The following is a 70,275-nucleotide window of genomic DNA, read 5'->3' as shown; positions in this document are numbered from 1 at the left end:
CTTTACAGCTTCTCCCCTGCTCTTCATCCTCACTCTGACTCTCTAAGCATTCTGGGTAATCTGGACTCAGAACCCTCTGGACTCTCTTCAGCTCGTTCTTCACAAAAGTGACGATGTTCTCCTCCAGCAGCTGGAACAGAAGGAGACACTGGATATTTACTATAAACTGGTAGAACTCAACATGTGGTTCATCTGTCAGTCTGAAGGTCAACAGAACAATAACTCTATTAAATAACTAAATCTTGTAATGGTAGTATATTAAATAACAGTGTGTTGAACAGACCATAAAAATTAAGTCCAGGTCTGTTGGATTCTGCTGGTCTGGTTGATCTCTGAGAACCTTGGAGCGCTCCTGTTGGACTCTGGTACAGGACATATTACACAAGAGAACAATGGGTCATATATTATGAATCTCTGACCCAAGATATGAGTCTTTGAACAACAGAGTCAGAACGTTAACTTGATTTTTAATTCTTACCGTCCATCAGCAGGACGTCCAGCTTTAATGTTAATAAAACGAACTATAGACCGGTCACTCTTCACGGACAGACAGCTGGGTCCAGGAGAGTCTGGTCTCTGTTCCTGCATCCTGATACAAACAAACAGCTGGTTAATGAAAGCATTTAGAACAAAGATAATTTTTAATCAGATTGTTCCAGTTCAAACTAGCAGATGGATAATCAGTGATCAGGAGGCAGAGCTGAAGTTCTCCACAGTTCTCTCTGTTTCTATCAGAACAGTATCTCACTCAGAATACAGCCAACACTGTGTCTGTCCTCAAATCCTTTAGACCGATGAAATCAAAGTTAACAGAAGACTCAAACATAAAGACAGCTCAGAAAGATGCCACCAAGAACAATAAAAGTTAGGAGTCCAACCTGCATTTTCAGTGAGAAAGAACTCAGGCTAGCTACAGACAGATGTTCATGACGATACTACCAGAGGCCACCAGGGGGGGTAGAAGGACAACCTCAACACATCACAGAAAACTCACCAACAGAACAGAAACCACTTGAAATGTACTTTTAATTGATCCAGTTAATAAAGTCTGAGCTATGCTGATACCTTTAGGATGGGATCAAATCGTTCTTCATGTTCACAGTTCATCATTTGTTCACTCAGTTTTGAATCCTAAACTCTCCAACATGATGACCTCTGATCAGCAGGTTCTGTCTTTGAAGTCAGCTGCTGCTCTTATTACTGGATGTGATGTTGTCAAAGACTCACAAACACACTGACATGGTTTATCATGTTGACTTCAATCTCTGAATTCTTTGACAGTGACTGTTGTACACGTGAACAATGGGCTGCCACCTCCACCATTATATACTGATGACACTACAAAGTAATGGACCACGACATGAGTCTTAAAACAAAGAAAATAAACTTCAGTTTTCAGATCTCATCGTCCATCAGCAGGAAGTCCATCTTTAAACTCAATAGGAAGACCTTTAGACCGGTCACTCTTCATGGACACACAGCTGGGTCCAGGAGAGTCTGGTCTCTGTTCCTGCATCCTGATACAAACAAACAACATTATTAGTTACTGTGAGCAGCAGATGAGACAGTGATGAAGATGATGATGATGATGATGATGATGATGAAGGTGGAGTGATGTGAGTGCTGAGCTGTGACATGGAGAAGAGTCGTGGACAGTTAGAGATCCTCACCTCAGAGCTTCATGTTCCTCACACAGAGAGGTTTTAGAGGGAGGGACTCCCTCCTCTGTGTCCTCACACTGATTCATAGCAGAGCACCCCCTGCTGGAAGAGCTGCACTCTGTCACTACAACAACACTGATGGAGTTCAGCTGATGAAGTCACACCCAGTCAAAGATCTTCAGCTGTGGAGGAAACAAAGAGATGAAGCTGCTGATTCACCTTCATCATCATCATCCTCATCATCATCACCTCACTGTCAGTCTACAAACATCACATCTACCTGGTTCACCTTCATCATCATCATCATCATCATCATCACTGTCAGTCTACAAACATCACATCTACCTGGTTCACCTTCATCATCATCATCATCATCACCTCACTGTCAGTCTACAAACATCACATCTACCTGGTTCACCTTCATCATCATCATCATCATCACTGTCAGTCTACAAACATCACATCTACCTGGTTCACCTTCATCATCATCATCATCATCATCATCACTGTCAGTCTACAAACATCACATCTACCTGGTTCACCTTCATCATCACCTCACTGTCAGTCTACAAACATCACATCTACCTGGTTCACCTTCATCATCATCATCATCATCACTGTCAGTCTACAAACATCACATCTACCTGGTTCACCTTCATCATCATCATCATCATCATCATCATCATCACTGTCAGTCTACAAACATCACATCTACCTGGTTCACCTTCATCATCACCTCACTGTCAGTCTACAAACATCACATCTACCTGGTTCACCTGCAGGAGGACTCCACCACCATCATGGTCCCTGTTACAACCAGTCAGGTGAGCCTGTCTGCATCAGAACACCTGAGCAGGTGGACAGCTGCTCTTTCATGATGCTTTGTGTAAATTACATTCTTTTATATTAATAATATGTAACATATATAATATATCATATCTGAGGACACTTTTAGTTAACATGTCAGACCAATGAATCACAGCATTTATAATGTGGACATTAATTACTGTTGTATCATTTCTGTCATCATTATTTCATAATTTGATTTGATTGAATTCCAACATTTATATTTTAACTTTTCTGTTTTTGTTCTGCTGAAACATCTGAAGTTATTATCTGGGATCAATATACAACAGGCAAGGCAGGATACTGCAAGGGGCCCGAGGCCAGCAGGGGCCCCCCGAGCACTGACAAACTTTGCAATGACAGTAGGAAACCTCCCATAATACCCGATCACACAGAGACATGTTGCTAGAAAAGCAGCACCAGCAAAACCATGGATTCCTATGGCAGGGATTCCCAAACTTTTCAGCTTGTGACCCCAAAGGTAACTTTGCTAACAACTGGGGACCCCCATTGTCCTTGGAAGTGGTTAAAACATTTTATTATGAGCACAACCAGGCACACTATTACGCCTATCCAAATAGTGGCATTAGAACAGCACAAAACAACACAAGAGCCCAAATACGTAATATTATTTTCGAAAACACCTTTAATCTCTTGAACTACTTTTTTATACATATCGTCACAATAAAGGCTAAGATATGCTATTTTTGATTTTTACATCTTTTTGGAAAGAATCTTGCGACCTCCCTCTTACTGTCTCAAGACCCCCCAGTGGGTCTTGACCCCCACTTTGGGAACCACTGTCCTGTGGTACAGCACGATTGCTAGGCGCTCTTCTTTGCTGCTACAAGACGCATTTTTCAAGCAGTTTTTGAGTGCACATAAAGGTTAAAACATTTTCAACTTTACTGATCAAGAAGCAGAGTCGCAGTGCTCATCAATGTCACTCAAAGCAGCCAATCAAATCAAGGAGGAGGTTTGAACTTCGCTTTTTATGACATTTTCCCCAGAAAGTCACTGAAGGAAAAGGAAAATGAATTATCCGTCTGAGAGTGAAAACAGAGGAGCAGTGGTGGAGCAGATAGTGAAGATGAAATCTAACAGTAAATGACCGAATGCTGTGAGTCTAGTCTTAACTATCGGGGAGAGAAGTTCTTTATGTTGAAAATAATACTTCTGTGAACTTTGAAAATAAATGTTTATACATAACACTTTTTTTGTAGGTGTCAGATTATTGATCACATATTGGTGATGAATGGTTGGAGGACCCCCCTGTGAATCTTTGCTAAGGGGCCCAAGAGACTGAAGAATCCCCATTGGTTAGATCAATGTGACACAGCTGTCTCATTCAATAAGAGCTGATCATAGAGAATAACTTCAGCAGACAGAGTTTGTCTTTATAAATCTATCTACTAGAATCACACACTCTGATTTCACTGCTGTAATTCAGACAAACTTGCATAATAAAGTCTCTGGTCTGTGCTGATCTCTGCTGTGGGTGCAGAGGAGTGTTTGTGTTGCTTGGCAACCGTCCAGTTTAAGAGAAGTCTGCTGTGTAAAACTGTACTGTTAGCATGGTTAGCATGCCCTCCCTGTGCTGTGTAAAACTGTACTGTTAGCATGTTAGCATTGTTAGCATAGCCTGCATGCTAACTGAGAGTCATTGTGTTCCTTGCACTTCTACTGTAATAAGAGAAGCTAATGAACCTGGTGGCTAACTGTTAGCTTACAGCTCTTTTGACACTTAAATAAAACAGAGAGTCTTAAAAACAGTGAAAAGTGTCTCTTACCTTCAACACAGAGAACAGATCTGCGTCAGAACGAGACAGAGTCAGAGTCCAAACTACTGAGACCAGGAAACACCACAGCTGGTTCATCAACATACCAACAGGTGATCAAAGGGCACACCCTCCATTTCTCCCTGAGGGAAGTTTTAGTTTTTTATTTGAAGATTCATGAGAAGAAATAAAAGTGTTTGTGTGATCAGAAGCAGAAGAGATCGTCTTCATGTTGAAACCTCAGCTGTCAATCAAGAGAAGAACTTTCAGACTGTCATTAAAAAAAGAGAAAAACTTGAGTTATTATTGACCATCATGCTTTTGAAATGATCTTCAGTGATCAATCATCTTCTTTGTTTAACATGTTTTATTTTAAATGTCTAAAAACTGTTGACAGTTTCACAGTGAATGATCATTTCCATCGTTAGTCAATCAATGGGACGCTCTTCGAAATGAATGAAAATCAAAATGTACCTGGTTCATCCTTATAAAAAGAGATCTATATTATAAGACTCTGGTTTAGATGTAATAAATGTGTCATGTCATGTGTGTCTTTGTAAGCTGCTACTGGATGCTTTGAATTTCCCTCGGGATCAAAGTATCTATCTACATTTGATCTTATATTTAAAGGTCTTAAATGATTGTTGTTGTTTTTTTACACAAACAAAGCCATGTAGATCCCTTTTGAAACACAATGTAAAATGTTTGTGAATGATACTAGTAAGCAGTGGAAGGAGTTGGTGTCTTTCATCCACATGAGCCAAAAAGACACTTTCTGCCTTTTCTCGGCCAAGAGGGCACCAACTTCAAAATGTATTTCACATTTCTACTACATATATGACCCAATGGCTCTATGGCTGCACCTTTAATGCAGGCTTTGGGTCAGAAAATTATGATCATCACAATATGCTTGGAATTATTAGAAAGCAAAATGAAATAACCACACTCTTAATACAACAACAATGCCTCTTATCATTGCCAAAGAGAGAGATCCCAATCTTTGATGGAGATCCATTAAAATATCATGTATTTATGAAGGCTTTTGAGAATGGTGTGGAGAGAAACACTGAGAGCTACAGTGACAGGCTTTATTTCTTGGAACAGTACACTAGGGCCCATCTGAAGGACTTCAATCCAGAGAGAGGCTACCTTAAAGCTAAAGCTCTATTAAAGGAGCACTTGGGAAATGAGCTGGAAGTTGCTGCTGCATACATGGACAAGGCTCTTTCATGGCCTCTAATCAAGACAGAGGATGTAAAAGCTCTCCAAGATTTCAGCCTTTTCCTCAGAGGCTGTTCTAATGCCATGGAAGCTGTGGAGTATTTGCATGAGCTAGATCTCCCAACTAATATGCTCACCATTATAAGGAAGCTGCCTTTTAATGGAGAGAGAGGAGAGACACAATCAAAGGGCAACATTCAGTGAAATCACAAATTTTATAGAAAGACAAGTAAAAATCTTAAGTGATCCAATGTTTGGAGGTCTGCAGGATGCTCCCCAAGTGACAATGTACAAAGACATGAGCAAATTCAAACCACAGCCTCGTCCTGGAATGAAAGAAACACGTTTTGCCACCATTGTAACTCCTGTGGAGAACAAAACTCAATGGAATGGAAGCAAAGCTAAGGAACAAACCTTATCTGCAAGGAGGATGTGTCATTGCTGTGGAGGAGGACATACATTGGATTCATGTCCCCAGTTGGAGAAAAGGACCCACAAAGAGAAGATAGGCTTCTTAAGGGAAAATGGTGTCTCTTTTGACTGTTTGTGTATTGGACACATCAGCAGGGATTGTAGAAAACGGATTTCCTGTTCAAAATGTGGTCTCCAACATCCAAATGTACTTCACATTCACAAAGAAAAGGACTATGGACAAGCAGAAAATAAATCATATGTAGTAGTGGACAGCACCTTGGTGTCAAGTGGGCTTACTGGGGCTGGTGATAATGATTGCAAGCTTCTGATAGTTCCTGTTCAAGTAAAATCACAGAAGGGAAGCAAGATTATCAACACTTGTGCTTTCTTGGATCAAGGAAATACAGCTGTTTTCTGTACCGAGTCACTGAAGCACAAGCTAGGCCTCACAGGAAAGAAGGCACACATTCTCTTACGGACAATGGGTCAAGAGAGAGTTGTGACCAGCCATATTGTTTCATCACTAGAGGTCGCCAGCTTGGAATGTAATGACTTCTGTGAATTGCCAAAGACTTTTACTCAGGAACGTATGCCTGTTCATAGAGGAAACATTCCAAGGCAAAGTGATCTTGAGGAATGGCTTCATTTGAAACATGTTGTTCTGCCTGAAATAGATTCAGAAATTGAGATGTTGATTTGGAACCACTGGAAGTGATTCACAGTGTGCATGGTGGACCGTATGCAATCCGTACAATGCTGGGCTGGACAGTAAATGGACTTCTAAAAGGAGAAACTGAGGATGCAATGGATTGTGAGCGGCCAGAGTTATCAGTGAACAGAGTGTCAGTGGTGAATTTGGAGGAGCTTTGTTAGCAGCAGTTCAAGATGGATTTCCCTGAATGCAGTGTGGACGAGCAACCTGGAATATCAAAGGATGAACAAGTTTATGGAGTTAGTCACAAACTCTGCAAAAAAGGTTAATGGTCATTACCAGATTGGTTTACCATTAAGAAATTAGGAAGTCACATTGCACAAGATTTTATTTCAGCAACACGTATCTCATACCAAAAAGCAAACTGCAACAAACTGAAAACTTGCAAAAGATTGTATGTTTTGCATGACATGCAGCCATACATGAGATTTTCATTCATACAGTCTGCAAATGTTTTTATTTCAGCTTTTCCTTTCTAATAGCATTAGCTGCAACAAAATTAACAATGTGTGAAGACACTTTTAATAAAGTCTCATTACAAAGCAAACCAAACTGTTTTTTTTCAACCATCACATAATATATTTACATAAATAAAAGAGATTGACATGTTACACAAATTATTGTTTTTCTGTTTTGTTTTTAACTTTCCCATTGCTTCTGTCCAACTTTTCATTTAAAGATCAGGTTAAAAGATGAATGCCTTTATTTGCTTTATTTTTAAGAGTAAGATGAAAAGGTTTACGGTATATCATTCTCATGTCTTTACCCCAAATATTACAACAGACAGCAGACAGTTTTCTCATGTTAGCAAGAAGACTACACACAGAGAGGTCTTTGAAGTACAGATATTTCCACATCTGCATATGTTTTGGTTCCACTTCTGCATAGAATTATGAAGCCAAACCATATTTTAGGGGGGCATCATTTTATCTACATATCATGTTACATAACCCATTTCCCCATTTTGGTTTTTGTTTTTGATTTCCTTTAACATAATATTAAGACAAAGGAAATACATCATTCATTTCTATAACTCTTATATTTATTTATTTATATCATTATATATTAAGTCAGAACAGCAGACTTTTTGAGAGGTGGACTTCATTGTCTTTTACTAATAATTTGGTCAACCTTCACTTTTTTTTAGATCACAAGTCTGTAGTGCTGAATGCAGGGTTATTATAACCATGATGAGGATTCTCAGAGCCTTTCTTGGGGCCTCGCTGGGCAAGCACTGCACCCAGAGGCTCAATGTACTCTGGAGGTCCACTGCCCTCCTCTTCCTCCTCCTCTTCCTCCTGGATCATGTTCTAATGAACAGCACACATGTTTGTAAATCAGTACTTGTTCTCATAGGGTCAAATGGGGATAGACTTTGAAATGTGAACTGACCATGATAGGCTTTGTGTCTTTTTCAGGGAAGTCCATGTCATCACTGCGGTCCAGGGAGTTAAGGCTTTATTGGGAAAAGGAAAAATAAGGGCTAAACTCCACATGCACAGTCAACCGTTTCAGAAACAGATGGGTTTTTAATAAGCTAACATTGGTAGCATTATCTGCTTTAGTGAGCAAAATGTTCAACTGGAAATATTTCCAGCCTTATATCCATCATTTCTACAGTATGAAGAGAAAGAGCCATCACCCTCTCAACAGATGATGGAGTCGCAGAGAGCTTTACTTTACCTGACTTTGTCCACATCAGAGCTCTCCTCGTCCAAGTCCAGGACCAGAGTGGTGTCAATATTCAGGTTGAGAACAGGATTTGCTCTGATAGCAGATAATGGTTAAAAAAGGGAAAACAGTCAGAGTTATATTGCATTTCATGATTTTCATTCCTTTGCTGATATTGTAGTTGTCCTCACCCCTCCATGGTGTATTTGTTGGTTCCAGGTACCACAGGACCACTTTTCTGGTTGTCAGAGTTCACCATAGAGGCAGAGTTCATGGCTTTAGCTGCTTTCAGCTTCCTCCTGTAGCTGTAGGGTGAAGTAAGATGAACAGAAATTAAACATAGTACCTCTCTTAGATGTGACGGGATCATTGGTTATTTGTAGCTATAGGCCTACATAAATACTTGCTCATCGTGCAAACAATAAAAAAATCTAAATTTATGAAGTGAGTTGATTTTTCCAGTAAATATTGTAAATGCTGTCCCACACTGATAATTACAAATCTTGCATTATGTCATTTGGGCCAAACCATTGTGGTAAAAATAACATTTAAATTATATTAATTCCTTTAATTGTTTATTGAATGAAGTATTCATCGTAACCCCCCGTCTTACTTCCTGCGAGTGCACAGTAATGAAGTGATAAGGACAGCCAGCATGACGATGAGGCCTCCCAGCATGCCCATCAGGCCATACTTCAGTGGGTCTGATGCTTCAAGTACAGGAGCTGTCCCCTGAAACACAAGGAAGAAATCTGTCTTTAGTAAAACATGTGCCTTTTAATCGATTAGGTCTCATTCAAACTTGCTGATAAAAAGGATTTACAGGGGTAATGAAATGCTGCTTCTATGCAGCTGATTGTGTGAACGAGGTGTATGATGACAAAAGACAAACATGCTTTACTTACAATATTTTTGAGTCCAAGCTCTTTCAGTACAAAGTAATGTGCAGGATCAGAGATCATCTTTTCCACATTGTCAGAGTTGAGAGCTGTCCCATTGGAGTACACAAAATATGCCACGATGATAGTTCCACCTGAAGCCCTGAGAGGAGAATACAACTTACATACACACTTAATAACAAATAAAAAACATTTCAGTCCTGTTTTGTTTCTGAAATTGTCTCATTCAGAAATCCACTTTCAATGCTCAACACTATGGCTATGTTTTCATAAACACTGGCACCATCTAGTGGACAGTAGCCTGCATGCAAGTCAGAAGCTGGGCCAGGTTCTTCAAATAATGATAAAAATGAAATCATATTTCTTTTCTCTCTCCCAAGGATCACATACTCCAGATCACTTGAATTCAATCTTGGTTTTTCAAAGAAAAACTGGACAGAATAAATGTCATCCAGGTAAAGACTGATAAGAATTCACAAATCCAGATTGCCATTACTTAAAGGGGCAGCTCCACACTGCATACTGTGTCCTCAGGGGGCGCTAAAAGCCACACAAAATACGATCCTCATAGAAACTTTAAAGTAGATATTTCATGTTTGATATTGATGCTGTTTGTTGAAATACTTTATGAGGATTAAATACCTCATCTACTTTGTCAATGAATCACAGAATTCTAGTGAAAAATTTGATTTTCAAAGTCCTTCCTTTTGAAAATGTTTTCATGACCAATGTAATAGGATTTCTACATTTTCCCCTTAATCCTGTTTTTTTTAAATATTAGAATAACAGCCAGGATGAGATCACCTGATCATATTCCCTTATGCAATCTTTTTTCTTTTAACAGCAATATTTGACCCTAAAGGCTTTAATCCTTTTGTATTACTTTATATTATTATTATTTGGATTAATCTCAACTTCAGCAAACCATTTATGATCCGGAGCTGTAATGACAGACTCTAGGACTTTTGTTATTTAATATTTGGTGACTTACCTTGAACTTTCATCTGCGTTTATTGAAACTATTTGAACAGCAGCCTTGGTGGCAGCAGTCAGCGCCCTGGAAACATAGAGAAAAAAACAAGTCCAAGAGAAACAGTTTGAGTGTTAACTAAATTAAATAATGGAGAAAAAATATTTAACATATGAACTTTACTGAAGCATTGTAGATTCACCTGACGATGTCATTGAGTTTTCTTTCAACCTCTTCTTCAGAAGATGTAAATTCAAGTTCGACTTTATACGTTTCATCAATTGTGAAAATCTACAACAAAAAGAGGGTAGACAGAACAGAAGACAGACATAGGTCTTCCTGTTCTTCTGCTGAAATGAACTCCAGTGTTTGTCATCTATTAAAATTCAGCTTTATGGTTTTGATCACTCACCTCCAGTACAGTGCTGGTGAAGAGGCCACCAGTGTCAGTTGCAGTTACAGTTACCAAATACTTCCCCTTCAGTGTCACACCAAGTCCCTCAGTAGTCCTGTGGAAAGTGGTTGAAGCTATGAGTGCAAACAAATTTAAACTCAACACCCCCCTGGGTGTCGACATATTAAAGAATACTGTATCCCCTCCCCTCCAACAGAGGTAGGGCCGTATCCAAGGGGGTATCCATGGGCGCCACTATGAATCTTATTGGCCACTTTAGGTGCCACCCAAAAATCCTACACAACAATTGGTTACTTGCCCTGTCAGATGTAAGGCTCAACTATTCCCGCTGTGTAAACAGGCTGCTATAGTTTTCATTACATGTCAATGCAGCAAATTTTATTTTATTAGTACTATAGATTGAAGATAAATACTTTGCACATCTGTCATAAGAGAGGTACGTAAGAAAGGCATAAGTTCCATTAAAAAAGTTGCAAGAAAACTACTGCACGATGTCATAATTGAAATGAACTAACTAGCTCATTGATGTAATTTTGCAAGTCAGACAGTGTACAGGATTTTGCTTGCACATTTTTAAGCACTCTAAATTTTGACTTACTGTACATTTTCATTTTTTTTTAAGCCAAGAAGATTGATATGTTGCCTATCTCGACTTTAACTTGAAAGCAGATATGATTAGTGGAGATAGAAAGGCTAAGAGAGGGGTAATAATAAACCCTGCACAATTCATAAAAGTCTGGCCACTCCCCTGCATAAAGGATTAAGATATAACACTGAAAGAGACATTTTAAAGTAGTTTTACATAAGGAGGTGTTCTGTCTCAAATCTTTCTAGTAAGTGTTTTTCATTGTGCTGATTCTGCACCTTTTAAAATGTTTTTTCTCTTTTCCGGTCACTCTGTAACTCTCAGGTTTTGTTGTCTCTGTTGTTGCAATCTTTTTCGTGGGGCTATGTGTCGTATTTTTGTAATTTGTGTCTCTTTGTGGTTAATTTGCATGTTTTTAGATTATGTTTTGTGTTGTGGTCACTCTGTAACCTTTCTTTCAATTTCACTTTGTGTCTCTTTTGGTTATTTTTCACCTTTTTGGTCACTTTGTGCTCTTATTTATAATGTTGTGTAATGTTATTAAGTATTTTGACATCACTGTGGTCATTTTTCATATCTTGTTAGTCCTTGTTTTCTCAATTGTTTTAAATCACTTGCAGGTTGTTGTCCAAGAGACCTTTTTGTAATAACTGAAGTGACTTTCCTATTAGCAGTTGCTTTAAACAAAGGCTCTGGGTCCAGGAGCCCTCTGATCTGCAGGGCCCCTGGGTTTGTCTTTGGTAGGCACGTTCTGAAACCGATACAGGAGTGCAGCAGTAATACACCACCATGTGAGACTTTGTACTCACTGAATTATTCCGACATAAACGTCCTTTTGCTGTGTGGTGACGGCCTCGAACGCCAGTCTCATTTTATCTGTTTGGTTGTTGCTGTGAGCAAATTTGACTGATGTTACTTTAAACTCAATCTGCCGGTTTATTCCTGAGTCCTGGTCTGTGGCCTGAGAGCAACAAAAGATAGAAGAATAACATGGACTTCATGTCACAAATTTAACTTAACAAACTAAAAATCAAGACATTTATTTTTTTCATACTCACAGTGACTGCTGCAACCGATGTTCCTTTGCTTGTACTCTCTGACACCACAACTAAAACCAAAAGACAGAAAACGATTTATGTCCACACTTTAAGTTTCTAGAGCCTACTTATTTGTTTTAATTACTTGTTCCATGTTTTCTTTTCATTAGATCAATGTTTTCTAATCTGTGGTTAGTGGTATGGATGAGATGTGTGTGTGTGGACCCTTGTCCCTTTAAAAAATATATAAATACAAACTTTTTTGTTTGGAAATGATTTTAATTTGAATGATTATAGTTAAAAGTAGGCTAATATTACAGCTATGGATGTTTTTAATAAAAGTGTACTGGATTAAAATATGACAGCTCCTGAGCTCACAATGAGAGAACTGCATTCATGGGTAAGCTTGGAACGGAAAAAAGAATCAATTTTCCCAATATTCTTTACTTTTACTAATCAAAATCTTCTCTAGAAAAAAAACATTTAAAAACAAAAGTGGGGTAAAAATCATTTTGTGTGATTGGTGACAATGAGCAATGAGCAGACAGGCTTCTTTTCAAAGGTCACAGGCTTAAAAAACAACCTTATTCTCCTACAGTTATATGATCTTGTGATCTCTGTCATTTAAACTCACCAAACACAGAATCTGAGAAGATGAATTCAGGAACGTTGTCGTTGATGTCTTCAATGTTGATCACCATTTGTCCTGAAATATTTCAAAGAGACATTTGTGTCATGTGATATGTGCAGTATGTGCAGTAGGTCAATATTGAGTGATGTCATGCTTTAATATGTTTTATTTTACTGTTCTGTGTTCTCATGTTATTTTGATATGGTATCAGCGATCACCTTTTGTGGCGCTGTTGTTCTCTCCTTTCTCTGTGAGCTCGTCGATAACCTGAGCACCTATCAGCACCTGGTCACATCGTTCATAGTCCACCTTGAGCTCATGGTTTAGTATAACTTCCCCTGTTGGAAGCAGGATAAAGTAACTGCAGGGAGTCAGAGAGCTGTTACACCTGCACTCCATAGATTCCAGCTCATAGACTAAATGGTGCAACGTGTCCTTGTCGTGGGCCGAAAACCTCCCAACAACACCGCTGATCGTGGTGTTCTCCTTCACGGAGACCGGCTTTGTCTCCTTGAACTCGGGCCGCTCGTCATTCACATCGACCACATTTACAACCACCATCACTTCGGCGGCCTTCTGCTCCAGATCTACGGCCTCCACCCGCAGTCTGAATTGCTTGCGCTCGCTTTCGTAGTCCAGCTCAATGTCGGGGTCCACGGTGATGTTCCCTCTGTAACCTCGCTCCATTGCAAACGTGCGCATGATGAAGCTGCCAAAGCTCCCATCAATGATGCTGAAAGAAATGCGGTTAAAGTCTGTTGTTTGGTCCAAATCCTCGGCGGTAACAGATCCCACAAATGCACCTGATTGGACAAATGAATACCATTGAAATCCCGCCACACAGTTCTGATCACTTGAAAGGGATTTGTAGAAAAAAAAGACCCAAACCTTTTTCTCCTTCTTTAACAGAGAACTCGTAGGAGGGGGCTTCAAATTGTGGACTGTTGTCATTGACATCCTAAGAAGTATTTAAAAAAGAAACACTGACCATTACCACCCTCACAAGGAAAAGTAGCATTTAGTCTTTGCAATGATGTATTTCAAACTGCTGAAGCCTCACCTCTACATTGATAATGACTGTGACAGAGGCGGAGAGCGGGGGAGTACCCTTGTCAGTGGCAGTTACATTGAGCTCGATCCTTCCTTCCAGCTCCTGATCCAGAGCCTCGCGATCAAGCTCACCGCTGTTTCTCAGCACTCCGGTGTTTGGGTCGATGGTGAAGTTATCGCTGTAGCTGCTCTCTTTGATTCCGTACACTATCTGACTGTTTTCTGTGTCTGGGTCGTCTAAATCAGTAGCCTGTCCAAATGAAATGAAAAGAACTGGTTAAGAATGTCTCTCTTAATGTTGTAAAAAGGGACACTACATGATGTGAAATATGAGAACATCCTGAAAAAAAAGGCATGTAGACACTTATATTAGATTGTTGAATGATTCTGTCCAAACTACTGTCATCAATATTCTGCTCTTTTGTGGCCTGCTTCGACCCTGACTGCAGGGATTTTCTCCCAGTCAGCCACAGAAGCATTATCCTCATCTGTTGTGCTGGGTGATGGGGCTCACAGCGGGTGCTCCAGTTATTCCAAAGGTGTTAGATGGGGTTGATGTCAGAGCTCTTTCTAGGCCAGTCAAACTCTTCTTCACCAAACTGAGGAACCTTTTGTCTATGGACCTGGCTTTGTGTTTTTCTGACAGAAGAGGGTCGTCTCCTAAACGTCGCAGCTGTGTTTGAAGAGATCTGATCTTTATTCTATCATTCTTTTAAGGGAATTTTAACCATTTTGATCGATAATTTTGTTGACAGATCTCATATTTGTATCTGCATTATGTGGAAAAAAGGGTTGTCCAAGGCCTTCTGTGACTCCAGAGAGAGAGAGCTGCATGTAATCTGGTAAATTGTCTCAATTGATGCCACTTGGTGTCCAAGTAGGTTGGGGCCCAAAAGAGTTACAGAGTTAGAAGCCATCTAGATTTCAATGTCCCACTTGTCATCTCTGTGAGGTGATATTGGCATCAGAATCTGAACTGATTCATCTTGTGTTGTGGGTAAAGCAGGCACCAGGCATCAACACATTAAATTAGAAGACTAAAGAAATTAGCGCACAAGCAAATTTGCAGAAAAATAAAATCCTTCATTCAACTGCATTAATTTAAAATATTTTTCACATTGCAAATTGAGAGTTCAGTAATTCTATAGAAGTCAATGGAACAATCTGTGAGCATCACATCTCTGTATGGAAACTGGGTCCTTCAGTCGGGACCTCCAGATAAAAACAAAACAAAACACAGGGGGACACGGAGGTCCACATTTTCCATCCCTTAAGGTTTTCTTTTCTTTTATCAGCAACCTGTGACATGAAGTTGAAATGAAGGTCTTGGTGTACATTGAAACAGATAATCAAATAAATCAGCCTTTGTAGTTATGTTCAGACTATCTGATGAACTTATCACCCTTAATGTTCTATAACAGTTACCTCAATCTTTAGTTTGAGCTGCCCCCCCTCTTTGACAAACTCCAGGTAAGAATCTCTGTTGATGACTGGAGGTTGGTCGTTGATGTCTGTCAAAGTGATCTCCAGTACCGTGGTGCCCGGCTTGCCTTCTGTGTCCCTTGCCTCCAGAGTTGCAGAATACAGAGATCTGATCTCGCGGTCCAAAAGAGTTTTGTTTTTCACATATACTCTCCCCTCATATTCATCCACATCGAAATACAGTCGTCTGAAACACACACAAAGTTATTTCAGTTGAGTTTTTTCATTTTACAAAAAGATATGCACTGGCTTCATTCAAGTCACCAGAATAACCATGTAACAGTTGTGTAACAGTGTAGACATACATGCTTTCTGGAAGAAGGCTGTAGGTGATTTTGTCTTGATCCATGGTGTCAGGATCTTCTGCCTGGAGAGAAATGTATGTCAGTGCTTTGCAAAGTCTCTCTCAATGATTTAAAAAAAAAAAAAACCTGGAAAAATCAGAAAACCCAAAAAGAAAGACCAGAATGCTGTTCTGTTAAAGTCTGAAAAAGTGTGATCAAAATATCTTTCCATATTAACATAATGAAGGACTCACAACGATGCGAGCCAATTCTGTCCCAACATCCGAGTGCTCAGCCACACTTAACCTGTATGTGACCTTTGGGAACGTTGGGCTGTTGTCATTGATGTCCTTGATGTTAATAGTGACTGTGGCCGTGGTTTGGAAGCTTGTAACATCTTGATCTGTGGCGATCACCTGTATGACATCACAAAGAATACCTCAGACTGGATTTAAAAAAGGCACAGATATGATAACCTACGAATTAAAAATGTCAATAAAATGGTTATCACAGAATCACAGGTTTTACTCACTTCTACAACCATTTGTTGTGTTTTTTCAAAATCCAGTTTTTGGGGCTGCCGGACCACAAGCTGAACGATGCTGTCTAACGTGGTAAACTGAGGCTCCACAGCAAACACATCCTTGTCAGCTCCTCCCAGGGTGAGTTTAGTCTTGGAAATCTGTGAAAAGCCATCATAGAAAGTGAATAATGCTTCATCATTAGTGTTACTCAGAGCTGCACCTATACTGTGTTTGACATAGATTACAGAAAAAAATCTAATCTTTAAGTAGAATAATGTTCTCTATGTTTGTGATACTTCTCTCTGGTACCTTATCAAGATCTCTGACCGTCATGTTGATGGAAATAGACCCCAAAGAGTTCTCAGAAATATCTTCTGTGTAGTGGCTTTCCTTCACACAGGAGAACCCACACTTGTAAAACAATGGTGAGTTGTCGTTGACATCGATGATGTTGATCAGTACATCTGTTGTGACGTTAGCAAAGACCCCATGGATGTTTTGTTTGGACTCTGTGGCCTGAAAGACAAAATCTATATCATTTCAATGTCTCAACATTTAAAAAATAATGTCTTCATGGAAAAGTATGTAGTTTTGAGTTATTTTGCATATATTTTGTTAGAAGATTTTGAACTTAGCTCATTAAGGTCATACAACTACTTTGATAGATATTTGTATTAGATATTTTCATTTTGTATTGTAAGCATCTTTCTTTAGTTTGCTGTTCATAGGAAATCCCCTGTGTACCTTTACAGTACAGGTGTTTAATAAACATTCTCATATTCCCCTTCTGCTCCCGTACTCTTTCAGTCCAGTTACAGGAGACACCTGAGGTATGATGAAGATATAAAGCCCCATAAGGGGCCACATTCCCTGCTTCATCAAAAAATAAAATAAAAGGACCTGTTTTTTTTTTGTTTTTTTTGGAGGGCAGGCTTTTTATTATTTTCCTATTCCAATGCATATCTTAGTCTGTATACTAATCAAGGACAGGTTGAGCTAGGACAGGACAGGACAGTCACCTGCTCATCCTGGCTGCAAATTAAGCATACACACATGAGTGATACAGTTCTTCTTATCTCACTCTATCAGCAAAATGTTGTATACCTTCATATCATGTGTTAAAACTCAAACTAAAGGGATAGTATGATAAGAAGTTCATATCATATTTAGATGGAAAATATTCAGTACACTACGTAAAGGTAATGTAAAGTTTAGAAGTACCGTTACTGCTGTGAATTGCAGCAGGAAATCTTCAGAAAAAAATAATTCTATTGTTTTCTAACAGGTCCCTCATTGCACACAGTGGAACAGACAGGCATAATGACAAAGTCAAATAAATAACAGAAGAGTACATTGATTTGTTAGTAACAAAACAAACCTTTACAGTCAAGGTAACAGTGTCAGAATCACCAAACTCCTCTCTGTCAATTTCTGAATTCACAGATATGACGCCATCACCTGAGATTGCAAACAAGCCGTCTGCTGTGGAATCTGTGGAAAAAACAACACATTGAATCAATCAATTAAAATGGAAACGTTTTCTAACTTTTTATTGCAGCTTAAAGGCGAACCTTCAATGCTGAAGATGATTTTATCATTGACTCCTGTGTCCTGGTCTACAGCAGTCACTTTAAACACAGACTGGCCCTGCAAGGGGAAAAGGGATAATCAGAATATGGAGGAGATGTCTCCATTTACATAAAACAATACGCTGCACCTTTGTCATCAAAACATATTCATTATATATTATACTCTGCCCTCACAAGGCTCTTACCACAGGAGAGTTCTCTTCAACCCTGCCTACGTAGGGGACACCGAGGAATGATGGGTCGAGGTCTGGGATGTCCACCACAGTGATGAAGGAAAAGGCAACACTCGAGAAGTATGTAGTATGTTCAAAAAAACAGTTACCCCCACCATCCTGTTGTGAAAAGAGAAGGTTAAAAAGTAGATGTTTGAACCAGAGGATTTATAACCTCAAATGATCCTCAGAGTGACATTTTTTAAATGATCAAGGACTATTTTCACAATTTTAATGGTGCAATTACAGTTTCAAGGATGAATTAAGTAAAAAACTGTTATCTCACATGCATTTTTAACTCTATAATTGCACAATAAATATCCAAATATTACAGTGACCTGCTTTGCTAGAGATTTACAACAGAACAAAAGCCTTTAAAGCAACAATGTGTAGAAATGTTGTCTTTGGCGCACACCAAAAGTCTCTGTGTAACAGCACTGTGGAAAGTGTGCTGCCTATGCACTGATCTCAGACACACAGTGCTGATACCCCTCTTAGACAACATGCATTTGTTTACAAGTACATGGCAAGGTGAGTAATATTACTTGATCTTGCACAGATATGACTCTGTAGGCTTCTATAGCATGTTTGCAAACTGTTTGCATGTGGAGTATGTGGATGTGTATTCAGCTAATCTATGAAATCTATCAGTTGTGGCTGAATGGCTGCATTTGAGAGGTAAATTTATTACATGCTAGTTGAGAGAAGTTTGTAAAGCTCTGAACTTAAAAAGCTAACTTGAAGATCGACAAGGAAAAAGACAACTTTTGGCGTAAAATGTAGAGCTGTATGCACTTCCTGCCAGATTACCTCAACCCGCTGTCATAGCTACTGCAGTAAAGAGGTGAACGCTAGCGGGTATGGGAGAGACGCTATTCTCACTGTCGAAAGTAATTGTCCTATTAAAATATAACTTTAAAACTACTGTTTAAAGGAAGACTGTGTGACATTTTACTCATAAATACAGCAGAAATCAAGTATATCCTAATGTCTCTCTGAGTCATGACTGTCTACATTGAGTGAGAAGCGTGAGTCCTGTATTGTTGTGTGAGCTGTGTTTACATCATGTTTACACGGATGGAACGGCCTTGAGTATAGACGAATATAAGAATAACATACTCACTGATTATTAGGATGTTTTTAGATCATGGTCATGCTGTGTCAGTTTATGTGCAATATGAAGCTACCAGCTAACTAAAGAGCGCTAACATTAGCATGCTAACACAACAATGCAGGCCACTGACTATTGCAGCTCGAGCAAAGGACAATTTTGTCCACCGCTCACGCTTAATGGTGCTTAATTATGGTGCGTTCTAATTGATAACTCCTTAATGTGAACGTGAGTGGAGAGAGGTTGGAGGTGTGTCTCTGGAGGAGGGCGGAGGCTTCAGAATAGAGGAGGTGTCACCAAACAGCAGTTTGTTTTGGTTTCATGCTGGTGCTCAAGGGCGACATCTACTGGATCAAAAAGTCACACATTCTTCCTTTAAAGGAGGAAAAGTTACATGTTGTTGCTGAGGTTCACAATTTATGATTTATGATTCACGATTTATGACATGCATAAAATAAAGTTTAAGTAATGACCACAAGATAATAACTAGTGGTCCTGAGTTAAGTGAAAACAGTTAATCATCTGTCTGATCATCTTGTCATACAGAGTAGCTTCACTCGATGCTTTTCTTGAAGATGGAGTTTTGGAGCACGTGAAATCTGATCCTCTCTCTAATTCACACAGAAAAGATTAGATTTATTATAACCTCAGAACTAACTGAGTGCTCCGACTAACAAGCCCACAGATAGTTCAGTGTTCATTACCCACACAGTAGAGAATATTTTCATGATTCCAGCTGCTTGTCTGGAGATTTTAGTAATTGATAAAGTCATGTGCCTATAAATATAAGTGCAAAGAAGTAAAAAATAAAGAAATACAACTTACACTAGCATTAATCTTCAACCGATAGAAAGTGCTCAGCTCTGTGTAATTCAGACTTCCAGTTAATTTGACTACACCAGTAGTGTCCACGATGGTAAACAGACCGAATCCAGAACTTGGGCTGACCTAGAAAAACAATGTGTAAATGTTGCTTCAGGAAAGTTCATGAAACTGAGAATGATCCATTATTCTTTCATTGAAATCTCATTGCAATTACATGATCACAGGGAGCTTACTTCATCAATACTGTATTTTACAGCCCCAGCAACTGAAGAGTCTGCATCAAGAGCGTTCACTCTGAACAGAGATGAACCTACAGGGGTGTTCTAGTGGGTTGTGTTTGTAGGAAAAACAGACAAGAAGAAAACACTTAAATGTCTCTCAGGGATAACATCGTTAATCGTTAGTGATCATTTAATCACTCTTCAGGGCTTGAAGTAGCTTTAATTTTTCTTATGCTCACAACATAACAAAACACGCTGGAGTAGAACAAATAATAAAAATGTATCTTTGTTGAACTTACTTCTGCAAATTCAAAATCATACGAAGCCTCCTGAAATATGGGTTTGTTGTCGTTGGCATCCAGTAATATAACAGTTATCTGTCTTATTCTCTGAAAGACATTGTATGATTATATCATGTAAACAGTGATAGGAAATGGAAGATAAATATTAATTGAGATGTCACTCACGGAAATGCTGGATCCATCAGAGACATCAACTCCAAGGAGCATCGCAGCATTACTCTAAGAGAAAACAAAAAAACAAGATCAATTGAATAAACTTATAAACAATGACTCAAAATCAAAACACCTACAACCCCCAGACCATACCTCTGAATCCAGTTGCCTTTCGACCTTTACAACCCCAGTGTTTGTATCCACTTTAAAGTAACCAGCGTTGACCCCAGTGAGTGTAAATGTCAGCGGGTCATTTTCTGCATCTGATGCGGCTATAGTGAATGCAGAAGTTCCTATGAAACAAAGTCAGAGAGATGCATATAAACATAGGAGCAGTATTCAGGGGTTGTGCCACTAAGATGGAGTAAAAACTGAACAGAATGTATTATTTAACCTACCTACTGGGGTGTCTTCACACACCTGATAAACAGAAACATCAATTTCAGGAGCGGTATTTGCTGTAAAAAAAAAAAAAAGTAAAAAGAAAGAAATGTTAAGAAGTAATGTAAATACATGGAAAAATCACATCAGAATTAACCAAACACTCACCATTACTTTGGCTGAAAATACACAATAAGCACAACACACTTCTGGAGAACACCTCCATGTCTGCAAATGAAAAGAAAGAAACATAACTTGATACACATAACACCTTTAAACTTTTGAAATGATCACAGTAATACCTCAGCAAAAACATGAGAGGGTCTACTGCTGTGCTTGCAAACTATTTAGTTGAACCAAGGATACCGGGATGTATGCTAATACTAACGTTAGCACGTTAGCATTAAAACAGACAAGCCGACAATCGTGTGAACTTCATTTCTTTTGCTGCCTGTTAAGATGTAAACATGTGACTTGCAGTATATGAAAGTTTCTTCCTCTAGAAACGTTAATTATCTCCATGGCCGCTCCCACCCTCTGGAACCCACTCCCAAAAAATCATCAGAGACTCCCCCTCACTCACTTCCTTCAAGAAATCCCTCAAAACTCACCTCTTCAACACTGTCTACAACCATCTTTGTGTATTTAGAAAAGCACTATATGAGTCGAATTTATTATTATTATAAATTCAAATTGTATTTTTGATTAATGCCCATTATCACTAAAAAAGGAAAAAAAGATAACCTCTAGAAGATGCTAGAGGAAAATCAGAAAATCATCATCTCTGTGAACAATTCTTGTCTGGCCTGTTTCCAAGGCAATCAATGCTATTTTACATTTCTGATTTTGACTTTTGTGTTTGTACACAACAAACAAACTAAAGAAACGTCATCAAATGATTTAATAATTAAATAATAATCAATATGGGTTTTTGTCAGTTATGCAAAATGCCTAAATTTCCAGATACGATTTATTTAGGTAACATTATTAAGACACTCAATATTCCATATTGTAAAATAAATATTTAGACATGATTTAATTCGGGTACCTAAAGGAATTCACAGCTGCTCAGCTTCTACACAGAAAAACAGCAGTTGACCTGATTTATAAGGGTTGAAATTTAACGGCATGTTGGATATGGTGAGCATCATAACAGCACCTCACTTTCTTCCCTGTGGGATTTCTTTTATAATATCGATAAAGCAAAAGGTGGAGCACTATTAGGCTGTCACCTGCTTTATGAGACACAATGATACATTCTAAATGTGACTGGCTCGTCTGAAAGAATGAACTACGGCAGCAGAAAATAAAACTGTCATAAAACATGAGCAACATGTGAAAAACACCCGTGATTTATCATCCTGATGTAGTTTAACTTTGTTTATACTTTATGGTGTTGTTCCCTTTGAGAGTTTAAGGAACATGATGTTAGTGGTAATGAGTCTTTCTGAGCTTTTTTAATGTTTTTAAAGCTGTTTGTTGGTTTCATCTTGATGTGAGAATGAACAAGATGAATCTCCACTTTTTTAAAAGTTTTTGGATATTTAAAAAAAATACAGACTTCCAGTTAATTTATAACTAAATAACAAACATTCATAGATATGAGAATACACAGATTTTAATGCTGTCCTTTGGTGTCTTGATTTTAGGGTCCTTTAGGGTACAAGGCAACGAGCCATGTCAGATTGGAGAAAAAAAATAAAAATTTTGGTTCTATTTCACAAATCAAAGCAGGAAAAATCAATTCGATCATATTTTGACAGTAGCTTTGTTATGTGATGACTGAAAACAGCAGTCTAACAATTCAAAAAGGTTAATCTTACTTTAAATGTTTCAGTCTTACTTACCAGCCAACATTCACCTGAGAGCTTCTCCTTTACTGATGTCTTGATGAGACCTTTGACTCTTGTTCCTGCTTGTGTGTTCCTGCTGGAGGCTGTAAAAAATTAATGATTAACGTTGAGACACGCACATCCAATAAAAGTGCATTAAACCTCTTCCTTTCTCTCAGGGAAAGAAACAACCCAAAGCATCTTCCTCAAATGAAATACATCAAGTTTGCACAACTCAAAATGTCCACCTGTTCTTTGCTCTCACACATGGCCACAGTCTGGTTAGAAATGAGACACAGCAGCAGGAAAACGCCTCATACCGTCATTGGCTGACCAGCGCTGTCACCAGTGAAACATGGCATTGTGCCATACCCGCTCACGAAAGTCCAGACCAGAACCCAGGAGTGTCTGAACTGCTCTTTTGTTGAAAGTGGTGCTGGATGTGTCGCCGTGGCAAAACAGCAGTCTTTCTGCTTCCATTGACCAGACCTGAGCAATAGCCTCTCTAAAAAGTGTCTCATCAGAAACAATCACTTAATGTTTTATTTTTTCAGAAACCACACATCCTATATCTTCCCTAATGAGCTCTCCACAATAAGCCCCCCCCCCTCCCCTTGGTTTCCCTTCCTAATTAAAGGCCATCACACAAAGGATTAGTTTCTCTTCAAGCCAATGGATTCATTCAGAAACAGACATTTGCCTCATAACAAAGAACAGTTCCACAAATCTTCACTCAGTATTTGTTACATTTCTTTTGTTTCAAATGGTTTTATAAACAGACATAAAAAAGAAAACACAATAAGAAACCTTCAGATGTTTCTTGTTTATGTTTTGTATGTACATTGTTTTCTAATGTTACATCATTTCTGTCGTTAAGCAAATAAAAATGTAGCCTGAAGGCACTTGTTCAAGTATTTTGCTGAAAACTAACTGTGCTAAAGGGAGTTAATGTAATATTAAATGGAATACACGTGTCTTAGCATGTAAGAGACTGCAGCCATGCTAGCACTTTCAAGAGACTGAGCTAAATGCTAACATCAGCTAGTTAGCATTTTTACAGTGACGATGCTGTCATGTCGATGTTTAGGTCAATCCACGTCTCATTTGAATGTGTTAGCACGATAACAATTATTTAATAAGCTCTTAAAACCATTAAAGCTGATGCTGAGATTTTAATTAGTTTGTCTAATATATTGTCATAAACTTATTTAGATAAAGTTAAGAAATGTATTGTTAGAAATACATTTTGGCTTTATGCTAGTGTTATATGTTAAGTCAAGGGATTCTAAGTGATGAAAATTCATCCTGAGTCCGGGATTAGTCCTGTACCAAAATTAAAGAGAAAAATGTTGAGAGAAAAATAAAAACTACCAGTCTGGGTAAAATGAATTATTTTATAGATTTACATGTCGATTAATTCAATTAAGACAGTAGTGAGTCACTAACCTACTGAAAGACTACCATTGTAATCCCGGGAGCTTTGTTGCTAACATGGCTTAAAACAAATATAGGGGAGCTGGTGTCGCAGTGGTTAGTGTGAGCGCCCCATGCATGGAGGCTTTGGTCCTCCAAGCGGGCGGCCCCAGGTTCAAATCCCAAAAATAAATCTTCAAAAAAATAATATATATATAAAGGCTTATTTGTTTGATTGTTTGACTAAAATGTATCAAACATTTAAAAAAAATAAACATCAAAGTGGGTCTAATTGGGGGAAAGGCTTTCTTTATTGTCTGTTTGAATTCAGTTATTGCACGATTCAAGGAAATCAGTTACATGAACAGGAAATCAGATGTTCTAGAGGAAAAGCTGTTAAACTCCACAAATATAATCATTTAGCCTCATAAACAAAATCAGCCCAACTTGATGACAGACATGCCAGAGATCTTTTCCTAAAATCTTATCCAACTAGACTTTGGTTTATGACTTACGGTACTGAACACAACATCGTCACTCCTGAGCTATAAAAATGTATAAATGGGCGGGACTGTTGTAAAACACTGCTGCCAGAGCAATTCAACAGAAACAGAAGTTAAAAAAAAAGAATCTCAGCCGAATGACTCAATGTTTCCAGGGTTTATATCAGGGTGATGTCTTTCCACATGTAGATAAGATGATAAAATAAGTCCTGATAAGTAATAGGGGTGGGCATCACCAGAGTTCCCGCGGTACAATATTATTATACCTGAGACTCTATTGTGAAGGAAGTGATAAATATTTTTAGGCACACTAAGGCAAAAAGCCCTGGACCTGACAACAGCTTTCAAAAACATGTGCAGATCAGCTGTGCGGCATCTTTCACTATATCTTCACACAATCTGTTAACCTGCAGAAAGTGCCTAAACTTTGGAAATAGTCCATTATTGTTCCTGTAGCTAAAATTAGCACCCCGAAAACGCTGAATGATTTCAGGCCTTGAAATGACTTCTCTAGTGATGAAGACATTAGAAAAGATAATCAAAACTCACATTTTAATGCAGGTTGAAGAACACCTAGAATCTAGGTGATCTAGGTCCTAGATCCTCTTCAATTTGCGTACAGAGCTGGTAGAGGTGTGAAGGATGCCGTCACCACATTGTTACACTATTTGTATAAGCATCTTGAGGGCCCTAAGACACATGCTGACTCCTATTCTTTGACTTTTCTTCACCATTTAACACCATTCAGCTGATTTTGTTTGCTGAAAGGCTAATTCATCAGTTTAAACTTGAGCCTAGCTTGATTGGATGGATTGTAGATGACCAATAGGTGGCAGTGTGTGAAAGTAAATGGTGTTTTTTCTAACCAGCTCTCTTCTTCCATTGGGTCTCCTCAGGGTTGTTGTCTGTCACCCCTTCTGTACATTATGTACACTAATGAGTGTCGCAGCAATCACAGTAATAGACACCTTCTTCAATTTGCTGATGACACTGTCATTGTCAGCCTTCTTGAGGGGGGAGAGCAGGGTCATGGGCCAGTTGTGGATGACTTTGTAACTTGGTGTGATGAATCTTTTCTCGAACTTAAACGTGACAAAAACTAAAGACATGATCATTGATTTTAGAAAGTCTCCACAAGCCAAATATCATGTCAACACTACCTCCAAGAAGGTTCAGCAAAGACTGTTCTTTTTTAGGAAAATTAACTCTTAATGTTTCTACGGAGATGATGACTCTGTTTTATAAAAGTTTTATTGAATCTGTTTTAAATTCTTGCATCGCTGCATAGTATGGAAGCCTGAACTTGTCAAACAAGAATAGACTTGGGAGACTTGTAAAAACAAGCAGCAGAATTTCAGGGAGGTGTCAGGTTGGGCTTTTGACCTTGTATAATCAGCAGGTCCTGAGGAAAGCTAGGGCCATACTTGTGATCCCAGATCACCCACTTTACAGTGAGTTTGACCTTTGACCCTCAGATCGTCGTTTTAGAGCTCCTGTGAGGAAGACTAAAAGACTCCAGGTCTCATTTTTACCAAGTGCAATTAATATGTTAAACAACAATTAGCTATTTGTTGGTCTTTTTGCACTTGAATTGCACATTTGCACACCTCCACTTTGTACTTTAATAACTTGAATTTCCATTCTGGTATGGGCTCTTGACTGATTATATTGCGTTGTTTTTATTCTGTTTTATATTTTGCTGTGTTGTCTGATTTTTTATTTTTTTTTTGTTTTGGTTTATGTTTTATGGTGAAGTTGTCCTTGTGTTTCTTGTCTTCTGTGTGCTCCTGTTGCAACGCAAATTTCCCTTTGTGGGACAATAAATAATCGGAATCTGAATCTATTGCGACTTTAAACATTTTGCGATATGCGGAGAATTGCGATACAATATATTGCGATAAAGCTTTTTAACTGCATATTATGTCACATACACTAAACTAAATCAAGAACTGTTTAGTCAAATAAGAAAAAAAAATCTCAGTCTCTTCATCTCACTTCAGTCTTTTTATTTCTAAACACTGTGAGTCAAGCCCACAGACTGACCAACACTGTGACAAAAGTAAAACCATGTAAGAGGCTGCATGCATCTCACAATCTGAACTATTAGTATATCTTTTTTTAACACTTTTTATTTGATAGTTTTGAAGAAAAACAACACAAACTGTCAGAATATACATTTGTATATGGTTTGTAAGATGTACATATAAGTGCATCATCTATACAGGCATGGATAAATATTTCTGTTAGCTCATTCTACGACAGAACTTTGAACTGTTAGTATTTCAGTCTAATCCAACTTTAACATGAATTCTTAACAATGCAACATGTTCAAAATGAATCGTGCAACCCCACTTCAGCAGTTAAAAATTAAATCGAAAATATAGTAAAAATATTGATACTTGGCCGCCATGACATGATATAATATCGGCACACATAAATCGTGATACTATGCTGTATCGATTTTCCCCCCTACCTCTAATAAGTAATGATGTTCCCTTGCTAATAAATTACAAAACATTCAGTATTTATATGATGATCATCGACACGTATCAATAAAATGTATTATGTATTGTGTTTAATAGACATGTATTTCATATATAAGTATCTTCATACTACAATGAAATGAATAACTGGTACACTGTTTTTAAAACATCAACAATATAAACAACAAATTAAGCAAAAGCATGTCTAAACAAATTGGTCATAAGTGTTTTTTTGTTTTTTAGGGGGGGGCTTTTTATGCCTTTATGTTAGACACTGGGGATAGAGCGAGTGGGGAATGACATGCGGGAAAGGAGCCACAGGTTGGATTTGAACCGGCGCCCCCTTAAGTTTCTTTAAAGAAAAGTACACATTGGTCACAGATCTTAAACTTAAAGGGTTTCAAAGAGTATAAACAACAACCCTAACACGCAGTCACCCCTGGTCTTAAGTCAGGAGTGTGGAACAGATAACCACTGATCAGAGGGCCTGTTCAACTTTATGATCTAACATGGTTCAAATTAAACTGGTTAACCCATACCTGAATTATCATTAAATTGATTCTTCCCACAGTGAAAAGGAGAGAAATAATCATAAAACATTGTATATAAAACTACACAGTAGCATTAATGTTCCATTATTTAGATTTTCAGGGGAACACGGTCATAAAGTGAGTTTCTCCATGTTAACTTTTAATACAATTCATTTCAGTTTATTTTATTTCATATCTTTACAGAATGTTTCCTGTGAATAACAATTGTAATACTTCTTTATTTACATTGATTTAATAAATACAAACTTAAGGTTAAAAATCGGCATACAGAAAATTAGCGATTTCAAAAGTATATTTTCCATTTAAAAGGGAAAAGTTGGCTCCACCTCATACCTAACTATCACATAATAATAAGCCTCATATAAAGTGAGTTTCAATCTGTGCATAAGGCTATTCTGTGAAGTACAGTACATGATGCAGTTATACTGTTCCTTCAGTAGAAGTGTAGATGACCCTTTATTCTAACATTTATTTAAACTATTCTATAATTGGTTTATCAAAGATTCAAATATTAAAACTGCTAATATGGCCTCTCTTCTCTTTCTGAAACTGAAGTGCCTGACATTTTGTAGACGACCCTGAACTTTCGAGTCAGACTCAGATCTTTTCAGTCCATTACGGTAAAAATGGCAGCACGGCGTGTGCTCTACGCTCTGCAAATACGCAGAAATGGGGGTGTAACGGAGAACTGCAGAAACCCAAAGCAACAGTGGGCTGGATTACCTTTTCTAAAACCAAATACTGGCGATTATGGAAATAACCTCGGGGTCTTTGAACCAGTAAATCCGCGCAATTGACAGCCAGGATGCGGTGGTAATACGAGAGTGTAATGTTTAGCACCTTTTTCTCAGCAGTGGTGAAATCCACGGAATGTTCCACACGGGAACAGCTGACCATAAGATGCCGCACTTAGCCTAACGAGATGTGAACATTACAAGGAAACTATCAGTGATCTGATGTTTGCATATTAACAATCAGGTAACTACACTCCTCCTCTTGCTATTCCTTTGTCTCGGTTGAATTTTGGTCATTTTTGCTGCGTGTTTACGGGAGATGGTTAGACGGGTTATTAGGGTTGTCATCCAGCTCAACCTCCAGCCCCTCCTTGTTTTGCTGCTACCGAGAGCGATGTTGTAATGTTTACATTTAGTATGTTGCAAAGCACTGCTGCTGTCATTGCTCTGCTTTTCAACAAGTGCACAAAAGACTAGATATGCCCGAAAGCTTTGCAGTGAAGCATTCAAAACAGACAGACATGATTTATTATCGGGCCTGATAGGCAGCTTCCCAGGCCCAAATGAAGCTTGATAGTTCTCCTGATCAAACCACACAAAAAGTGCTGCTGAATTCGCTCTAATAGGCTACAAAGCAGTACAGCTGAATGTCCGTGTTATAGCTGATAATGGCCGTTCCTCACTTTAACAGGCAAATACAACATTACATAACCAGCTGAGTAGTCTACTTACAGTAGGGCACTGTAGCCTTTATTTTGTTTATTTAAAGTGCAGTTTTCCACCACAGATAAGCGTTAAACAGGATTGTAACCCCCAAAAAGAGTAAATAGACTACTCGAACCGTTAAATACAAGACAAGGCTCTGCATTTGGAGTTCAATAATTGTGCTTCATTTTTAGTTTAGTGACTTAAATACATTTAAAATGATTCACTAAGCTTAAACTATAAAAATGCTGCGTTACAACCACAAACCCTGTATTACTCTGTTTTTAAAAGATTAGAATAAACTGAAAAAATGCACTCTAGCACAGCAGCATGCAGAGTTAAAGAACTTATAATGAGTTATAGAAGGTATATTACAGAATCAGTTTAACTTGTGTGTCAATGATGTGCATTCATCTTTTTATTGAGGTAGGACAAAGTTTATTTTTAAAAGCTTGCATGCGAAAGTTAATATCTTGTGGGATGTTTTAATTATATATTTTTTCTTAAAAACAACAAACTTTTTTGTGACTTGAGGGCCTCCGTAAAATAAATACAACAAAAATATTCTATATAAACTAATTTAAATGTTCTCAGTAAGTTGAAGCACAAAACAGGTATACTGAAGTTAAGTGTAAGTATCTTCATATCATATTTGAAAACAAAGCTTTAGTATTTGCTGAATAATTTTGACACAATGCGACGTCTATAGCAGGACGTTCAGATTAATTTAGTGTATTATAGGTTTTTAAAACCAAAGTTAATTTCAGAATCGAAAAAGGACGAGATGCCGCTTTACTATCAGTTTAGTTGGATTATGTTTTCATAGTTTATAACATCACACAGAGCTTTGTATGTAAGTATTTTTAATCCACGAACAGGAACAACAACAACAGGAACTGCTTGTTTTGATACATTGTAGCAAACACCGTCTGGACGTCTGATGTCTGTGTTTGCTGCACGCTGATTGGTGATTCAGAAGAGGGGGCGGGGCTTCGTCCTAACAATGCATTTCAAGGAATATCCACGCGCCAAGCAATGTTTCTGTTGAGGTTGTTAACGTTTTGTTTTCTCACGTCTAACGGCATCTCCTGCTCAGGTAAACGCTGCCGTTAACCGACAGGTCGTTTTGTGGTTTCTGGATAACGGATATCTCATGCAGGAGTTGGAAGCGTGTGTTAGCTGGCTAGCTTTAGCAAGCAAATAGCAGCTCTGTCCGACATTGTGAAAAAGCAGTCGGAGGAAACGGCAGTCTGGATGTTTTAACCTCCACCTGCTGATGGTGGTCGGTTAGAAGAGGTTACCTGAGAGGATAACTTGATGGGACGCGACATTTTGGAGGCTGAAACACCTGCACTCTCTCCTTCTCGCCGATCAAGCAAACTAGCTAAACAAAGTAAGATGTGGTGTGTGTTGGCTCAGTGTAGCCTGTCCACATAAAGCTGGTCTCTGTGGTTTAGATGACACATCACACGGGTAGACTTTGTGTGCAGGGAGAACTGAGCACATATTATAACCGTGCATTAGCATGCTGGCTGGATAGCCTCTTATAAGCAGCTATCCTTCTTCACCTGGACAAAGCGTTAGCCTAGCTGCTCAAGGGACTCCGTTTGGCCCTGAAATAAAGAAACAACGTTCAACACACCTCAAATGTTTTGTAATTTGCGTAGTGGTGTGTGCATTGTATTATGTTAAACACGATGTGGCGGTGTAGTGGCCTCTTAAATAGTGTAAAAGCAAGCAGTCCCACTTGCCTACCAAATCTTTTGTTGTTGCTTTGTCTTTTGAGCACATGGCTTTCCATGTTTTGTTCAGGCATGCTACAGCGACCCCTATTTATTGTGTCTCCGCATGTTGGCTACAGCAGTAATTACACTATTAATTAAACACTCATAAATTCACTATTTATTATAGCATTGAAGTTGGAATCAAGTCAGCATATGTTGAAATAAACTATTTGATATAACATTGAAATTGAAAATATAACCAATCAACATTGTGACTGTTTAAAAGTAGACGAGCCTTTAATTTAAAATGTCTTAGAAATTGATAAGTCATTTGGTAGTAGTCAACATGCAGTATGTTTTGTAAACATAAATCCAGGCTTAAAAATATTTTGCCGTGAATGGAGCACAGGTTGTCAGTAATGTGCACTACATTTCATCTGTAAGTCATACACATTTGCTTTTTTATTAGAAAGTGTTAAAATCAACTTTATCTGGTGTTTTTCTGTCAAAAAGCCTGAGTGAAACTGCCATACAATATTATTTCTTTCCACGTCACTCTCAGTGATGACTATAATGAGTGCTCAGTAATACACAAAGGATATAGTTCATTTGTAGCACATGAAGCAGGTTTGTGAGTGACTGTGTCAATCCATGTGATTTCACAGGGTTAGGACAATCAGAGGCTACATACAAGTGCCTCCACTGTACCATTTCCTTTCCCAGAGTGTGACTCGTCTGCACGACGTCACCAATGCGACCATGGGAAATAGCAGTAAATAGGCTGCCACCAACAGCCCCCTTAAACCCGAGGAGGTTCCTTGGAGAGCCCTGCAACGCCCCAGTGCATCCCAGGAGAAGGTACCAACTCTGATTTATCTTGGTTTTTTTTGGCAGTTTGAATATTACACTTTAGTGATTTATATCTTAATGGAACTATAAGGTTTAATTAGGGAAGTTTCAAACATCAACCAGGTGTGAGCCTCACAATACCTTTCCTACAGGCAAAAAAGTGGGGATATACTCCCTTTCTCTTTCTTAAATGTATTTAAAAAAAAGAAGTGTTATTGAGATGAATAGTACAATTAATAAGCACAACACATTGTTTTTTTCTGAAGTTTAAAGTAAAATGCACAGATTGCAATTTTTTGGGCGTTTCCATTTCTTCAGGTTCTGACCTGCTCATACACATTTTGGCCAATTCAGTTTTTTGTTTTTCCTTGAAAGAACTATAAGTGACAGTAAAAACAAAATGTTTTGTGTTGCCATAATGAAACACTGACTGTTAATTTACTGTCTATAAAAAAATGTTGAATATTGCACCAGCTTTCATGACCATGACCATGTCCTTTTCTCACTCAGTCAAACCCTTCTTTTCTTGTATATTATGTATTTGATGCCATAATTTATGGCTGAAGTGTCTTCTTGTAAGTGTAAAGTTAATCAGAACAATTATCACATTCACAATAATTGACAACATTGAATTTCTGCATCAAGTCCTCTTTCTAAAAAGGTTTAAAACAGCCTTTATTAATGCTCACTATGTCCCTAGTTGTTTAATGTCACTAACTAATAAATCAAATTAGAGCCACTGAGAAGTTTACTGCATCACCCTCTTCAAGTACATTCCCCCTGACTCCTGAAGGAATTACCCAATAAATAACTGCAGTTGGTGACTATTTTAGTAGGCTATTGTTTGCACCTGTGGACAGTGTTTATCTCGTTTACACCCGTTAATAATCAAGATGCAGAACTTTTTCCTGCAGAGTGATCATTTCAAACCACTTGCTCAATGCTGAAGTTTTATCAATTAAGTGTCCCACTGTATAAAATGAATCTCACAGGAATATTAATAAAATAATATTTTAAAGCATTGTACTCCCCCAGCCCTGTGGAGCGATAGAGGGAGGGAGGGAGGGAGAGAGATAGTGCACGCAGCACATACTTAGGAAAAGCGGATGTGCAGATGCCAGGGACAGAGAGGTATTTTCAGGCAATGGGAGCAAGTGCTGGGACATGGCCTTTGTTTTATCCTCCAGTTTGTCAGAGCTTGCTCACCTCTGCTGATGACACAGGAAGATTCGTCAGGATCAGGATTTCTCTGTATGTCTAACTTTGGTCCACAAGTGTCCCAATGACTAACTTCAGAAATAAAGCAAATTTCAAACAAGAATTTATCCTATATGAGTTCATATAATTACTGAACAAACCAGGCCATGACCCAACATTGATAAAAATCTAGAATTGAATTTAGTTAATTTTGATTGGTGTAGACAAACACACCGCAAAACACTAAACAGGTATTCTGATTTGTATGTTAGCAGTCTTAAATGATGAAACAAAACATATTTCCTGTATGGTAACATATTAAAATAAATGACATTTAAACATATTTAATAGAACTCTATTGAAAGTTAGATGCACACCTACCTAGACTAATGCAGGTCTGAGCTCGTTTTAAGATTCATAATTTTTTACTTTATTATCTTACAGCCCACCAGTAAGACGCCAGTGGGGGAGACGAGACAGACCTGTTCTGCACAATTCCCTGGTTCAGGATGAGAACTTCCATCGTCTGCTTTTCTCCCAACACCACCAACCGGTTCCTTTAGATGAGTCCAGACAATACAGCCACACCAGCACAGCACCACGCATGCTTCACCCTGCTGCTCACCTGCCCCAGCAGAGCGCCATCATGGTGGATCTACACGACCAGGTAACGGATCAGGAACTGCCAGATGAGTACTGAAATGTAACATTTTAAAAAACAGATTAAATTATCTCTTCTTTTTCCTAAAAGATGCACCAAGGATCAGTTCCAATATCATACACTGTTACCACGGTGACGACCCATGGATTTCCCATCCACACCGGGCAGCCCCTTCCAGGGTGCAACACTCAGCAGCTCCCAGCATGCTCGGTAATGTTCAGCGGACAGCTCTCTCTGCTCTGCTGCCTTCCTCCTCCTGTGAGTTTGAAAAGGAAGAGCCCAAATGTCATAGTGGCATCCATGTAGCACACCATAGCAGCCATGCAATCTGTCACTTTTCATGACTTACAAATGAGCCGCTGCTATTAATGTGCAGGGTTTGTGCTTTAGTCTCTTCTGTTAACACAAACAGTAAGCAACATAAATATAACTGTCCTCCATTTAGATTATTTTTTGGAAACAATCAGACTTCATAATAATAATAAGTGTGGTGTTGTGGCAGTACTGTTATCTTATGTTAATGCATTGCTTCTGTTCACTACATGCTTACAACATGCTTTCATCGTAACTGCAAATATGAGGAGCAAATTTGCTTTGGTTAGGCAAAGGTTAATCAAAGTGTTTAAATCCAGAAACATTTATTTAGAATAAAGAATCTGTTTAAATATATTTTTTTCCTGTCTTTTTTTCTTCTCTTCACAGCTCATACAGGCATGTACCATGCAGCATATGCCAGTGTCTTATCAAGCCTTTCCACCCCTAATCTCCAGCGAACATTTTGTATTGCACCCAACCCCATCTGTACCCCCCCACCAGCCGCCGCACCTTACTCCTCTGAGCCAGTTTGTCCCTTTACAGCCTCAGCATCCACGCATGGTGAGTAGATCACAGCCGACATGTGTCAATCAATGACCGTACAGTTTCCATGCACCTGTTGAAGCTAACAGAGACCCTCTATGTACATTTCTCTTCTCAGCCTCTACAGAGGGTAGAGAATGAAGTTGACCTAAGAGGGGACCAGCACCCATTAGGGACCTTCTCCTACCCTCCATCCCATCACCCACCAGCGCTGCCTCCGTCTCTGCCCTTACAGTATCTTCCTCAAGAACCTCTGCACCAAGAGCTTCCCTTTGGAGTGGTGAGAACAATAACTTGCATCACACCTGTTCAGATTGATTGAGGGCATATGATTCTTACATTTAGTTGCTTAAAAATACCAAAGGGGATATTAAATTAACATGTGTAATTTCATTTGTCTTAGACTTTAAAAGAGAAATCTGACTTTTACATCCTTGGTACCAGCAGAGAAGTAACAGACAATCAAAGAAACTGACAAAGCCAGAGAATTGTTGCAATCAATAAGAAAATGTTCATTTTACAACAGCAAAAAGGTGAATTTAATGAACAAGGTGGGGGTGAGGATTGGACAAAGTGGTTGTGCCAAATAAATAAACTCAACAAAACAAAACCGGACCCAACTAGTCTCTAATCTCATGAAAAAGAAATCCAAACACAAACCGAACTTCCTTCTCTAAAAATATTCAAAGAGAAAACTACATAGGTGGCACAAACCACACTTACATAGTGTTTCTAACAAAGTCAAGTCATAGTCAAGTCATATTTATTTATAAAGCACATTTAAAAACAGCTACAGCTGACCAAAGTGCTGTACAATGCAATAAAAAAAACAACAACTTGAGATCACAACGTCCACAAGAGAGAAATATATATATGTATACATATATACATATATAAAGAAAGCAACAAAGGACCCTGAAAGAAATTCAGGACTAAAGTCTATTCAGGACCAGGGGACTCAAATGCTAAAATATAAAAGTATGTCTTGAGACAGGACTTAAAAGAGTCAACAGAGGGTGATTCAAAGTCAAAGTATGTGTAACAAATGTAGGGGAACCCCAACTTGACCAACAACAAGACTGGCAGAGACCATGATCAACAGCACGAGCTGGTGTGTTCTTATATGGAGCCTCTCAGCTGCTGATCATCCAGTGGCTGGGTGAAGCAGGTGATGTTCATCAGGTGATTACCTACAGGGGAACAAATCAAAAAAGGAGTGAGGTCTCAGTCTGCAGTATGTAACACTGACCTGTAAATGAATCCACCCAATTCTGTATAACTTACTGAGATCCTAGTCTACTAAAATAAACTTATTATATATGTTTATTATTGTTCAATACTTACTTTGGTTGCAAAAAAGAATGTCATGAATGAATCTTATTGTCAGGGTCACATTTTTGTTTGCTTCTGCATTGCATCATAATTTTAGAAATAACCTAAATGAAACAATGTTATTGTTGACCAGCAATAATGATATTTGTAGAGAACTTTCCAAGTGCTTTACTGAAGCAATTAAAAATAGACAATCCCGAGAGTACGGCAAAATTCAGATAAACAGTTATAAAAGGCCCAAGTTTAAAGAGCCAATGACAAATGAAGGTAAAAACAATGAAACAGTGAAGTTAAAATATTTGCTCACCGGAGCTCAGATATAATTATCTGTCAGCTAAAATGGCAAATTTGTAAAAAAAACAAAACTAGTCTTAAGGAAGGATTTAAAAACAGAGAGTCAGCTGAATGAATAGAAAGTGTGAAGACTGTTCCAGAGCTGAGGGTGAAATCACAGCAAAAGCTTGATCACTTTCACGGCAACCTTGACTCAATAAGGGATTCACCTAGAAGTCAGTAACTACTGCAACCTTTTCTTTTAATTTGCTGATAGTAAGGGTCTTTGACTCGCTATTTTCTTGATCAACATGTCCATTTAATACAGTCCGACTTTGCTTTAACTTTTAGTCATTATGAAGAAGATAAAAGAGGGAAATATAATAACAGAATTTAGTTTGACACAATTCCATGAATCTGTCTTTTGTTTCTCCACAGCCATATCCCCAGATGCTGCCCCGGAGAGTGAGTGGTCAGAGATATCGGTTGCAGCCGCCCCTCCCCCCTCCTCCTCCACCTCCATCTTACTATCCCGGCTTCCTCCCTTACTTCCTGTGAGTACCTGCAGTGGAAGTACCAGTTTATTATGTACAGCAGTCTTAATGCACTTTTGCAGCTGACTCTTAAGTTATTAATTACATTCAATTTGTCTTTTGCATTTCTGCTTTTCAAAGTTATGCTGTGAAGAAGAAGGACAGAAATCATGTGGTTTCCACACAGAGCTTTACAAGTTCTACTTCTTTTGTGTTCGTTCAGGTCAATGCTTCCTGTGCCGCCAACAGCAGTGGGCCCTGCCATCAGTCTAGACCTGGATGTGGATGATGTGGAGATGGAGAACTATGAGGTAAGTGTGAACCTTGTAGTTTGGGCGAGGAAAAAAAAAGGCAAATCCCTTTTTTTTTTAAATTTAATATTAGGTCTATAACAGAGATCTGAAGATCTCTTTGCTATAATAGGTTAGTTTGTTCATAGACGTTTCATGACTCCATGGTATTTCAACTGGAGTATTTAGATTAGTTAAAAGTATAAGATGTTCTACAATGCTCGTGTATAAATCCTTGTTGATTTAATGTAAAGATTTGTAGAAATTCAGATGTACAACAACTTTTTAATGGTCCTTTGGACACTTCGAAGCAAAGGCTACCTCTTCCATGTTGTCAGTGTATGATATCTTTGGTTATGGGTGAGACTTAAATATACTTGTTTTGGAGCTTTATGGATCACACCACAGTTTAATTGTATTATGTCCTAAAAGATGTGGAGCATCCTCAGTGTTGCCTCTCTTTTCTGTGTAGGCATTACTGAATCTGGCAGAGCGGCTGGGTGAGGCCAAACCCCGCGGGCTCACTAAGGCAGATATAGAGCAACTTCCGTCCTACAGATTCAACTCAGAGAATCATCTGTCTGAACAAACGCTGTAAGGGTTTTTCCTCACCTTTTTAAAGAAAGCAAACACTCATACTCTGTATAAAACATCTGGTAACTCTTCCCTCTGCTCTTCTCAGGTGTGTTGTGTGCTTTAGTGATTTTGAGTGTCGGCAGCTACTTCGGGTATTACCGTGTAACCACGAGTTCCACGCAAAGTGTGTGGATAAATGGTTAAAGGTAAGTTCAGCTCAATACAGATGTTTTCTTTCATGTGAATATCTCCATACACAATGATTAATGTCTTTTTTTTCTTTGTGATTGACTTCCAGACCAATCGCACTTGTCCAATCTGCCGAGCCGATGCCTCGGACGTTCACCGAGAGGCGGAGTGAGAACTTGTCTCTGAGTGCTGAACATGAACGCTGCACACTCCTGAGTCTTTCCCCTGAAACTGGGGACATCTGCCACCTAACCTGCGTCCTCCAGAAAATATAGCTTACCACCCTACTCCTCCTGCCCCCTTCCTCAAAAATAAGCAATCCAGGATTGTTTTCTGGAGCCTGTTGTACCTCTGCTGTGCTTCATCGTCCGAGTCTCATGAAACCCACTGCCTATTGCAGCCTAAAGCCAGAGGTCTGGGATCGTCAGCCAGTCTTACTCTGCCCCCCTCGTTGCAGATTCCAAAGATTTACCCTACGATGCATCTTTTGCTGCTTTTGTTTACAGGGTTTCATTTTTATTTGGTGGATTTGGTTGTGGTGTTCATGACTAGCAGGAGTCCTGCATGGGAAACGGTGAGTTTGGGAGCCTGGAGGATGATAGGCTGGACACTTTGTGCAATTAGCAGAAAATAATAGGAATACTTCAACATGGGTATCTGTGTTTGGAGGCGACGCCTGACCATCATAGATGCATGTTTGTGTAGGTGTTGGGCAAAGTGACTTGTTAATAATGTATGTTCTGCAATAATGTATTGATCATTTCAACAGTTTTACCCCTTCTTTTGTTTTAGATTTGCCAATGCTATTGTGAAAGTGTGACTTGCTGTGGTTAAATGCAGACTCTGTTAAGCCTGAGGTTATGGACTGCAAGTGATGGGACATGCAACTATGGGGTGTCTTCAACCCCAGATTATCCTCTCTGGAAAGCAGATCTGTACAAAAAGCAGTTGTGGATTATTGGACTGCATTTTTTTTTCGAAGGTCATAACTGCACAAGTGCTACACCCACCCTCCATGTCAGCATTGTTCCTCTGGCAAGTGTGTATGCGTGTATGCGTGTGTGCATATTGTGTGTATGTGTGTCCTGTTCACAGAGCCAATGCATTGTGTAACCACTGGATACAGGGCAGCATGCTAGGATTTGCATGAACTGTTGATTCAGACTAGCAATATTTTAATCAAGCATTACCACCAAATTGATCAAATTCTAAGAAAAAAAGAAGAGACAAAGAAGCATACTAAAAGAACTGCTTGCTTATTCAGAAAAGCGCCATGAGGGAAGACTTGCATGTGGTTCCACCCTGACTGCGTTTAAAGATGGGAGTCCTTGTCTGAAGGCTATGCTGACGCCGTAGAGCTCTGGAGGCCTGTGCAGAAAGCAATATGAACAGTGAGTTGCAAGTTTCAAATGAACTTTCTTCCCCTTTTAGGAAGACGGGGGCTTTTATTTCTTTGTTTGTGAGCCAAATCCAATATTCAGATATAGCCTATACTGTTCAAGATTTCAGATCTGCCTTCTTATGACCTTGACAAGCACAAACCTATTACTAATCCTGAATACACTTTGTCATTTCCACTTGTTTTAAAAGTATGCCATTTTTAGGGGAAAAAAAAGGTTTATTTATTGGTTTTATCTTCTAGAAAAAAAATGCATTGAAGGAAACAGTTGGAGCACTAACTATGTTTGTGTATGGTATGTGTTATATCCTGGTAACTTGGCTGGGTCATTGTCTTAGGCCATGGTGACGGTGTTGTAAAAGAGCAACTGTATGTATAGCTTCAGTGTGAATGCTTTTAGATAAACGTTTGAAGACAGAAGAATGTTGAAAACCTTTGTAGAAGTCACTGGTGACGCTCCACTTTAAGCCAGCTGTCGGTGTCCCACAGTGATCAAGACGGGGTTCAAATGACAGAGCGGGAGTGTTCAGAAGTGTAGAAACACTGTCAGACTTCTAGTTCCCTGCTTGTGTTCACACACACAAAAAACAAAACAGGAAACATTTGGGGTGGGAGGGAAGAGGGCATCAAATGAACTTTTGCTATGGAGTCACTCTTGTCTCTTAACTGCCCCAGTAAGCACTAACAGGCTGTTGTTACCTTTGCTTTTATGTGTAAAGGGATCTTGCCTTTTTCTTTACTTATGTTTCTTAAGTGAATGTGAGTCTTTGACGTGTGCCACCTTCCAGAGAAAAAAAAAAGAAGCCATTTAATGAGTTAAACCCACAGCTTTGAGAATTAACCTATGTGTACATATCTATTTGCTGGCATATATTGTAAGTAAAAAAAAAAAAAAAAAAACACTCAGGGCCTCTCAGTATATAAGAATAAAGGAGAACAGTCCATTTCAAATAGAAAGGATGCCATGGAAAGGGTTTATCTGAACTTAGTTTGGTCATTTTCCTCAGACTATAAATAATTTAAGGTAATCAATTATAATATTCTGTTATGTCAGAAAAAGTAGATATTACATCATTTAAAGACAGGCATGCAAGAAAAAAGATCAGTAAATATGTTATTAATATTCACTGAAAAGAGGCAATGTACACTGCAACTCATTACAAGTGTATTATTCAAACTGTTTGACTTTTGTTCTCTTACTCAAACCATATGTTCAACATAGCGGTTGTGATCCCCTTTTTTAACGTGCCGCGATGCACTCTATCCTACCTAATCCACTCCCAGATCTACTTCAGAGATTTTTGCATGACTTTAAGAAAAAAAAGGAAAAACAATTGTGTTATAGTGAAGGATATCTCAGAATCTGGTTGAGACCTATTTAGTGGTGCACAATATGCATGCTTGTCGACCAGATCCCAACAGATTTTTAGCTCTAGTTGGCTTTGGGTTCTGGGGGTTTGGATCTTAACGCTCAGCTGATAACTGCCATGCATTGTACTGCACACATTTGTAATAGAACTGAATGACTACAAGATTTTATTGCGCTAACTTCATTTTATAGGAGAAAAAAAAACTGGTCTTGAATCCAGGAATTCTTACCTACATTGTGTTACTGTTATTGCCCTAACGACTGAAAGTGACATGCTCTGAAACTACTGTAGTTGATCAAAAGCCATAGTGAAAAGGTGCTAGATGTTCTGCTTTTAGGTATGAAACTCACAGGCGTGAATGCAATAGTTTGTCATGGATCCCATGTATTCTTAAAGCATGTTATACTAATACCCCTGAACAATGTCAGTGAAAATCAATATAGTTTAAGGGATAAAAAAAAAATAGTGTTGTCATACTTATTTCAGTGTAGTACTGTACCTGCCTATCAGGCTCTTGCTCTTAGTGTATCAATATCTTAAAATGTATTGTTCACATATAGATACCTTAATTCATGTTAATGTTAACACTGTTATTTTTAGAGTAAATATTGATAATTGACAATATCCAGCTACCCTATTAAAGGAAAAGAGAACCTCCCATTAAGGCCTAGTTAATGAGGTCATTTTGAATGACAACTGAGAATAGAGTCTTGTAGTCTTTCTGTTGAGTTATTGAATAATCTCACAGCTTGTGTGGTGCAAAGATGTGTTCCAATAAGCAGCTCAAATTAATTTAGGATTTGTGATTGATTGCTCTGTAGACACCATTTATTGTTTACCAATGACTTTTGCTGTGGTGGGATAGTGGTTTACTGTTCGTACTCTCCCTGGCCTCTAGAGGTCGTTGCCTGAACACCAGACTACCCACCCGCCAACAGAGCCAGGGGCATGTGTTCTGTGTTAGGCAGATGTTTTGCTTTGGTACTTGCACATTTACAGTTACCTCATTTTTTCCATGTTTGTATTGGAGGGCGGGGGGAGAAAACAACTAATATATATTATATATAGGAAGCGGTTCTTATTAATGTTATAATTTTTCATTCCATTGGAATCATATTGTTTGTAGCATTTAACATAACTAGTTAGTGTATTATATATACATCTGTATACTGTTTGGAATTTTTAAGATTTGTACTTTTTTTAAATGAAAGTTGCTAGTTATGCTTTACCAAGTAGTGCAATCATATTTTTTTTTAATTGTTGTGGCTGATTTGAAAGGGTTGTTCACTAATAAATGTATGATGTATACCAATACCACAATTGTTTTCTTTAAGTTTAACCACTCATAAGATGTTTGAGTAAAGCTGGAAACTTTCCTAGAAAAAAAGAGGCCAGCCTTTCTCTTACTCAAGATAACACAATAAAACAAGCAGCATATGTGATGTCTCCACATCACAAGCAAATGCCATACATTCTCAATAAAGCAAGGTTTTTAAAATGTTTTTAATTTATAGTTGGAAAATTACATCTTTACATGAGCCCATTGAGATGTTACAGGCGAAACAGGCATCTATGAGTAACCACAGGCACACTATGGGCAGACTCGTACTATACTATATAAAGCCACATGTAAAAGCTGTGGCCCCTGTTAAATATTGTATTTTTAAACTTCATGAGGCAGTCTGCTTTACATAGTAACCAACCTGCTTTGGTCATCATATGACACAGATGAGTCAAACAAAAAGAAAGTAAGGTGGGTTAAGAGTTTTTAAATATCTAACTTATGTACACGTCATGGCTCACTTAAAACAGGGTTCCCATAATTCCTAGCATGTCTACATCACCCAACCTGCTCCCTTGAGGATTACATTTACTTTTCAGACCAGTCAGTATCGATCACAGCAGAAACAAATGGGACTTTAACCTGCTCCGTGCTCCTCAGTCACTGTGGGAGAGGCATGTTTTAACTTTTGTGGCAAGAGGATGTTGAATTAAAGACACATGGATGGAATGTCAAGTCTTGGAAAGAAGAACTGCCAAAGCATTCAGACCATCAAAGAAATCAAGACTTCTCTGTGCTTCACATCCTGTTTGTATTAATATTAACACAACCTGCCGTCCGCAGATGACGAGACATGAACTTGTTTTGGGTACGGTTCTGGCTTGTGCGGATACATTTCAGAAGATTAATCCTTTGCGGCAACGCTTGCTGTTTAGGAAGGACAATAACTAACTGGCAGCTCCTACAGACGATGCAGAACACAATACACTTCTTTGTCCACAAAGATAACAAAGATGAGTTCAAGGGAGGACTTCAAGAAATATTTATTTGATAAAATTCAAGACTTTCCAGGTTATTGGGAACCCTGTAAACACAACCAAACAAGGACTGGATGCAGGGTGGTTAATTTTTTATCTCAAATGATCCTTTGTGCATAATGGCCATTTAACAGAAGGAGAAAAAGAAAAAAGAGGAGTGGGTGGGCACTGGAGGAAATCGTGTTTCCATGTAGAGGAGGTATGTCATCTTTTAATCGTCCGTAAGGTCCTGTACAAAAAGGACCTCGGAGCGGCTGAGCCCCGCCTCTTTCAGTGTGGGAGGGTTGGGCTGCTCTTCAGTCGGAAGGCAGGGCAGGACTCGGCGAGGGAAGTTTGTTACTATCTGAAACTTCTCTGGAGATTCTTTCAAAGAGAAGAGGAAGTCGTATATTACCTGTGGATCAAACAGTGAAGTGAGTTGGCACATTAACACAAGAAGTGTTCTGTTGATGAAGACAAGCAATGCTTCACAACACTGCACTGTTTTTATCTATTTAAAATGAAGTCCAAGCATTGAATTGATTCATAACAGGTATGTAAAATACATTATTTGGTTCACATGTGTTCCAGGTGCTGGTGAAATACATTTCTTATTAGGGGCAGTAGAAGCTTCAAGTTGAGGCTGTGACTAATGCACTAATGCAATGCCAAACATGTGACCTGAGGAACATCATGCTGCCACTTTCCTTTCTGAGTCAAACAAAAATTTTAAATTTTATTTTATTTTCCATTTCTTATTTACAATAAAAGTCAGTCTGATATCACCTTAAGTGGTCAGATAACTGATCATTGTGCATACAGAGTCTGTGTCCATGCATGTAACATGATACCCAGGCATGATGCTCAAGGCAGATTTGAAATGAGAGGGTATTGGCTCATTAATGCTGTGGGCAAATTAACCACAAGTTAACAGAGCAGACTGATTTAACTGATTGTTAACTTTTAGCAGCTACACCTGCAGCGCACACAGTGAAGAGAGTCACAGACAACCTAAGACTGTGAGCTTTTTTATTATCAGAAATGACTATCACTGGGCTGGTCATGCAAAGTAAACATAACTTTGTTGATGACATACAAGCGAACAAGTTTCACTGTTTATGAAGAAATCTCTGATCTCTTGCTCTCCACATCCTGTCTATACTTCTGTGTCAGGGGGCTGCACCCAGTTTGTGATCAAAGTAGGAGGGGCTTAAGACTTTAAGACTCAAATAATAAATAGTATGATAGTTTGACTGACATTTTAATGAATGTACATATAAATACAATGGCCCTCACTTATCAATCTGGTGTAGAAACCAGAGCAGATTTGGGTGTAGAAATCATCGTACGACAGGGTCCACGTGGGACCTATGAAACGTGCGTATCTGGCTGACCACAGCGTACGTAAGACCGGGTGTTGATAAGTGTTGCGGCTGGAAACGATCGTCATTTAAATACCACGCCCCTATTTATTCACGGCTCAGCTGAGATATGACCTGAGTGACACCATAACAGAAAAAAGTAAAGAGGAATAACATTGTGTTGTCTGGCAGCCTGAAATGTTGGACTAAATAGCTTCAGAGGAAATACGCCTGCATGGAAATCTCAACAGCGTTGGTGTGGATAACCGAACTCCAGCGGAGTTTTTAATAATTCATTTAATTTAGTCTCTGGCCTGTGTGCGTCTGCTGTGCGCAATTACGCATTATTTAAATCTCCGGACATACCGATTAGTTATGATCTAATGTTGATGTTCTGTTTTCCTAAATATTTCATATTTCAGAGGCTAAAAGTTGTATTTACTGTCCTCTGGAAGATTTTCTGTCCTTTAAAGTAACTGTTTTTAGTTTTTCTGTTTTTATTTGTCTCAGTATTTTCTGCAGCGATATTCCTGTGCGCTGAATGTAATTACCGAAAGCAGCCTCTCTAATCTTTAAAGTAAATTAAAGCAAAAATTAATCAAATAAAACACACAACTAAATAAATCACCTGACAGCCTGCGCTGCTCAACATTATTTATAAAGCGATGTAGCCTACAGAGATCGTTTGAGGTGGAGCGTAATATAAAATACATTTGTGATATCTTATCTAACAGTGAATCTGTGAACCTCTATCTGCCTGTCTTAACAAGCACTGTTATAGTATGATCTAATTATTCTCCGACATAGACAGATTCACTGCACTGCAAGTCCACACTGAGTTGAAAATGTGCGTACACGAACTGAGACCTGGTGTGAGATTTGAGCGTACCCTCCGCTCACGTCCAGATTGATAAGTGCCAAACTTTGCGTGGAAATGACCGTACACCCATTTTTCTGCCGTACGTACGTTTGATAAGTGAGGGCCAATGTGTTTATGTGGGGAAATATTGTTTTAGAAAAATTGTAATAAATATTAATATATAGCTGTATACAGTCCAAACTCTTTCTGCCGGGCCACCCTGTGGCATATTAGTTTTTCCAGTCCTGCAATAATTTAAAGACTAGTGTGTGCTACAGATGTTCTGAAGTCTGGGGTGCAGCTGTGAGACTGCCACTCTAAGTTCATTTTCAATGTACAGCTTTGATCAACAATCTTGTTGATTGAGATCTCACACAGGTAGAATGTGGCTAAAGGAAGGAGTGTGGCTTTCTTCATTACCCGACATTGTACATGTCATATTTGATTGTCTTTGTTTTAATAGTTGTGACGTCTGCTGTAGATGAATCACTAATATAATGCATGTATTCACACTTGTGGATTAAAATGTTTATGTTGAAATCAAACATCTATGGAAGTGTATTGCATTCATGTGGTAGATTTTTTTTTGCTTGGTTTTGATTATGAAATAGGAGGGAGGAAGATCAAAAGGCAACGATGACCAGTGTCATAGATTTGATTGTATTTCCATCTTGGTTTAAGGCTTTGGGAAATATAAGCGTGTTTGAGTAACATAGAGGGTATTCTCATGAGCTTGTCGACTTTGCGCAGGTATCTGAAGGCATTAAGGTTGTTCAGACGGAAAGCACAATCTGACCTACTTGACATAGTGTTATTCTTCCAGGATCAGTTAAATAGATATGGTATGCTTCACTGATATAAAGTCATGCATCTGAAATGCATTTAAGCTTGCCTCAACATACGATTAGGCATTTACTGTAAATACTGGATTCCCATGGAGTTCAACTGCGGCTATACCGAAATGTTGTAATGAGCTGGTGTAATATGCACTCCCATAAACAAACCTGCGCCTCCTCATCACCACCACCCTGATGCTTTTCTTGTTATGACGAGATCTTTTTCTCGTTATAACAAGAAACCAGGCAAAAAAATAAATTCCCCACATGAATGCAATACGCTTCTCTAAACATCATTGTCAAGCCTACTGAAAACCACTGCACGAGATAGTCAACCATCTCTTTAGGGGGATGACAAAGGTGGTACTCACCGTCAAAGACTGCCCAAACAGGAATCGTCTCTCTACTCGTGTATCGTTAGGCAGCTTAAACACTATTTTGACACTTTCTGGATCATCTGCAGGCGGCTCTGGGGGAAGACATTCTGATTTTCTCTCCTTTTCCTCTTCGAGTGTCTGGAGTTGCACAACAAAAATTATAATGTATGAAAAGAAAGGATTTTGATGTTTTCTAAAGTCTCACTAAAAACTCATTATAAAAAGGTCTCCATTTCTTTTCTCTAGGTAACAAACTCAAAGAAAGTCTCACTTGTCGTCTCCGCTCCTCAGCAAGAACACTCTGTCGGACCTTCTCCTCCTCCTGCCTGATCTGCTCCTGCTCCTCCCTCTTCTTTCGGTCCTTCTCTTGGTCTGCACGGAGGGAGGCGAGATAGGCCTCGTCTTGTTGCTGCCTTAGCACTTGGGTCTGGTTCCTCTCCTCCCTGAAACCAACATTTTCCTTAACTTAGAAACTGAAACTGTTCTTGTTTGTTAGCAGAGTTCTGCATTGAAAAAAAGAGAAAGATTTAGGGCGCGGTCACACTGGCCATCTGTAGCGTGCTTCAACGCTAAAGTCCAGTTCGTTTGTCCAGTGTGACCGCTCCGTATCGTGCTCAGGCACGGTACACTTCCTTGTCTTTGGCACACTTCAGAGAGGTGTGCTTCAGCACGGTACACTTCATGCACGAGCACAAGCATGCGGGTACACAACGCTGACAGCCTTCATTATGGAGAAATCCAGAGTTTCATGTCTGTATCTGACTAACATGAGACAATATAAGACACAAAGTATCTGTCATGTTCTCTGTGTTGTTCTCCAATGTGTGGGGATCCGCGCGGACTCGGCCGCACGTCTATTTCATTTAAAAAATTTATTTACGGCTGTGTCTCATTAAAATGGCTTAAAAATAGCCGCAAAGTCAGTAAAGTAGCTGTCATGTTCTTTGTGTTGTTCTCCGATGTGCGGCCGCGGACTCGCCTGTGGACTCGGCCGTGCGTCTATTTTATTTTTTTATTTATTTATGGCTGTGTCTGATTAAAATGGCTTAAAATAAGATGTTAAGTCAGTAAAGTAGCTGTTATGTTCTGTGTTTTTCTCTGATGTGCAGACGGCGACTCGACTGCGCGTCTCTCGCTCTCTCTCTCTCTCGTCCGCCTGTTTGTAAACTGAGCACGCTTCATAATAACATAAAGCGTGCATGTGTTGTATTACGACGTTATGTACAAGAGGTAATCGTGCTTAAGCACGGATAGTCCTGTGTAGTGTGACAGTGCCCTTACAGTCTTTGACAGAGGGTTGCTATGGAAAGTGCAAAAACCGCAAAATAGCTGCACACTCAACAGTAAAAACGATTTCAGGTGCACGACCGCAACAAGACTAAAAAAAGTGATGACTAAAAAGTCAGCACACAAATCTCACTGTAAGAACAGCAAAACAACAATGGACGCGTTTCAGCACTAGGCCTTCATCAGCGTTCGCTGACTTTTTTGCTATGGAAAGTGACCGTCAGCAGTGACTAATGCCATTCACACACATGCATACGCCCCCCATCTAAGCAGCAGGAGTTAGGGTTAAGTGTCTTGCCCTTGGCTGCAGAAGATGGGGATCATACCCAGATGAGATACAACTGATTCTACCAACTGAGCCACAGCCGCCTTCAATACTTCCATACCTGAAAAAGTATGTAGCCCACACTTTTTATAGCATGGGAATATGATTTATAACTGATATTAGGGTTAACCAGAGAAATTAGTGTTACAAGATTTAGGCGAAAACACCAATAACATTATTTTACTGCTTTATTTTATGTTTTGTGTGTTATCAATACTAAGACAACAGATATTAAAAATATCTAACAATTGCTCTTTATAGATTTTTTACATCTGTAAATTTATTATCATTTTAAATAAGGGGCATAATAGGAAACACTTATGTTATCACAGGTTTATTGTTATATAGTGGGAGATATTTTTCGCCCTGGTGTCCATTATACCCACATGTACAATATATGGAGCCACGTGACATATAGCTATAAAGATAAAATAACCTGATATAAAATATTAATGTAAAACCACTCAAGAAAAACATCAGTGATATGTTTTTAAAGTTAGTTAAAATGTGTAAAATCAGTCAGTGACAAACAGTGACTACATTACTAAAACTGATATTATTTGATCAACAACTCGAAGCAAATCTCATTAAAAAAATATAAATGAAGACGAGTGGATATTCTGCCACACCGAGAACTGATTTCCTTACCGTTCAAGGCGCTCTGACATCAGATGTGTTTGGTTGGCATCCATGATGAAGTTGAGCTGATTGATGAGGTCCTCTGGCTGGATGAGACCCTCGAGGCGACCCACCACTGTCATTTTGCGATCCTTGAGCATTATCATGGCCAAGAATGGGTAGGTGTTCTCTCGCAATGCCTGGGATACTGAAACACAACCATCACACAGTCACTCTTTTAATACTGCTGCTACTTTACGCCTTTGTTTGTTTGATGGGTGACACATCCAAACACTCATGTAAATAGTTTCAGCTTTTGGAAACAAGTTTTGAGTTGTTCTACCTCACCACATGACACTGGAGGAAATGACAACATTCAAAGCATCAAAACATATGAGCAACTTCCTACTGGACTCGCTGTCTGTTGATATTTTCTGATGATTTACAAAACACAAACATCTTTGTTAATCTTCTATTTAGTAAAACATAAAGAGGGGCTCTTTATCCACTTTCAAATGCTCAATTTTGAGTTTGTTTCATCTGTCCACCACACAGGAGATACACACACAGAAAAGATGCTGTTATAGGCTTAGACTACCATGGGGGACTGGTACCTTGAGCTCTTATCTCTCCCTCTCTATCTCTCTGCATATATAGTGCATCATATTACTGCATGTATCTATCTGTAATCTCAGTCACTATCCACATATTTTCCTGGGAGCTCCTGAGCTCTCTTAGGCTCCTCAGGGTCATTGGTGGACGGCCTGCCTGAACAGGCACAGTGTGTGTGCAAAATGTACTTTTCCATAACCAGAGCAATCCATGTCACATTGACATCTTAAACTAATGGTGAGTTAAATGAAAATACACTTGCATACCTCTGTAGCCCTCAGGCTTGCTGGTTGAGCATGCCCAGAAGAGCATTCGTGTGTTGAGGAAGGTTAGAACCTCTTCTGTACATAATGTGGAGCTAGAAAGAGAAAAGACACAAACATATTTAACAGGTGAAGATGGATATAAAACAGTATGTGTTATTCAAAAATATTATTGAGCTTGAGCTTATGTGTCTTGATGACTCATAAACTAGACAGAGTCAAAACAAGCGTGTGCAACTGCTTGCCATTGAGAAACATCAACAGATGCTGTGTAGAAACAAAAATTCAGAAGACGAAAATCGGGTTATGTACAGTAAGGTATTAGATAGATTACCGGCAAAACTCATCTGTGTCTTGATGATCCTCCCCATGAAGGTACACTAATAAGAAACGGAGCTCCCGTTTGGCATCATTCAGGGCCTACATTTTTTTTTAGGATGGACAAAAACAAAATGTTGCAATTTTACCTCAACCTGAATGGATTAGAGCATACAACTGTGTGCATGTTTGGTGCTCTACATCTCTTAACATCACTTAACTCACCTGGCTGTATGTGCCCTGGTAAAATACTGGGTGTGACCGACCATACTTCTCCTCGAAACTATGAATGAAAGACACAACATCTCCAACAGGGTCTGTGACACGACCACGAGGATCTGGCCTGATGAATCGCAGGGCAAACCTGGAAGAAAAACACACAGTGGGGGGTCAATACACTTCCCACAGCTACAAGTTAAACTATCATCAGTTGCAAGTTTTATTCAATGTGTGTGACTTGCCTGAATATGTCCAGAAGTGTGTAATATGTAAATCTGAACGGTAGCATTATCAAGTAGTAACTCCATCCTAGTAATCCCTGAAAAGAAGAAACCATGCAGTATATTAGCTTTTAAACACTATTTCAAAACAAAGTTTCAGGATATAAATGCTTTTCTATGCATTGTCCCCATACATGCAGTTAAGAATAAGACATTTATTAGAACATTTATTGAAGATGGGGTTAGCTTAAAAGTAAAAGAATAGCATTTAAAGGACCCTAAAGAAATAAAAGCATAAACTGAGATTAACTGACACCTTCTATATTGTGGCTATTTGTAAACAAGCATACGTTTTACAAAAAGAAATTCATCATGTCATAGTAATGTGAAAACATTCAGATAACCTACCCTGGGTTGTGGCCTTGAGACAATGTAACTATATACTCTATGGTCAGCTGTATTGACCTGTAATGGTCTGGATGGTGGAGGGTTAAACACACTGGGCACTCCTTCTTGCTCATTAAGTCTGTCTTGTACTGCAGCCTGAAAAAGTATCATTTAAGGCCGTCATACTTTAGTCATAAACCAAAAGAAAAACGATTCACAGATTACAGCAATCCAGGTAGAGGCATATAAACACAGATAATGTCTTTACCTCTATGTTCCAGTTGTGCTGCTCTAATGTTCGACGACACTGGTCCATTGACTCCAAACCAGTAAGGTCCTGGTAGACATGAAACGAAAGTAAAAACTGAATGAGTCAGGTAACTCAGACAGCAGTAAAGTGTGATTGAATGACAGATGTTAGTTCTGATTTAAAATGCTTCATTTAAAAAGTTAGCATGGATCATGTTTAGGTTTAATTAACCATGCTCCGTTATCGAACACGCAGCTATCACGACCTGAACAGAACTACAACACAGAGAACAGATAGTTTTATCATAGCTGGGTGACGTTAATGATTAGCTTGAAGAAGCTAACCCTATACAATAAATGGTCTAAAGAGTAGCGTATTGGACAGCTACAGAAGTGTCCACAAGTAACGCAGAGATACAGTATATCACAAGCTTTTTTTTAATACCAAAAATGACAACATTTAGCACACCCAATAAGAGTTATTTCATTATGAAAGTAGGGTGACAGCTCGACCATGACTACACTGCTAACTGTTTAGCAGGTAGCGTCAGTGGAAACCTGGCGTTAACTAAGTCACAATAAAGTCATATTCTAAATTACGAGGGCTGTTAGATGGTATATACCCTCGCGAATAACAAATAACACATTTTAAGAAAGGCAAATCAAACCAATGGCCTCTGAAATCTGCTAGCTTAGCTGGTGTTAGCTTGCTGAGCTAACTTTAGCTTTGACTGTAGTTAACGTAAAGGGGCTAGGCGCTGCGCTATAACGGAGTAAAACCCTTTTAACACACACGGCCTCGTCTATTCACAGGGTGTCCAATATCGAAGCAGGAGGTTTACTGTATAAGGCTTCCAAAATGACATGTTTTGGTGTTTAATTTCGGCTGTCTACCTGAAATTGGAGGAGTTTTTCCGTCTGCGCCTGAGATAATTCTGGCTCCTCTGGCGCCGCCATCTTACCTTCACCAATCACCAGCAAGGCGTATCAACGTCAACTGTCTTTTCCTGTGTAGGGTTGTGAGATCACAACCTCTGCGGGATACTGCCCCCTAGCGCCGTGGAGGTAAACAACACCAGGTTATTATGGGCCTTTCATTTGGCCTCAAAGCATATGGAGGACGAGATCTGACAGAAGTATAAATAAATAAATTTATAAATAAATACTGGAATAAATAAATAAAATAATGAATAAATAAATAATTAAATGGTAAATAAATGGGACATAAATAATTAAATGTCTTAAATTTATTTCTACATTTATTTATTTCCACATTTATTCATTTCTACATTTATTTATTTCTACATTTATTTATTTTCACATTTACTAATTTCTACATTTATTTAGTTCCATATTTATTTATTTCCACATTTATTTATTTCTACATTTATTTATTTCCACATTTACTAATTTCTACATTTATTTCCACATTTCTGTGAAATGAGTATGTTCCTTTTTTTTTTTTGATTTGTCTGATTTTTATTATTCTAATATGCCAGGAGGAATACCCTTATATTGCCCTCTCAATTGAAAGGCTTTGCTCATTTTCTCTCTTGAAAGATAATATGACACAGGCTTAAGGTAGGCCTATCGCTTAAACAATTGAGAAAGATATCAAAAGATAGTTGACAAACTAACCATTACTTCTCAGTAACAACATTTGTGTTTGGTGTCATACAGACAACTTTTACAGATTGTGAAATTCCGACCAATACCGATGTTCAAAACAACACTTAGCAACAAGTTTGTTTTGTTTTTCACAAATTCTTTTGGTGTGAGACTCCCACCACCAACATTTTCTGTCATGTTTGACCCTGAAAACAGATCAGCTAACCAGATGCCAGCATTAAATTGATATGACGCAGATAAACATCAGTTACTGAGATTGGTTCATGCCACATTTTATTTACATTTGTGCCCATGTCTGTCAGGGCCGATTCCGTCCGATACTGATGTTAAACCTAAGCATGGGTGCATCCTTTAAGACATCACTGATTATTTTTTTTCTTTAGCTACTGGCAGCAAGCTAACTCATCCGCATTAATAGAATCAGAAACTAACCGTACCAGCTAATAAACTCATATCGCAAACCTCGATTTTTTGGTTTGCCACCAGATTTGAGTGTTATATTTCTTAAACTTAATAAAAAGAATAAATCACATCTCTCACCGCGTTTTCAAACACAAAAACTGACATTGTTACATCTTGTGTGAAATTATTTATTTGTCATTCGATTTCCACAGCATCGCGCTGAATTGTCAGTAATGTGCGCAAGTTAACAAAGACACAGATTTGTATCTTTCTTTAACGCCAGTCAAATATAAATCAAATGTTGCAGTGAACCAGTAAGATCAGGAAATAGTCCGTTTCCCACTTGGTATGTCCATCACTTTTTACCCTCGACCATAATGATGTGGTACCCAAACTTTGTCTTGACAGGAGGGTCTGTGTATACAGGTTTGTCCATGGAACTAGTGGGCAGGGCAAAAGCTGCATCCTGGAAAGGTCCAACCATCGATCCTCGCGTCATCCACCCCAGATCCCCCTGTCATGAAAAAAAACAGTCACAAAGACATATAATAATCTGGGAGTGACACAGAAAACAGAAATAGGGACTTGATATACTTAAGTAAATTGTTTTGTTTTCCAAGCTTAATTAGGTCACAGATAAGAACGCAAGGATAGACTGATAAGAACTGTGATTGACTGGCACTAGTCCAGGGTGTACATGGCCTCTCTTCCAATGACAGCTGGGATCAGCTCCATGCCCCTTCGACCCCAAACGGGATCAGCAGTATAGATAATGGATCAATGAATGGATGGATAAGAACGCAAGGTAAAAGCTCTGTTACATGTCAATGATTCCAACATAACAGATACTGTATTTATGTCGTACACCTGGGCAACAGCCTTACCTTCACTGGCATTTCCCACTAGCTCAGAGTGAATCAGTGTAGTTCTGGTGGAGTGTAGGTGTCAATGACAAAATGCACACAGTACACACACAGACATGTTGTCAGCCTCATTTTGTGTGTGGGATGGGAGTAAAGATTAATAAACATAAGTGAGGAATTTATCATCTCTGAAGACTCAATATGAGGGTTGGCCTGAACATCATGTATAATGTATGTTATGTTCATCCCCACAGGATATGATATAGTCAGTCTTGAAAAGCTTACTTCAAACAAGGCTGTCTTGACTTTTGATGCAGCAGCTGCATCCAACGTGTTTTAATAATATTTTGCAAACAATGTACTGAGACGCTTCCAATCTAAAGTATGTATATGTGTCATAAATCAACATGCCATGCAGAATGACAATCCAGTTAGATAAACTTAACACATGTTCCATTTCTTTGTGATACCACTAGGTGTGAAATGTAGAGGAGTATCGTGCAATAAAAGAGCAAATGAACAGAAAGGCATGCCCTTACTCCTTGTCTAGCTTTGTCTTCACTGTACTGTGTAGCTACTTCACTGAAACGGACTCCAGCCTTTAATTTCTCCATAGCCTCCATGCACTTCCCATGTTTTTCACAGAGGATGTGTCGAACCTGGGGAAAAACATGCATCATAGAACACATTTATTCTTACAGTTGTGGGATAAAACTAATAATTGCTCTCAATCATTGAAAACATTGTTTACCAGAATGTGGAATTTAAATTTTTTTTAAAACCCATTATTTTTTCTAGTGTAAAGCTTGTGATATAGACAAAACCTCCCAATCTTTCTCTCTTTTCCGTGAGCCAGAGCTGTTGTTCATGTAGCCATAATGTGTTTTATTTCCACTTGTAGCCTGGAGATACAACAAGCTGCTCAAAATGTGTGTCTGCTGTTTTAACAAGTTAGTATGTACCTTTTTTTATGATTATCATATCATGCATGCTTTTTTTTTTTACAGCGGTCAGATGGAAACAAATCTTTAGATTAGATCACTTTAAACATGACAGCAGGGTGGACATGGATTAACAACGTTTCATTACTCATCATCAGTGATGCCATAGTGGAAAATCTAGTTCCAACGTAACAAATGTAGCGGTGACTTCCTTCCAGTGAACTCATCTAAAAGTGGTTTAGTGGGTGAACGGGAGGAAACTTGTGTGTCAATATCAATCTCCTGATACGTGACATTTGACATAACAGGCTTTTCTTACAGTGAAGTGTTCATACCCATACATAGGCTGCTGTACATAGTCACCTTTACAGCGGTGCCTCCCTTTGGAGCCTTTTCTTTCTTGTCAGCTTCTGCACTTCCTGAAGCAGCTCCTACACACAGACAGGATTCATAACCAAGACAGCAGGTTAGCCATGACATGCGGAACTATACAATAACACTGGAGGAAGAAATACAGTACTACAACCGAATCATTGCATGGTCGTGTGTTACAGCTTTGTGCTACAAACAAGTAAACATAGCTGACTTTAAACACAGTTATTCGTATATAACTAACAGTGGATAAGTTATAGACCACTAACCCTTTCCACCCTTGCCACCTTTTCCCTTTGGTGGCATTTCAGATTTAAGAACACTTAAATTCAGGCAATATTGGAATAGGAAAAGCAATGTGCAAACAAACGCGCTCACTGCTGTGTTGTGGGTAAGATGCGCAGTGAACCCACAGAGTGAACCAGTCGGCGCAGCTATCTCTTCTTCTTTAGCTAGTTAACGGCAGGCTGCAGCAGGACGGTGCCCACACCGCCACCTCGTGGTATGTAGTAGGTCCAATCTCAAACGATACAGCCCTGCTCAAGTTCATAAAAAAAGGGTAAAGTAGGTTATATAGCCTATAGGCTTATATTAAATAGCTTTTACCTGATAGGAAGGCATTATTTACTTTTTGTAATATGAAGAAAAATGTCCTTTATGTTCCTCTTTGAAACATTTGAATTGCCCCCCTGGACCAAGTAAAGTTGTTTGAATTGAATTGAATTTGTATGATCAGTTCCAAATCCAAGAACAGTAGCCTAATTGTATGTCACATAAATACAGTTATTTATATTATATAAATATATATTATTTATTTATGTTAGTTATATGTTATTTCAAAGAAAACCTTAAATTTTCATGTAAGCTAAAGGCCTAGGCCTATATATATGACTCATATCAATAATGATACACACTGTGTAGTATGTGTGTGTTTTTAATAATAATAACTCTTTCCACAAGTGGAAGTGTAAATACCTTGTATTATTCTATTATTGTATTTTTTCTCCCTTTATTTAACTGATGTACATATGTTTGATTTTTAACTTCTTGTTATTTTTGATAATTATATTCCTGTTTCTTGAGCTTTATGGAGCCCCCCCCCCCCCCCCCCCCCCCATGGGGGCTAAATAAAGTTTATCTTTATCTTTATATTTTTTTGTCTGTTAGGTAGGCCTACCTCAATAAAGGAGATTCGTCTTATTCTCTTAAAGTAGGGTATTAACAGAGGCTCTAGATGTTTCAGACCTTTTTTATTTACAAACAAATAGGAATAGCCTTAATCAAGTCCTCCATCATGCCCAGCATAGGCCTGTAGCCTATAAACAAACAAACAAACATACAATTATTGAAACCATAAAACATAGCTAATGTTTAGCCTAACTTGTTTCCGGTAAAAAAAACAAAATCATTTTTTAAACATAATATTTTCTATCATGAGCCAACCTGGAAAAAAGCTGACAACTAGTTAATTGATTAAACACATTAAACATTTGGCTAGGACCTATCCAGCGTCACGGCGTCATCGGCGAGGTGGTTACTATGGCAACGAAACTGAATACAAAAGTCGTTTGTGGAAAGCTGTCTTGTGTTGAAGGTTTGCTTACCTGTTTACCACTGGTTTTCACTTAGGCTATATCTAAAAATATATATGTATATTTTTTTGGCGGCTCCAGGCACAACATGGAGAAGTACGAGCAGGTGTTTTGTTTGGGCAGTGGGGGGGCAGGGGACGTTTTCCTCATGAGGCACGTAGAGTGCACGAGCCTGCACGCGGTGAAAAGGATCAAGGTAGAGGACACGAGGGCGTCAAAAACTCAGAGGGCCATTCTCCAAGAGGCTGAAATCATCAGGAGGCTGGAGCACCCTCACATTGTCAAATGCAGCGATGTGTTTGTGAATGACGGGTTCATCTGCATCGTGATGAACTACTGTGATGGCGGGACATTAGACGACAAAGTCAAAGGGAGGAAAACAAAGACGTTTTTCACAGAGGAAACGGTGATGGGCTGGTTTGTGCAAGTTGCCAAGGCTGTTGATTTTATACACATGTCTAAAATACTGCACAGGGATATCAAAACCTCTAATGTACTGTTAACAAAGCAAGGTCTGGTGAAGCTGGGGGACTTTGGAATATCCAGAGTGATGACACACACAGCTGATATGGCCTCCACATGTGTCGGTACACCCAGCTACCTGAGTCCCGAGCTCTGCCAGGATGTCCCATACAGCTCAAAGTCTGATATCTGGGCTCTGGGCTGTCTGCTTTATGAGATCTGTGCCCTCCGACCTCCCTTTGCAGCTACAAACCTGCTCAGTCTGTTCTACAAGATCACTAAAGGAGAGTATGATCCTGTGGCAGAGGTCTACTCTGACAACATCAACTCTTTGATCAAAACTATGCTTAGCCTCATCCCTGAACACAGGCCGAGTGCTGCATGCATACTCAGCAGTGACTATGTGCAACAGCACCTAGAGGTCACTTCACACACAGAGAGTGACTGTGATAATACTACTGGAACCAAAGGGGACTTCATCGACATGAACATAGAAGGTAACCAAAGAGACACAGTCAATACACTACAGCCAGAAGCTCTCAGTGAGTCCTCCTCCTGGTGGGAAGACAAAGGAAACGATGCCGAGGCAAGTTGCAGTGATGTGGAGGAGGAGGAAGATCTTGATGCTTTGTGTGTTGGACAAAACCAATCGGACTGCCTTTACCCTGAAGACTTTGATGAAGATGGAAGTTTGTCCTCTCTGGAGGAGCACAGTGAAAGCTCAGGGTCGCCAATGAGGAGCGAGTCTGCTGAGCCTCTCGGTAATGGGGGAGCTGTTAAATGAAAAATAATTCTCTAAATGAAGGCAAAGGCACTCAGTTCTTAATTGATATTTTTTTAATACCACAGTGTTTAAAGAAAAAAAACATATTTCTATGAAGATGAAAAATTAAGTGAATCCATCGATCATTAATCCAATCAAAATAGCCTTTGTTTAAAAATCGTGTTGAAGCATAAGTGTCATTTTAGTATCCTTTAAAAAATGCTCACCCGGAGTTAATTAACCTATTTTTTAGCTTCAGTCCTTTATAAAAGTTCTAATCAGTTTCCGTCTTAACCAACAGAAAATGTAAAATGTTGCAATTCCCTCAAAGAGTGCACAGGTCCACATTTTCTGCATTTAATTATTTGACCTTTCACACTTTGGGTGCCTCTTTATTTTGGATGCAGAACATTCATTTGTTTGTGGAGTAGTGTAGTAAAGACCACAATAACCGAGACCAAGACATACCAGAGTGGTCCAAGGCCGACACAGGACCATGACATTTAGAGAACAGGACAGAGTCAAGACCAAGACCAAGGCAGGGTGAGACCGAGACAGGACCAAGACCATAAACATCACTGAAAAATCATCATTTTGTGTGCAGGGAGCGTGTCACTCAGACCGTAACACTGGGAAGGTTGCGGCTGTAACCGGGGGATATAAATCTAATTATGAATGAATAGAAATGATTCCTTCTATTTTCCTTCTAATCACAGTAATGAGGAGGAAAAGAATAGCCTCTCAGTGGTGGTCTTGACCAGCCTTGATATAGACCGAGACAAGACCAAGCAAATAAATACTCTCTTTGTTTTGTCAGAGGTCACAGGTAAAGAAGGCATTACTGCTTAAAGGCTTTAACAATGTGATGTGCTTTTCTTTTAATTTGTAAAATCTTTAAAAGTAAGCAGTTACCTTTAGGAAGAAAGTGCAGCAATAAAAGTTTCTGAAATGTTGAGCACCATAAGTAAAAAGGAGACGCAAATGTGAATGCTCAGGTAGAGTAAAACTACCTAAAATATAAACCTATACTGTATACACTAGAAGAGTTTAATTAAATAACAAATCAGCCAGAAACTAACAGGACTGCACCAGCACATACATGTTTTATAGCAGTTCTGCTGTAGTAAAGTCTGTCACTCTGGTCGGCAGCTTTAAGTGTATCAAAGTTGAATTCATCACTAACTGGACATTGTGTTAACATGCATGGTGGTAAAAATGAGCTTCCAGTCAGGCACAGCTTAAACAAAGAGGAGAAGGTTTTTTGCAATATGTGACCTGATAAAACCAACAACTCTTAGTTAAGGTTTTACTTAATTATAAAAACATACACTGACTTTTTACTATTTGTCTGATTATCATTTATAGGTTTTTAGAAAACAAGAAACATTCCACGTTAATCTGTGGAAACCCTAAAAGCATGCATGTCCTGAGATTTGTTTTTATAACTTTATGTGAAACGTTTCTTTCAAGGCGATGGAATTTACAGGCAATGAGTTTGTTTTCTTTCTTTGTGAACATGTTGAAGGTCCTCTGAGAAAACTTTAGTAAAGCTTCTTAACGCTAAGCTAAAGATGTAAATGAGGAACAATCCAGACAAAAGAAGTCAATGCTCATGTATATTCAATTCAACTCAAAAAAACTTTATTTGTCCCCGGGGGTCAATTCAAAGGCACACAGAGCAGTAAATTAACGACAGTGCAGGTAGACGAAACATTTTAAACCAATAATATAAAATATCAATTTAAATACAAAAGTTAAAATACAAAATAGATAAAAATAGTAGAGATATAAGTGAGAAGTTATCAGAATAACAGATGTAAACAGAAACAATGCTGTAGTAAACAGATGTAAACACAACTGCTTGCAGTAAATGGGAAATACATATATATATATATACATATACAGAGCTATGTGCAAGTAGTACTTAATGATTAAGTGCTAGTGGTGCATGGTGAATAATAGAACAACAGAACTAAATAAGAGCTGTATGAAACAGATAAATACTGAATGCTGCTTTTTGTCTGTTGTACCTCCAATAACCGAGACGCCTCCTCTCCTATTAGCACAGGCTCTTGATGTTTCAGAAGAGGCGGAGTATCCAGATGACTTCGAGGAAATTGAGGTGGAGAAAGAAGACGAGGATGAAGCAGCTTTAGTCCACTCTGCTTCTCCTGAGCCGCCACACGACGACGTACTGGAGGAGGAATTTCAACTGTGTGATGCCGGAGGACTGACCGTCACCCTGAAAGCACTGAAGGAAAAAGGCTAAGAAATAAAGTGACCATTAGCAGCTGAAGCAGTGAAATAGTTACTGAATAACTCGTTTGTTTTATGCCATGGCTGTTTAAAAGGATATCAGGCTTTTGGTTAAAACATTTTCTGCTGCAGTTTGATCAGAAACTGAATGTTGAGCATGTGGGAGCCCGCTGTCTTACAGAACATTTACTACATACCAAGAGAACTCTTAAGGGCAGTGTTTTACTTCTACATAATGTTCAAAACACTCGGTGATCGAGAGAGACTGAATGTAGACCTGTCTAGCTTGCAGTGGCAGTTCTAGACCACTTTTACTGAGGGGGCCAAACTGGGGCCAGTTGTTTTGTCAGAGGGGAACATTAAACCCAGGTGAAAAATAGACAAAGATGATCGTTTAAAAAAAAAAATATATATATATTATGCCAAATAATAGCACCCAACATAAAATATCATGATTTATACTGTATTTGTTTCAGCAGCAGTGTTTAATACTAGATTGTGAGTCCGGTTGTTGAGTCAAGTACTGTGTATTTGTTATTAGGGGGGCTCTTCTTTTTGGAGGGGTGGCCACAGGGGGGACCAAGCTCAGTGTTACAGGGGCACTGGCCCCTGTTGGCCCCTGCCTAGAACTGCCTATGCTAGCTTGTTTTGCCATAGACAAGACAATACCAGACTAAATTTTATGAATTCAATATACATGGTGTCATTTTTACTGACACATCATTACTTTGAAAAATATAAGAGCGGCAGCAGGAGGTCCACTTCTTACTGTCCCATCCTGTGTGTATCTCTGTGTCTCTATTTCAATCAATCAATCTCTATTTGTATAGCACCAAGTCATACCAAATGTTATCTCAAGGAACATTATGAAAGAGCGGATACAAGACCTTACTCTTTGTTATATTGTTATAAAAGAGCAGGTAAAAGGGGGGGGGGGGGCTTCTTGTTTGGACCATGACCAGCAAGATTAATCGACTGGAGACTTCAGATGGTGCTATGAAAAGGGTCCATCAGTATTAAGTAATCCATTCATGCACATTCACACGCCACCAACGAAGCAGCAGGAGCAATTTGGGGTTAAGTGCCTTGCCCAAGAACACATCAGAATCAGAGTCAGAGTCAGAATCAGAATCAGAATCAGAATCAGGGTTTATTGTCAAGTACATTTACACATACAAGGAATTTGACTTGGTGTATTGGTGCTTTAACAGGAAAATAAAGCAGAACTAGCAACAACTTAAATAATACAGTATAAGAAGCTAATATATAAAATATAATTTAAAAATGTAAAATATAAAAAATTTAAATAAAAAAAAAACACAAAAGGTGCAATGTAGGAGCTGTGCAGTGGACTATGAGAAAAAATCTAAGTGTGAGTAACTACTCACAGAGTGCATGTAAGGAAAATACATTTTTAGAGTCCAGTGGGCGTTAATGTAACGCATAAAGAACGTGTGTCAACGTCTTGCTGGAGGACCAAACCCCCTACTTTCCAACGGAGAGACGACCAACTCTACCACTGAGCCGCAGCCACCTAAACACACTTTGTTTACCAAAAGACCAGAGGTTGGAAAACTAATGAGGTAGACTGACGCAAACAATCGTAAGAATGTAAACTTTGAGTTACAGATAGCATTTTGAATGCAGCCTTATTCTCTTCTAGAGTCTCTAAATGTTATCTTATGATACATTTCAGGGCTACATGATATCGTTTATCAGCAAGTTAACACCAGGGTTTCCTGGAATGTCACCATAGCAGACTTTACAAGAACCACGATTTTAACATATATCTAAAATTCAGTGCTGATGGTAGTAAATCTATAAATGTGCCATGTTCAAGTTCAAATTGTGTCTCAACGGGAAATGTAAGATTCATATTTTATCAGCACACGATCTTGCATGAGTTGACCAAATTTTCTATGCGTCACAGGTTCACCCACTTGCATTATGTCTACAAGCAACACCACATACAGATCATAGTTCACATTCACACTGACAGACAAACCACAGGCACCGACTGAAATGTGTCCAATATATTTATAGAGTTTAACTGAGGACATCATCAGTGAAAAGTTCCTGAATTTGAAGTTATTGGTCAGAGCTGCTAGACTCTAGATATGTTTTTTTTCACAGTCGAGAGTTCAGAGAAGGGACCCTTAAAGCAGAGCCTCTGTGTGGGAAACATAGAAACATTAATGTAGTGCTGCCTGTTATCTGCATAAACTGTATCCGCCTGGAGGTGGGTTAGTACATTGAACATTTGTGTTCATCTCATAACTGTTTTCAACACAGGTTTTGGCTGATACTTTGAGCAGCTAATTTTAAGCATTACAAGGTCTCTTGTTGTACTCTAAACAACAAGTTGTTTTTTTCTTGACCCTAGATCACTAAAAATAGAAATTGCACCTACTTTGTCAAGATTTATTTTTTTGAAATAGTGACTAACATGTGAAGATCGTTTTCTTCCATTTTACTGACGCCTGGTTTCCCACTGTGCAAACATTCCCCTAGCGTGTGCAGAAGATTACTGATCTTCCCCTCAGTCCTCCTCAAACTCACACCTTCACACTCATCTGATCCTTCATCCACTGATGGTGTTAAAGACAAAAGAACCGCACTGACTTCCATGATGACAAATGCAAAATGCTGCATCCGCATGTCAGCTTTTCAACACGAGTTATGAAGTATGTGTCTCCACAAAGACTTCAGAGGATTCTCACAATGAGGAAAAATACATTCAATAGAAGAATATTTTCTTATTCAGTGTTTCCCCTAGGTTTACAGCTTTGGGGGGGTGGGGGGGAGACATGGCGACACAAACACTTGAAGGAATCTTGGTGTTCATGTGTTACTTTTAATGACAGATGTCCTTTTCTATCGGAAAGGTATCCTTAAATGACTTTCCCTGATTACGGACTCTATCCACTATCCTATCTCTACAATAAAGGCACAAAAAGACCAAAGATAAATCTTTAAAAAAAATAAAATAATAATATATGGTAGGGGAAAGACTTTTATTAATATGTTAATGTTATTGTTCACACTTAGTTCACATCTTGTGTGATCGCTTTATTCACCAAAACAGTAATTTTCCTCAGACATCACACTCTGAAGCTCAAATGCTGTCATAATGTCTCACAGATATGTTCCAGGTAATCTTACAAACTTGATATATTTTCACTTCTCGGTTAATCAACAAATGAAAAGATAATGAATATTAAATAACAGGGTTATAATTTAACTTAAATAGTAAGTTTTAATACTTAATAGCAACTGAAACTATACTACACTACTATTGGGTGGCTGTGGCTCAGTTGGTAGAGTCATCGTCTCTCAATCGAGGGTTCGATCCCCAGGTGACCAACATGTCCGATGTGTCCTTGGGCAAGATACTTAACCCTGAATTGCTCCCACTGCTTCGGTGGTGGTGTATGAATGGATTAGTGTTGTACTTACTCTCTGATGTACGTCGCTTTGGATAAAAGCATCTGGTAAGTGAATTGTAACATTGTACTATTGGTCTCTGTAAAGGCCCTGACACACCAAGGAGACCGTCGGCCGTCAGTCTGTTGGTGAGCGGTCGTCGTCCTAGTTTTTGCGGTGTGTCCAGCTCCGTCGCTACCCGTCAGCCCCTGTTGGCCTTTTTTTGGCCGATTCCACATGTTGAATCGCCGTCGCGAGTGCGGTTGGGGGTAGGAAGCTCTCTGATTGGCTGTTCAGCTAAGAGAAACAGGAGAGGCAGTGCATGTGAAGAAATACAGAAGTGCCTCTTCTGTTCTTGTTCCACTAATAAAAGACCAAGTGCTGACAATGCCAGCGCCATTTTCACCTTTTTATCAGACATTATTCTCCATTAGAAGTTCCTATATCACGAGTGTTGAGCGACAGCGGTGAGAAAATGGTCTTCTCATATCACAACAACAGTTTATTTATCTACGGTCTTCCTCGTCCTTTTCCTTTTTGGAGTGACAATTACAGACTACCGCCACCTGCTGGCATTGAGAGTTACTTCCTCTCACGCATGCGCAGAACGTATGTGGTGATTGGCCGTCGGCTGTAGTCTTTGCGATGTGTTCTAGTGCAACTTTTTGGCCAAGACAAAAGGCCTCGCCCATCGACAACACAGGCGGCCTTCGTCGCCACTAGTTCTCTGCCGTCTGTTTGGTGCGTTAGGGCCCTAAGTGGAGCGGAGTGAGGAGGATGTCTCAGTAGTCTCAGTAGTCTCAGTGATGTCACCCATTGTTTTTGTCACAAGTTTAGTTTTGAAGCCACAGTGGCCATGTTGGAAATGCTGTCTCAAACTAATGGTACGTTCCAGTTGATCTTGTAAGTGGGAAATTCCCAGTTCCCAGTCGGAAGTGTCAACCAGACACCAGACTCGGAAACTCGGAGAGAAAAAAGTAGCCCGAGTCCAGATCCAATATGGCTGCTATGTGCATTGAAACGGATGTTTAAGATGTAACTGTTTTTTGAGTGATTAAATCAATCAGACCGATGGTATCGTGCAAGTTCTCTCTGTGGAAGTGTTTCCATATTATTTTTGGTCAGAAACTATCACGTAGTGTGTTGTTATCGTCTGGTATTAGCTAACAAAACAAAAGTACTCCCATGTTGCTTTTCCGACTTGCAACTGGAACGCAGTTTACTCGGGTGTGACGTCATTCCCAGTTCCGACTTCCGAGGTAAATGGAACGCGGCATAACTTTTGGTTAACCTAGAAGCAGGTAAACAGGTGGAGATGAGGCGGGCCTTAAGCATCCTGGCAAAATGCAGTCATATCATTCACGACCCCAAACATGCAGATGTATGCATACAAAAAAATAGAAAATTGATGAATTATAAAAAAAAGTCAACCACCTGCATGTGCCGATGAAGACTTTTCAAGACCATTTTTTGTGCCAGACAAAAAACACGTTTATACATGCTGTAGAAATGGGCATTTTAACATGGCTGTTTGGGACTTCCAGAGCTTTTTGAGACACCCTCAAGTGGACTCAAGGTACTTTAGCACTTCAGCATTGGCTTTGTCTTTGAACACCAGAGGTTGTGGCTTGATTTGAGCATCCCAAGTCCCAACCTTGAGTATGACAACAGAGGAAAATGGCCTCCATGTGAATATGATGAATAGAGGCAACAATCTTGATTGAAACTTATTCATCTGAGATCACCCAAAAGAAACACCTGCCTCTGCACACAAACGAGTTCATCTACAATTCTGCAATTTATTTATCAGCGAAGAACATCAGAGAGTAAATACAACAAGGATTGAGAGAGGAAGAAAAAACATCAGTAAGTGAAAACTAACAGCTTTAAGTCCGGTCGGACACAGGGGCTGACAGGCAATGCACAGAGGCAGAGCATTTTTTTTATAATTAAAGTTATTTGATACATCGCAATCAACAACAATGTCGAAAGCTGTTCTTGATCAGCATCAAAAACATCCTTAATATCGTTTTTGTCATCGTCAACAATATCATTAAGTGCATAGGTGTTCATGTAAGAGCTGGGTCTTTAGCTTTTTCTTAAAGGTCCCTGTTGTGAAGGTTGGATCAGACGCCTTTCATTGGCAGAGCGTAGTGGGCAGGAGGAAGTATAGACCTGGATTATAGAGTTTAGGTGCCATTTTGTAAGCGAGCAGCAGAGTTTTAAATTTGATGCAAGCAGTAGTGGAGGGATCTGGTGCAGTAGCTCCATCAAACACTGCTGGAGCTTTGCACTGATGTTTTGTATTCTGGTAATGTCACCACCATAACTCAGTTTTCAAGATGGCATGTGCAAGTGCTTTCACCAAAGTGCCCCAGACTCAGTCATTATCGTGTTGATTCATAGTGATTTGACAGACATTATCAAAATTAAAACATTCCATTTTATTGCTCTAACACTTGGGAAAAGCCATGTTTCGGTTAGCTTACTGCACTCTGGATTTTTGTAAATGAGATTAAACAACAATGTACTTTCTGTTTCGACCAAACTTGACTTCCTAAATTGCACAAGAAAATTACCTTAACTTTTCATTTAGTAACTTCTTTTTATAGAATTAAGCATATACAAGCTTTTGCATGTTTCCCTTTTCCTCGTCTAATTTGGTCCTTTTCCAGGCTTTATATAATCACTTCCTGAAACAGTTTTCCGTTGTTCTTAGTTTAGCCAATTATTCAGTCTCTTACAGCCTGTCAATATCTGTGGAGGGTCTCTTTATCAGTTAGAACTTGTTCACTCTGGTCATATGTCACAGTCCCATGGTTGTCATTGATTCAATATGTACCCCAGGCCAAAGCAGCATCTGGATGGTTTGCATGATAAGTTGTATGACAAGGTTTAGCACTTCATCATGAGTGGTTTATTGGATCATGTTTTTTTTTAATGTTCTTTTTTAACCAAAATCATTTATTGATGGTTCTAGGAAAGCTGTGGGTTCAAGGCAATGTTGACTTTCCTGTTAGCCTCCCTCTGAAATGGCCCTTTCATAAAGGCTTCATCAGTGCTTTGTTCTCCGCTTAACTGACAGATCTCATCTCTGTGCTTCAACCCGAGTGTGATTTTTAATGGCGTCTAAACCATCCACCTTTAACCACACATTTCTTTTTTCAAATTTCAGGGAATGCAACACATTTTATAACTTTCCAGCGCTGTCAAGTTTTTCTCATGTTAACTATTGACCAGGTGTTTGAAGCTGAGAGTAGGCGACTCTCATTTGTTATTAATTTCAACATTATCTTCAAATCATTTCTTGTCTGTTTTCAGATGAATAGACCTGTACAGTTGGTGCACTTAAAAAACTAATAATTATCACATATAACGTCTATCTGAGACGGCATGCTTTTCACTTCTTTGGCTACAAACACTGATTTCAGACTTAGTTGACATTTAACAAGGTAGTCTTTTTAAATAAATAAAAAAGTATGTTCTTGTTTTTTTTTTCTGTTTGCATGCATAATAAATGTTATTACATCACATTACATCCTTTATTAGGATTAAACAAACACTGACCCAGATATACATTACAGCCAGTGAGTAACTTCATTCACTCACTCACACTAACTTTGAAGTGTTGACTCATTTAGTATTTGTATTCTACATATTGAACCTCCATTATATCATTGTCCCTTCTACAATTGCCCCTACATTCATCTAATATTGATCTGTGATCATGACAAGTATCTTCTTCACTCACATAAACATGTATAGAAACAGCAGGAAGAGTGAAAGTTTGCTTCATATCTTTAAGTCAATTTAGCTTATCAGATGTTTTCTTTAGCATTAATCAGGCACCACAAATGGTTTCAGATCAGTATGAGTTTCCCAGTGAAACTGTGACATCATTGATAGTGCAAACATGCCATCACTGTGCACAATCTCTGTGGGGAATCTCCAACTCCCTTCCCCCACCTACTCTCTAACAAAGAAGGTTAAAAATAAATAGACATTACACTTGTACACTGAGATGAGTCAAACCGCTGGACATGTAAAAAGTAAAACAGAAACTGTGAAGTCATCATCACACTGTAAATAGTTAAGCTGTATTCTGTGTCATTAATAATTATTTTTTACAGACCACAGAAACTGATGTATGGGGAAATGTTGGCAGTGGTGGAGAAGGAAATAGGAGAAGGGTTGCCCGTCTGAATTTCTCTTGCTCTTTAATGGGGTCTCTCGAAGAGTTCCCACCAGTTCTTTTCCTTCAGCTGTACAATTGAACAAGAAGCCCTACAAAGCCAAAGTGCACTTTTTGTGAAATTCACTTTTTTGCACAAATCTAAAGTGCAGTATCTGCTCTTCAATCTGTAATGGGTAAAACAATATGTAGAAAAGGGAGATATGTAAAGCAAAGATGTGAAAATGTTTTAGTTATTTTTGATACCACATGTTTTAAAATGATTCAATCACTGTTATGTTACTAGCCAAAAGTATTGATCCCTGCAAGGGGAAATTCAGTTTTTACACTCTGTAAGTCATGAACACACACATAGGCTGAAATATACACACACATGCACAAACAGGATCCTATGGACATGCACTAATGGAGAGAAGCCAGAGTGAGGGAGCTGCCCACAGCGGGCGCTCCTGAGCTGATGGTGGGGAGGGGGTTTGGTGCCTTGCTCAAGGGCACCTTGGTGGTGCTCAGGAGGTGATCTGGCACCTCTCCAGCTACCAGACCAACTTTCATATTTGGTCCACACTGGGACTTGAACTGGCGACCCTCCAGTTCCCAACCCAAGTTCCTACAGACTGAGCTACTGCCGCCCCCTTGACTCTAGTAATATTTATATCCAACGACTGCTGCAAGTGAAACAGAGAGAACAGTGGTGGTTTCCGTTTATCGAGTACTTTTGAAGTCCCAGAAAGATGTAAAAGTTATGTTTATATCTCTCACAGCCTGGAGTACATTTTAGTAATTGATGCCCAGGCCGATAAAAGGTGGGTGTGACCTGCAGTGTAAGCGCTTTGAATAGTCGGAAGACTAGAAAAGCGTTATATAAGCTCAAGTAAAATTGTATTTATATGATAAAAAATATTTTTTAATCTGATCTATGAAAGTGTGAAAAAATGTCTTCACAGTAAGACCGCATAGTAGGCCATAACTCACCTCCAATACCAACTAATGAGAGAGGATGTTGTCTGATGCAACTTTTGAAGGATTTGCACAGCTCACATGGTCACCGATGAGGTCATGTAGAGAGTGTATGCTCAATCTTTAGTTGAACATTTAAAGCAAAACAAATCAAAAACACAGAAAATCTAACATTAAACAGCATCAGTGTTTCACTTTGAGAAGTTTTGCATTGTACAGTTCTGGAAGAATTGACAGAAATGTTGTTAGGAGTTTTAACACAAGATACTTCTACATCTCACCTTGAAACTGAGCATCACACTGAACATTGAACTGTTTGTGGCTAATGTAGTCAGTGCATTTAATGGTTCCTAATACCTGTTCAGACAAACCCATTCATCTGAGCGGAGAAAGTGTTGTATTTTGATACCTCTTATCTCATCAAGATTGAGTTTGAAAATGCAGTGAAACAGGATTGTTGGCATTCACTCATAATTGAGGAGATTACCGGTTAACGATTTTCATTTTACAGGTTGATGGCAATTCATTTTTTCAAACCATATCGTTTTTGATAATCAATAAAAATCTACAACCTTCATTTTTCAAGTGAGCCATCATTTTCTTTCCATGTGCTGTAGGTGTTAAGATGACATCATTAACTTCCTGTCCCTCACTTCTGTATGTATAAATGGGCAGATACACATCACACCAGTACTCACGCTTAAGACAACAAACAGAAGCTGTGAAGGAAAAGAGACACACCACTCTGCAAAATGATGAAGAGTGTTTTTGCCCTTGTTGTCCTGTTGCATCTCTGCTCCGGTGTGGATCCCAAAAAAGACCTGTACAAGGAGATAATAGACAAACTGGATAAACTCAACGAATTCCAAAATGACAGCAAACTCAATTTCACATCTGTAAGTATTTTTCATTGACATTATCATGCTTTATATCATGTGACACTTGGTCAGATGTCTTATACATATGTGACAATTGGAAACTTAACACATCACTTAAATATATATATTTTTTCTCTCTTTTTCTCTATAGCCAGTCAAAGTGCAACAGCCACCACGGAAGATGACCGAACAAGTTGTAAGTATTGCTTCTTTCCACAATTTGCAGACAAAAAGGTTTTCACCACTTTAAGTGGAGCTCAGTTCCAACATTGTTTGTATGAATTTTCATGAATTAACTAATTTTGGTAATTCTGTGGATATATTATTTTAATTCTGTAACGCTAACGGTAATTCTCCTTGTAGGTCTGTGTAGATGTAATATATATGTGTAAGACTCTCAAAGCAGCAGATCAATATTTGGATAGGAGCCAAATATGCTGTTAGCTAAAAAGGGAAATATGATTTGCTCAGGCTAAAGAAATGTTTATGTCTGAAAGTTTCAAGTAAAGGTAATGTCTACTTTCTAGCCCATTTAAATTGTACCCAAATGGGAAGGAATTTGCAGTCTGTACCTGCTAACAGAATAAAAGCAAGACTGTCAACATGAAGAGTTTGTCAGTCATTCATGCTATGCTTTGTCTGACCTTGGCAGAAAAAAATCCTTAGATAATCCACAGTCGGTTTCACGATTTCATCATTGAACATTTACAGAAGAAACACCCCCACCTAACAAACATCCTCATTGGGACCTGTCATATTTCTGTTGCAGACTTCCTGTGTCAGTGTCTTTGTAAAGGAGCTGGATTCCCTTCTTCAGAATGTGACGGTACAGGAAGAAGAAGAAAGCATTCTTCAAGAACTAAAAGCA

General features: G+C 38.8%; 6 protein-coding genes across 10 annotated transcripts in view; 2 read left to right on the top strand and 4 right to left on the bottom strand.

Annotated features, from left to right (window-relative positions):
* LOC132982489 (NLR family CARD domain-containing protein 3-like) overlaps positions 1 to 603 on the bottom strand; it is a 5,008-nt gene extending 4,405 nt beyond the window's left edge. Inside the window, exons 1-3 of the mRNA XM_061049022.1 lie at positions 479 to 603; positions 284 to 362; positions 1 to 130 (exon numbers count right to left, since the gene is read on the bottom strand). The exon at positions 1 to 130 is cut by the window's left edge and continues 75 nt beyond it. Coding sequence (XP_060905005.1) covers positions 1 to 130; positions 284 to 362; positions 479 to 588 — 319 coding nt within the window. The 5' untranslated portion in view covers positions 589 to 603. The remainder of the gene's footprint in view (positions 131 to 283; positions 363 to 478) is intronic.
* A 6,339-nt stretch (positions 604 to 6,942) lies between these two features.
* cdhr2 (cadherin related family member 2) lies at positions 6,943 to 22,913 on the bottom strand. 2 transcript variants are annotated; one of them, XM_061049033.1, is made up of 31 exons: positions 22,837 to 22,913; positions 21,144 to 21,203; positions 20,993 to 21,052; positions 20,748 to 20,887; positions 20,607 to 20,660; positions 20,439 to 20,528; positions 20,152 to 20,241; positions 19,919 to 20,041; positions 17,956 to 18,102; positions 17,753 to 17,828; positions 17,560 to 17,672; positions 16,491 to 16,697; positions 16,190 to 16,339; positions 15,912 to 16,073; positions 15,679 to 15,740; positions 15,317 to 15,560; positions 13,902 to 14,141; positions 13,730 to 13,799; positions 13,060 to 13,644; positions 12,845 to 12,916; positions 12,232 to 12,281; positions 11,983 to 12,134; positions 10,585 to 10,681; positions 10,375 to 10,463; positions 10,194 to 10,259; positions 9,209 to 9,344; positions 8,917 to 9,035; positions 8,495 to 8,608; positions 8,316 to 8,399; positions 8,025 to 8,088; positions 6,943 to 7,942 (listed from the first exon to the last, which is right to left on the bottom strand). In XM_061049033.1, exons 2-31 carry the CDS (start codon positions 21,199 to 21,201, stop codon positions 7,781 to 7,783), a joined length of 3,876 nt encoding a protein of 1,291 aa, XP_060905016.1. In that variant the 5' UTR covers positions 21,202 to 21,203; positions 22,837 to 22,913; the 3' UTR covers positions 6,943 to 7,780. The 2 variants fall into 2 exon arrangements, with proteins under 2 accessions (XP_060905016.1, XP_060905015.1); XM_061049032.1 differs by having other exon boundaries at positions 22,823 to 22,892.
* A 5,475-nt stretch (positions 22,914 to 28,388) lies between these two features.
* Positions 28,389 to 41,761, top strand: rnf44 (ring finger protein 44). Of its 4 annotated transcripts, none has more exons than XM_061049019.1 (11): positions 28,389 to 28,735; positions 31,586 to 31,778; positions 33,411 to 33,633; positions 33,718 to 33,885; positions 34,330 to 34,503; positions 34,604 to 34,765; positions 36,529 to 36,644; positions 36,847 to 36,934; positions 37,386 to 37,507; positions 37,596 to 37,695; positions 37,788 to 41,761. In XM_061049019.1, exons 2-11 carry the CDS (start codon positions 31,672 to 31,674, stop codon positions 37,848 to 37,850), a joined length of 1,323 nt encoding a protein of 440 aa, XP_060905002.1. In that variant the 5' UTR covers positions 28,389 to 28,735; positions 31,586 to 31,671; the 3' UTR covers positions 37,851 to 41,761. The 4 variants fall into 4 exon arrangements, with proteins under 4 accessions (XP_060905002.1, XP_060905003.1, XP_060905001.1 ...); XM_061049020.1 differs by lacking the exon at positions 28,389 to 28,735 and adding an exon at positions 30,094 to 30,292; XM_061049018.1 differs by lacking the exon at positions 28,389 to 28,735 and adding an exon at positions 30,097 to 30,589.
* Positions 41,762 to 41,931: 170 nt separating this feature from the next.
* Positions 41,932 to 51,723, bottom strand: faf2 (Fas associated factor family member 2). Its single transcript, XM_061049017.1, has 11 exons — positions 51,572 to 51,723; positions 50,697 to 50,765; positions 50,450 to 50,584; positions 50,063 to 50,139; positions 49,827 to 49,965; positions 49,618 to 49,703; positions 49,287 to 49,378; positions 48,439 to 48,616; positions 46,450 to 46,621; positions 46,173 to 46,316; positions 41,932 to 43,160 (listed from the first exon to the last, which is right to left on the bottom strand). Exons 1-11 carry the CDS (start codon positions 51,632 to 51,634, stop codon positions 42,978 to 42,980), a joined length of 1,338 nt encoding a protein of 445 aa, XP_060905000.1. The 5' UTR covers positions 51,635 to 51,723; the 3' UTR covers positions 41,932 to 42,977.
* Positions 51,724 to 52,880: 1,157 nt separating this feature from the next.
* pin4 (protein (peptidylprolyl cis/trans isomerase) NIMA-interacting, 4 (parvulin)) lies at positions 52,881 to 55,316 on the bottom strand. Its single transcript, XM_061049016.1, has 4 exons — positions 55,154 to 55,316; positions 54,876 to 54,943; positions 54,111 to 54,230; positions 52,881 to 53,222 (listed from the first exon to the last, which is right to left on the bottom strand). The coding sequence occupies exons 1-4, from the start codon at positions 55,188 to 55,190 to the stop codon at positions 53,064 to 53,066; spliced, it is 384 nt and encodes a 127-aa protein (XP_060904999.1). The 5' UTR covers positions 55,191 to 55,316; the 3' UTR covers positions 52,881 to 53,063.
* A 1,132-nt stretch (positions 55,317 to 56,448) lies between these two features.
* Positions 56,449 to 60,786, top strand: LOC132982600 (uncharacterized). Its single transcript, XM_061049149.1, has 2 exons — positions 56,449 to 57,713; positions 59,644 to 60,786. Exons 1-2 carry the CDS (start codon positions 56,565 to 56,567, stop codon positions 59,968 to 59,970), a joined length of 1,476 nt encoding a protein of 491 aa, XP_060905132.1. The 5' UTR covers positions 56,449 to 56,564; the 3' UTR covers positions 59,971 to 60,786.
* Positions 60,787 to 70,275: the final 9,489 nt, after the last annotated feature.

Source organism: Labrus mixtus, chromosome 10 (assembly GCF_963584025.1).
Source record: "Labrus mixtus chromosome 10, fLabMix1.1, whole genome shotgun sequence".
NCBI lineage: Eukaryota > Metazoa > Chordata > Actinopteri > Labriformes > Labridae > Labrus > Labrus mixtus.
The sequence above is the reverse complement of the archived record's forward strand: the minus strand, read 5'-3'. Positions and strand labels throughout refer to the sequence as shown.

Excerpts from the sequence above, each read along its gene's own strand:
- faf2 (XM_061049017.1), bottom strand. The coding sequence starts at position 51,634 with ATGGCGGCGCCAGAGGAGCCAGAATTATCTCAGGCGCAGACGGAAAAA. Across the intron at positions 50,766-51,571 it reads AAAAACTCCTCCAATTTCAG|GACCTTACTGGTTTGGAGTC; the intron begins GTAGACAGCCGA and ends CATGTCTACCAG. Across the intron at positions 50,140-50,449 it reads TCTCAAGGCCACAACCCAGG|GGATTACTAGGATGGAGTTA; the intron begins GTAGGTTATCTG and ends TCTTCTTTTCAG.
- rnf44 (XM_061049019.1), top strand. The coding sequence starts at position 31,672 with ATGCGACCATGGGAAATAGCAGTAAATAGGCTGCCACCAACAGCCCCC. Across the intron at positions 31,779-33,410 it reads CCAGTGCATCCCAGGAGAAG|CCCACCAGTAAGACGCCAGT; the intron begins GTACCAACTCTG and ends ATTATCTTACAG. Across the intron at positions 34,504-34,603 it reads AGCCTCAGCATCCACGCATG|CCTCTACAGAGGGTAGAGAA; the intron begins GTGAGTAGATCA and ends TTCTCTTCTCAG.
- cdhr2 (XM_061049032.1), bottom strand. Across the intron at positions 12,135-12,231 it reads CATCGGTTGCAGCAGTCACT|GCCACAGACCAGGACTCAGG; the intron begins GTGAGTATGAAA and ends TGTTGCTCTCAG. Across the intron at positions 8,609-8,916 it reads TTACTGTGCACTCGCAGGAA|CTACAGGAGGAAGCTGAAAG; the intron begins GTAAGACGGGGG and ends TTCACCCTACAG.
- pin4 (XM_061049016.1), bottom strand. The coding sequence starts at position 55,190 with ATGCCACCAAAGGGAAAAGGTGGCAAGGGTGGAAAGG. Across the intron at positions 54,944-55,153 it reads AGGTGGCAAGGGTGGAAAGG|GAGCTGCTTCAGGAAGTGCA; the intron begins GTTAGTGGTCTA and ends GTCTGTGTGTAG. Across the intron at positions 53,223-54,110 it reads AAGACAAAGCTAGACAAGGA|GGGGATCTGGGGTGGATGAC; the intron begins GTAAGGGCATGC and ends TTTTCATGACAG.
- LOC132982600 (XM_061049149.1), top strand. The coding sequence starts at position 56,565 with ATGGAGAAGTACGAGCAGGTGTTTTGTTTGGGCAGTGGGGGGGCAGGG. Across the intron at positions 57,714-59,643 it reads CTCTCGGTAATGGGGGAGCT|TGGTGCATGGTGAATAATAG; the intron begins GTTAAATGAAAA and ends ATTAAGTGCTAG.